The sequence below is a fragment of the Cibotium barometz genome, chromosome 28, assembly GCF_041138505.1.
Source record: "Cibotium barometz isolate CiBa-2024 chromosome 28, ASM4113850v1, whole genome shotgun sequence".
In the NCBI taxonomy this organism is placed as follows: Eukaryota; Viridiplantae; Streptophyta; class Polypodiopsida; order Cyatheales; family Cibotiaceae; genus Cibotium; species Cibotium barometz.
In genome coordinates, this window is record NC_141073.1 from 13,160,918 (window position 1) to 13,233,006 (window position 72,089).

Here is a 72,089-nt window from a genome sequence, read left to right on the forward strand (position 1 = left end):
TTACAATGGTTGTAAAGAAAGGAACAACGCATCAACGTGCTGACCATTTGTCGCGCTTGTTGAGCGGAGAAGAGACAAAGGGAGTCGACGATGACTTACCAGACGCATATCTATTCAATATAGAGATGATCCCTAGATGGAGCGAACCATGTGTGTCTCTCATGACGATAGGACAAATAAACATACCACTACCATTACGAGAGAAGAGGGCTTTGATTCAAAGCACATCTCCATTCAAGATGTTGGCAGGACGGATGTATCACTTAGGGAAGGATGGCATATTGAGGTTATGCATCGAGCCTATGGAAAAACCTCATTACTTAGAAAGTGCTCATGTAACAATTGGAGGAATTCATATGGCCAGTAACCAGACGCTTAAGAGAGTACTTTGGGCGGGAGTATGGTGGCCGACCATGAAACAAGAGATTCATGAGTATGTACGACAATGCCATGATTGTAAAATCAAGCCACCTAGACCACATTCTACTTTGTTTCAAGTTACAGTAGCACCGAATTGGAGCAAATATATCATTGAATACTCTCGGGGGGGGGGGGTCACTTGCAAAAAATGTGCCTATCACGAGAGTTCAACAGAAGGACATTTTAAATATTTGAAACTTACAGAAAAATATTTAAAGAGGGGATTAATTTATTATATTTTGAAAAAAACTTACAGATTTGTATAGAAAAGGATACATTATATTCATTCAAAAATTCACAGATAAGGGATTTTCAAAATAGGCCTTGAACGCACGCGATATAGTAAGTTTTCATAGAGTGAACCCCCCGAGTGAATACTTGACTCAAAGACTTCTACTTGAGAACATCTGTAAGGCACGCAAGAAAGCAATTGAGGTAGAGGCCAAGGAATTTGAAATAATTGCCAATCAACTCTACAAGAGAGGAAAGGATCAACAACTTAGGTTGTGTGTGACCAAAGCAGAGTACGTTAGAGTGCTTGAGCAAGCTCATGCGGGATTATCGGGAGGTCATTTTTCTGCCGACACAACTGCTAAGAGCATAATGATGGCAGGATTATGGTAGCCAACGCTTTTTAAGGATGCGATTGAGTTTGTAAAACGTTGTGATGAGTGTCAAAGGGTAAAAGTACCAATTCGCAAAGACAACATGCCTTTGATACCAATGATGGGAGCACCCACTTTTGCCAAGTGGGGCATAGACTTTGTAGGTCCCATTAATCCACCTGTGCATAGAACAAGAGCACAATACATTATTGTTGCTATAGATTACTTGACCAAGTGCTCACTAAGTGGTGTGAGGCAAAAGCTACGACAAAGAGTGATGCAAAGACTACGGCTGCATTTCTTTATGAGTACGTCTTTACAAGGTACGGACTACCCATAGAAATTGTAAGTGATAGAGGAACTCATTTCATCAACGAGGTGATTGAGTACTTACTGGATGAATTTATGGTTATCCATAAAAAAATTTGCACCTTATCACCCACAAACCAATGGCCAAGCGGAGAGCACAAACAAGATCTTATTCACAATGCTCAAAAAGATTGTCGAAACCAAGTGCACTGATTGGGAGTTGAAGCTTAATTCAGCCCTATGGGCATACAGAGTGGCATACAAGAAAGCTATTGGAACAACCTCATTCAACATGGTGTTTGGTCTAGATGCTATCTTGCTGCTAGAATTTTTAATCCCAAAATTACGAGTTGCAAAGGAGCTTGAATGGACTGGACACGAGCTTTCACAACGTCTTGACGAGTTGGAATAGCTTGATGAGTTTCGGCTTAAATATGTTGCTGCAATGTACGCACAGAAGAGAAGACTCAAGAAGTTCCATGATGCTCATATCATCAACAAGGACTTCAAGAAAGGAGATTTCGTGTTGATTTACACACTTAAACAACATCTTTCAAAACTCAAGAAGCAAGGTATGGGTCCTTTCGTTATTCATGAGCTTTCAGCTAGTGGAGCTGTTCAATTAGCAACACTTGACGGTGAGCCAATGGCAAATTGGATAAGTGGATGTTGCGTGAAGAAGTATCATGAGCCCTTGACTCCTGAAATTCTTCAACGTCTTCATAACGCTAAGGAACGTAAGCTCAAAGAGGCCCAAATGAAGAGAGACGCTTTTGAAGAAGGCAAGGAACGAGCACGTAAGCGAAGAATTCAAAAAATCATGGAAATCAAACAAGGGTCAAGCATATGTCAATTGACAAATACACTTGAGGAAGACGCCGACTATTTACGTCCCTACATTTGTGTTAATTGACAGATGCACTTGAGGAAGACCCCAACTGTTTACATCCCTACATTCATGTAGAGATAGGAAATACAAGGATACCTCACTGTGCTTTGATAGATTCAAGTGCAGACTGGAACTCTTTAAGCTATGAAACTTGGGAAAGCATTGGAAAGCCACCGCTTACAAGCACAAACACACAAGTAGGAGGTTTTGAAGGACACTATTCTACTGTAGAAGGCCTACTCAAACTACCTTTGTTCATTGGGGCATGTACTATTAATCTGGTTCACAAGTTTTATGTAATGAAACCAGGTAAGATGTTGACGCCGGTCATCCTAGGACAGACATGACAACAACGGAAATACAATTGTCGACGAGAATGGCAAAGAGAGGGGTGGTTATCAATGCTAATGACATAAATAGCTTTGAACCATTTCTTACAAAGGATAGCTACACGGACACTAAGTCTGAGTCAAACTTCAATGAAGACTCAACCTTTGAAATTCCTCAACAACAGGTGCCTAACAACAAAGATCCTCTTCCACAGACAACTGATAAATAGAAACAAGTAGAAAAGCCAGAATTGTTAAAGCCACATGCATCACCAAGAACACAACATATGAGATGGGTTCCAAGAAAGTTGGCTCAAGCACAAAAGGGCTCAAACTCTATGTGGATACCGAAGCAAACATGTATTCCAAATGAAAGAGTCTTGACACCTGATACAAAACAAAAGAAGAAGGGCTCCGCTAGCAAAAAGCGAAAGACAAAGCACTATCAAGAGCAGCCAAAGTCTTTACATTACATCAGTGAGAAAAATTGCAACCTCCGATGGATACCAAAGCGATGCTTACAGGCACAGGCTATTATGAAGGAGCCGCAAAGCTATGGGTACCAAAAAAGAACACAGGCACTAGTCAAGTGGAAAACAGGACCAAAATCCCAATAAACACAAGGCCAAAGATTCCACAAATTAGTCTTGCACAAACAGTTACAACTTTGACAAAGCCGGCAAGACAACAACCGACAAGAGCTCAAAAAGGTAAATGGATACAAAAGCAACAACATCGGGATGTTAGCACTGTATGGAGAATCAAACACTTCACTTCAACTCTAGAGTCCAAAACTCCAAAACAAACAGTTGAGCGTATCCAAGAGCGGAAGATAAGTACTTCTATCAAAGACAGGGCCTTAAAAATTCAAGTGAAGTTATTTGGAATGAGCTACCATGTATTGTTACATCCAAGTAGTCAACAAGATGAATTCTTATATCCCCTTGACAACTGTGAATTTTGCCATCCGCAGAACTAAAGACAACAAGGAAAAGATTCAAGCAGGGGTAAGGATGAGTGCACAAACCTCTATAGCAGAAGCCCTTGGACCGAATTGCTCCAAGACCCTCTATTTTTGCACCGCATTTCACCTTACACTTGCATTTACTGTGATTGCATATAGGGCTGCATTACACGGCCTTGTATAGGCACTTTTGGTAAACCTGTGCACACACAATAACTTGCTACCATACAAATCATATATGGCAGAGACCCCAACCATCCAGTGTTCGAAAAAAAACCCGGGTATAGTGTAATTTGCACCTGCAGATTTTTAAAATTACCTTCAAATTTGAAACTTAAGGGTATAAAAACCTGTAGATTTTGAGGGGTTGTAGAATAAAAACCTTCAAAATTTGAAAATTTTCTTTATAAATAATTTCACAATTTTTAGATGAAGGTTTTTTACTTTTTGGGAAAATAGTTTTTTTCGAACACTGCAACCATCATGTCTAGGGATGGACAGCACATTAGGTGTGGGGGAGTTGGCATGTAATGCCAGCACTATAGAGCTTCAAGTCAGGAAGAAAAGTCAAGAGTGGTTTGGGCACTGTTTTTGAGCGTTTAAGCGTTTTTCGTTTGATTGCGTTGAATTTTTTGCATACAGTTTGCCCAAACAAGTTTAATAAAGTGGGGACATCGTCAAAAGTGAACCTCTAGGTGTGAGTCTTGTGCATAATTATGTAAATAACAGTTTTTAACTAGTATTTCGTAGCAAATAAGTTAATTTCGGACTCTGAAATCAAGTCGATGAGCCGCAAGTTGATACTAGTCATTCCGTCATGATAAGTGTGATTTATGGATAATTATTGGTACTTTTTGGCGGGTGTTTGGAAAATTTTCCTATTTTCTTTTATTTTCCGCTATTTTTCTTTAATTTTCACTGGAAAAATAAGGCAAATAGGTCCGAAAATTGAATGCGGTTGCAAAAGCCTGATCTATGAGGCAAGGGGAACAAATGAGACAAACCTTGAGTCATTTCGACAAAGTCAAAAATTTCACTTACGGGCCATGTGCGCAGAATGGTAAAATTTAAGCTGCAGGAGCTCCGAGACTCCAAACGACGAACGGAATGACCCGTGATGCATCTAACTGACCTTTTAGGAATAATTGAGTAAAGAAATCATATGCATGGGTCGGGCGGAAAAAAAGTATATTCAAGGGATGCATTCTAGATTCTCATTATCCACTTTTGCATGGTGAGAGAGAGAGAGAAAGAGCTTTTTTGACCTAGAGCATTCGGGACTTCCTCGCTACCGCACGCACTCCCTACATATCCGGTGCTTACACCATGAGAGGTAAGCTTTCTAAACATGTTACTGAACACCTTTATTCATGCATATCAAGTGTACAAATCAAATGTCAGCTGCATGATGCAAAGTTGGGTTTTCATGACCTAGGCCAAAAAGATGACCATGGGAGCTCTTGGGGCAAGGTTTGCTCGATGTAATGTGATACATAAGTGCTAAATAGTGTCTAAAAGGCATCCCCAATGCATTGCATGAAAAATACCTCCTGTGCTGGCTATTATTAAAGTCGCGAATTTAATAACAGAGCAGTATCTAGCAATTTTTTCAACAAAGTTCATATTGCACATGTTTAGGACCTTTAGGGGATCACATACCATGCATCAAAGCATTGTGCACATGAAATTCTCATTAAATTCCATCACTTGGACACCTTTTCAAGTCACACAAATGGTCAATTCAATCATAAAAGGTGCATCAAATATCCAATCATGCATTTGAGGGCATAAAGGACATGTACTAACATCATCTAAACACATCCCATTGCTAACCCTTCAAAAAAGGCTACAAAACCCCAAATCATTAAAGTCACGACTTTAATGAAGTGGGGCATCTGGGTATCTAATGTGGGAGGTGACCATACCATCATGCCAAGGACATCAAGGAGACCAATCCTAGCTATCTAGCACATTAGAGGGGTTGATTCATGTGAGCACGAGGGTAAACTTGTCCAGATTCCGACGTAGAGGACCTAAAAAATGGGCCTAAGACACTATCAAAATACACAGGTGGTAGTATGAATGCCTAGGAAGGCTTAGGAGCATGTGGGCAAGGAGTTTATAAGGTCAGAATGCAAAAATCACGAGGGGGGCTCAAAAAGATTAAAGTCGCGACTTTAATAAAGTAGGGGCTCTGAGATAAATTTCAAGCAGGTGGTCATCCAATCATGTTCTACATATCAAAAGAATTAGCCCTAGCCAGCAAGAGGGTAACATTAAGTTTTCATGCTCCAGTGATAGCTAAATTTCACAATTTCAGAGTCAAAAAACACTAGATCTCATCTGCCAGGCCAAGGAAAATCACCATCTATGGTACAGGGCCATAGGATAGGTCAACGACACGCAAGGAATGCAGCTATGAGGTTTGCACTTCAAAATTAGCTAAAAATGGGGAAATCATTAAAGTCGCGACTTTAATGAAACAGGTCTTTTGGGCATTCAAAGAAGAAATGGAGCATACCACCATGTTCCTGGCATCATGGAAAGTACATCTGGCTATCTAGATTCAAGATTGTCATGTACAGGTACTTGGGATGATCAAAATACAGCTGCGACAAGCCTAAAAAGTGCTAAAAGTGTTACAACCAAGTAAGGAAATTCACAGGTGATGGTTTGAATCAAGATATGGTAATCAGCTAAACATGCTTAATCCTGCTATCAACTTAGAATTTGCAAAAAAAATGCCTGGATAGTGAAATCATTAAAGTTGCGACTTTAATGATTGAGCAGTCTAGAAGAGCTATGAAGGTTTTGAGCACATGTAGGGGTTGTATTAAACATGTATAACAATCCTACCATCTCATATCATCAAAAGACCAAAAGCATGATAAAATAAGACCAAAAAGGACAACTTTAGACTCTGAAATTCACTAGAATGGATCTCATAGGCTAACCAAATGCACCAAAGTGGTTTTGACCTCAAAGAGGAACTTTTCAAAGTGTATACCATGCAACCAAACAAGCAGAACTTGGAAAAAGCTCACACGTGGGGAGATCATTAAAGTCGTGACTTTAATAGCACGATTTTTCAGAGAGCAGTGGGCAGCAAACATAGTAGCAAGGCATTGACGATTACATATTGAGATGCCTGAGATCACTTAAAGATGCCTGGAGCACAAGATATAGGGGCAAGGAGAAAATTTTGGAGCTTTTTCTCTCTGAAAGGAACCTTTTTGGCTGGATGGATGATTCTAAATTATAGGGGAGTTTGATGTGTGATGACTCACACCCTAACACTCAATCAATCCAAATTTTGTACTAACACATGCATACAATGATAATTTAAGCGGATTGGTGAAAAGCGGACTTTGGAATGGTTTTTTACAAAGCAAGAAATTAACTTTCATCAATTGGTTTAATTGTATGATTGCAGGATCCGTATCTACAAGATCTCCCGCCAAGCGGAAGGGCAAACAAATGATGACCGAAGAAGAAGAAGAGATAGAGAGCTACAAAGATGAAAAGGTCAAGATTATGCCCACGTGCTTTGTGGACACAGGTATTTTGGATAGGCATGGACCTTGCGTATTTCAAGGCCACTTCTTCAACAACCAGAAAAAGAAGTGTACATATACAACAATGCCAGACACTTTTGAAAGAGTACAGAAAACAAAGGAATACATGGATGTATTCAAGAGAGTGGGGTTGGACGGCTACTTCAACCTGCCACCATGTGGCATTGATCTTCAGAGAAGTTATGAGTTGATGTCATAAATTAATGAAGATGGAATAGCAAGGGTGATAGGTCTTGATGGAGAGGAATTTGAAGTGAGAATAGAGGAAGCCCTCATCAATGAGGCTTTGCACTTGAAGACTAGAGGAGCTGTGCAGCTCCCTCACAGATTATCAGAGGCAGAAAGAAGTCAGACTTTCTTGTATCTTGAAGGCCACCAACAAACCTTCAGAAATCTTTGCAAGAAAGAAGTAATGACACCTTTGATGCTGTACAATCAGCATTTCCACCTGAACAAGCCTCCCAAGTACACAATTCCCAACAAGAGGCTAGCTCGGGGGGTCCACTACTAAGAAATTATTTGTATCACGTGCGTTCAAGGGGTAATAAAAAAACCCCTCTACCTACATGCTATCAACTAATAAAAGTACCCCTCTTTCTTAAGGAACCTACGGGTTTTCTTCAAAAGTGTAATTAAAAACCCCCTCTTGTAGATGTAATCCTGTAGGTTTTGTCAATTAAAAGAACCCTCCTGATGCACTCACGTGCTACACTTACATTTTTTTAGCTGCACCCCCGGGGAGGCTAGCAAGTTTTATGATAACAGCTGTGTAGGAAAACAAGCATTCAAAAGCTATTCTCAGTGACATGCTGGGGCAATCGCGGATGGTCAACTTTAAGAAGAAGCCACACGTTAGGGCAAGGCATATGCTGACACGAATTTTATATCAAGCATTGGGAGCCTCTGACCAATTACCACCTCCCATTATGCAAAGAGGAGCGATACCACTGACTCCTACGAAGATGTCTGACCCCAAGAGTACCACTTCTCCAAAGGCCAAGCAAACTGCGAGAAGATCAGAAAAGTTTGCACAAGAAGAGGACAATGAAGAGATGGAAGAAGATGAGGATCACCAGCAGGATCTTTCAGATCTTGAAGCTTTGAGAGCACAAGCTGGGCCAGGACGAGCCAAAGAATTGAGAACGAAGAATAGTGAAGACTTGTTGCAACGAGCTAGAGAAGAAAAAGCCCGTGAATTGAAAGGAAAAGAAAAGCTGCAAGGAAAAGGAGCAAATCTGGCCAAACAAGCATTAAATCAGTAACAAGCCGCTGGAACGAAGAGAACATATGATCGCTTCAAAGCACAATCAGATAAATTCTCTGACGATATTGCGCATCTTGCTAAAAACAAGAAGAAGAGAATGGAAGAAGAAAGGCTTAAAGAGGAAGAAAAGAAAGAAGCACAAGATGCCGCCAAAACAGCCAAAGACCCTCCAAAGAGAACATATGCAAAGAGGTTAAAGACTCAAAAGCAAATCGCGGAGAAGGAGGCTGAAAAGAAGAAGAAAGAAGAGGAGGCCAAAAAGAAAAAGAAGGCACAACAAGAAGAGGAAACAACTCTAAGAAAACAAGAAGAAGAAGAAGCAGCTGCCAAGCAAAAGGAAGAAGTAGCTGCCAAGCAAAAGGAAGAAGTAGCAACCAAGGAAAGAGAAGATGAAGCTTTGAGGAAGAAGCAACATGATGAGAGAGTCTCAATTTTAGAAAAGGAGAAGGTACAAGCTGAACAAGCTGCAAAGAAGAAAGCAGAGGAAGAAGCCCTTCAAACCACGAAAAAGGCCAAAGAAGAAGAAGCACAGAAAAAGAAGATAGCTGCTGAAAGAGTTGCTTGGCAACCTTTGGAAGCAGAAAAGGCAGCTGCTCAAGCTAAAAAGAAAGAAGATCAACTGAGAGCGCAAAAGGAAGAAGAGCGCAAGGCGGCTCAACAACTTGCAGCCAAGAAAGAAAATGAAGAAAAGTCAAAAAAAATGAAATAAGAAGAGGAACTTCAAAGGAAGCTTGCTGAAGAAGGAAAGATTAAAAAGAGCAGGTGGGATGAGGCTGAAAAGAGCACAGAAGAGGCTGTAAAACCTGCATGGGAGGCAGCTTGGATGTCTTCTACTGTACCCATAACGATTCATTTAAGGCCTCCTCAATCACCTGTAACAGAGCAACCGCCAGTGGAGGCGGATATTTTGAAGAAAGACCCACCTGTGGTGTAGAAAGAGTCATTGATAGAACCACCTATGGTGGTTAAGAAAATAATGAAAGACCTGCCAAAGAAAGGGAAAGAGCCAAGAGGAAAGCCGGGGCTTCAAACAATAATGGAAGAGTATGAAGAAGAAGAGTCCATGAGCCTCTCATCATAGAACTTCACTCAGAGGCAGGCCCAAGTGGCACAAAGCACATTCCATTTGCAAAGGGGGGCTATAATCAAGGAGATTTCAGCCTTGATGATGAGGAATTTCTTGATTTGGATGTCATTGACTCATTTTACAACATCAATGCAGAACTTCTGTTCCTCAAGAAAGCTGCCCAAAAGCAAATGGCTGACAAGAACAAGGCAGCAGAAGATTATGATGCAAGGCAGCAGAAGATTATGATGAGCTTAACAAGGAGCATGAAGAACTGCTGAAATCAGCAGAAAACCCGTGGAGATGGGAATAAAGAAAAGTTTTCTTGAAGCTGAGTAGCAGCGCAACAAAGAATTCATGCAAGAGGTAAACCTCACAAGGCAAAGGGCCGTGGCAACTGAGGAGCAAATCAAAGAAAAAGATAAACAGCTGACCGTAATGAACAAAACTTTGCAAGCAGTCAATGAAAGACGTCGAACAATTAAAGCAGAATATGATCGCTACTTGGAAAATCCACTGCAAATGGTGACGACAAGTGGCTCTGACGAAGCACTACAAAAAGAGAACATGGATTTGAAGAAAGCTTTAAAGCTTAAGCAGGTGCAAGAAGAACTCACCTTAAAGGGATTTGCTAAGCGAGAAACACTTTTTGAGGAGCAGATCAAAAAGCTGAAAGCACAACTAGCAGCTGTGCAAAGAGCAAGTGAAGATAGTGTGCCACCTGTCCAACATGACCTTCCCATTGAAGCTCAATTTATGGACATAGACACACAAGAAGAGAAAGCTCAGACAGAACAAGATGTGGTGGTGCCAGCACCTGATCTTGCAGCCTCGGACAATGTACCGCTCAACCATCAAGAATTGGAATTAATGGCTTAGATTCAAGAGCAATCTGATGAGATCACAACAGAGTGTATGGAGTGGGAAAGAAGAATCCTACACTCAGCAAATCTGACATATTTAAAGCATGGGGATGCACAAAAAGATTGGCATCAGGTTATGCTCCCTTACCCGCTATCTATTGAAGCATGAAACCATCCTTTGCAGGAAAAGCTTAGAATATGACTGTCCACCAAACGAAGTGGGCGGCTATCATGAGGTAACACTCAAACAGTGGAAGACAGGTACTTTGATGAAAAGTCAGCCAGTGTGGAGGAAAAACTTCTTCAGGAAGTACCTAGTCAGCCGTACCTTTTATGCACAAGCTCCACGGGATCTGCGGGTTGACCCAATCTTTTGCCTGGAGGAGAAGACAAAGCTGGGAGAATTACAGAAATTGGAATGCAAAGACTCCACATTGGCTGAATCACCCACTACTTGATGCACCAGATGAAGATGAAGAGCCATCAGAGAGCTATATAGTAAGAATTGGCAAGAAGGCCATCACGCATTTCAAAGGTGTCCCATACTTGGCATGCAGAATGCTAGTCAAGATCATAAAGATGCTTGTTCGGGGAACAGTTGCCTTTGGTACTTACAAGCAAGCAAGTGACAAATGCATGAAGAAAAGAGTGCCATTTGTTAAGAAGAGCTGTGGGAACAATATGCCAAAACAAGGATGTGAGTATGAAAAAATAGGAAAGTTTCCATTTTTAGGTCTTTTGAGCCTTTCGGGTTACAAAGCACAAGGAATGAAGAGCAGGTACCGCATAAGGAGCTAATGTCAAGAGAGAGGGAGCTATAAAAAAAGAGAGTAAGCCGCGGGAGCGGGAACCCGGGAAACCGACTTTTTCCTATTTTTAAGTGAATCCCGCCTAAGTGCAATGTAATATGTGTCAAGACAGAAGATGGGCTCGTAAGAGTTCCACAATGTATAGTTCTTACCCTATTTTCCCGTGTTTTAGCCATCTTCTTAGTAGTTTGTCCGCCCAAGTGTGAAAATATTAGAAAGTGATTGACCTAGGTATAAAGGTGAACAAAACTAAGAAATGAGGGCTTTTTGGGTCATTTGCAAAAGTGAGCTCTCAAAGTCTATATCCTCTCCTCTACCTTGAGCTAAGCTCCAAGCTTCCATGGTGAAGCTTCAAGATTCCATGGCTAAGCTTCTTATGTAGTTAATCTTTATGGTTAATACATGGGCTATGGCTTCTCATCATGATGTTCTCTCTCTCTCTCTCTCTCTCTCTCTCTCTCTCTCTCTATTTATGTGAATGGCAATGCCTCAATGCTCATGTGTGATTGAGTAGGTGAGAAGCACCCATTCTAATTAATCATAGAAGTAGAACTCTATTTTGGTTTATTCAAGCTTTGCTAATTAATGTTTAAGCTTGTGGGTTTGCATTAAGGGAATTGGACGCTTGTATGGGAGTAGTAGTGTGTTGATGCTTACCATTGCTTGCTTGAATGTGTTTTACTTTGCTTGAATAGATTAACATTGATTGCTTGAGTGCTTGCATTGATTAATTGCTGATAGCTTATGTTTAGTAAGCTTATGTGAATAAGTTAATGTGTGTGTGCCTAGCTTAAGTTCATTGAGAGTGAGTAGATAACTTAGGTGTAGAGTGGGTGAGTTAGCATCTTCATTGCCAAACCCATTCAATTAGTGAAGTAGGAATTGGATTAATGACTCGATTAACTATCCATTGATTAAGTCTTTTACTCTCTTGCCTTGACAAAGCAAGATTACCTTCATGTGCTAGCCGGGTTAAGCTCTCCACAAGTTGACCTCTTCTCCCTTCCATGAGATGAGTGTGTGTGGAAGCCACTATCCAATAGTGACTCCAACAAACCATCAAATGCCTTTTAGTATGGCAACCAGACATGTGATGCTTCCAATCATAATCATAAAAATCAACAGTGACAGGAAAATGATCAGAGATATTAGAAGAATAGTCCACTGCAATATCCAAAGTTGGAGGGCACCAAAAGGGCTTAACAATGTAGATCCTGTCTAGTCTAGACCAGGCATTGATATATGCCTTAGAGTGATAAGTGTAGCCTTTCTCAGGTAGTTTAACATTCCAAGCATCAGACAAAGTGTGAAGAGGGGGGATTTTTTTTGGCGAGCTATTCTTAGTGAGCACTTTTTTCAATTTGGCGAGCATTTTTTCTCTCTCCTCTCCCTCTCTCTATCTCTCCCTCCCTCCCTCTCTCTCTATGACCTTAAGGAACACATCTCTCTTTCTCTAATGTGTTGGCTACACACCTCTCTTCCTTGCTCTCTCTTTGATTCTCTCTAAGACTTATAGGAACACCTCTCTCTCTCACATTCTCTCTCTTTGACTTGAACGCTACTTGTAACACCTCTCTCTCTCTCTCTCCTCTCTCTCTATTTTCATGAATCATGGGCACATTGTATTGGGCACCTGGTTTTGATGTTTCTGGTATTGTGTTTGGAAGTGATATAAAAAGAAAGATACACACTATAAAAAACATAGTCCCCTTAGAGTAGGGTGCACTATTTCACAAAATACCATTCATTTATGCTTTGAAATAACTTCTCATATTAGCTAGAAGTGGCTGAAAGTTCAATACAAACTTCTCATATTAGCTAGAAGTGGCTGAAAGTTCAATACAAACAAACCATCAAATGTACATTAGAATTGCCCATGGATATATTTCATGTAATACTTAATACTTCAAAATCAGCGAGCTTCTTCATCAACCACCTCTGGGTCCTCCTCCTCAGCCTCCAAGTAAGCTTTCAACTCCTCGCCCAAGGCATTCGATTTGGTACGCAGCTCTCCGGCTTCTCTGTTTCTCACCAACCCCATGTCCTCCCACATTTGGATTGTTGAGTACGCCAAAGTGACCAATCCATCAATATCACTTTGATCGCTATATGCCTCGCCCTCTATGCGATCAAGGCTCGGGGGGTGCACCTTCAGTTCTGTTAGTGTACCACGTGCGTTCAAAAGGAGGGGTTATTTAATTGGTTGGGGTTACAGATTTAAAAATACAGGAGAGGTTGAAAAAGGCAACCCTATCAAATTAACATAAGGGGTTTTTTTTATTCCAAATATGTCACATTAATATATTGTCCTAGTGGAGTATGTACATTTTACCAAAACCTACGTAGGGGGTTCAAGTCCATCCATCTTTCCACGTTGATTGGATTCTCAAAAAGATACGCACAATGGCTTGTAATTTTGGGGGGAAGTTTCAAATTTCTGGGTTCACCCCACTTCTTTTCACTTTCACTCATTACTTCAATACTTCTCTCTCTCCTAGGCCTTTAACACACAGTTCCCCATTCAGTCTTGTCAGGATGTCTTTCATCACTCTTGCTTGAGGCCCTCTCATGTGATGATTCTAGCCTTCGTGCTCAAGTTCTTCTCCATCTCCTTTCGGTGTGATTCTCTCTCTCTCTCTCTCTCTCTCTCTCTCCACATAAGAGAAGAGTTCTTCTACAGGTGCGGTCTCTCTGTCTCTCTCTACACACACACTAAGCAGGTGTGCTCGAGCTTCTTTCTCAAGAGTGTTTTCTGCATTTCAAAGTCTTCCTTCTCTCTCGGCTTGTTTATGGTAGCATATGAAATAAGGGAAGATGCGGAGGAAGCAGTTGATTCGTATCACGACAACATCAAACTTTTTCGAAAGACCTCATTGGCAAGCGCAAATGTACAAGATCCTCTAATCTTCCAAACTAATTTTATCCCCTCTAACAAGCATTATAACAGCAACCAAGGCAAACAAGATTTTCTATTTTGGAGAGCAAATTATTCTTTCTAATATGCTCAAAGGAAGCAAGGCCATATGCAACCATAAAGATATAGAAACTCTAGCTCTATTTTTTCAGTGCACAGGGAAAACCACAGATGCAATTTATTAAAGACTGCTGGAGCAAATTTTGACATTGGACAAGATTGAAGAAGAGTGTTGTTTGTCATGTTGATATTACTTGATGAAAATCTTGCTGTATTGTCTCAGTGCAAGCTCTTATAATGACTAAAATCAGATTCAAGTGGTAGTGCTTGAAAGGAAGAGCCAACCAAATTAGTTGCCTAGTGTTATCAGCATTGTCAGATTCTTTACTGGGGTCGTGGTCTTATCCAATATTGCGGCAAGTCCTCATATCCAATATTGCGGCAAGTGTTCCCAGTGAAATTTATTCAGGTAAGCTCTCCATATCCAAATGGGCATAGCCTAAACTAATGGTTAGGTCAAATTTTTGATCCAACTTTGAGGGCATTTTTGTAATATATCCTTCTGCTACTCTGCCCGACTAAGAGAGTATGTCGGTCGCACGAGTCGTCGACTCCACATTCTCCCTTCTCCCTTCATCTTTACTAGAGGAAGCTTGCCTTAAAATGTGGAGCATTCTCCCTTCGGGTCTTTTGGAAGAAGATCGCCTTCATATTTTGCTCAGCGGTAACCTCTATTTGGCGATTGCAGTTGCCTCCTTGGAAAGATGCTCAAGAGGAGCTTGTAGGGAGTCACCTTGCTCCCAACCATGGCTGCATGAGAGAGGTTGGGAGTGTGTGGTAAGCTCTACTCCATTGAGAGAGATAGAGAGGAAGATAGAGCAATTGAGGGAAAAAGTGAGAAGGGGGGAAGGAGACATTTCTTGCTTGCTAGTTTTCAATATGCTATATGCATGTATGTGAGATTTCTACTTTGAAATCAATTTAATAATGTTTTGGTTAGGCTTAAGATTTCATTATTACAAAGCTTCACCTTTAGCTTTCATAATTTCAGGCACCCACATGCCACAATGGGCGGTTAAGAGCCTTGTGGCATTGAAGAAAGTCTGCATGCAACCTTGCCAAGGATGTGGTGGCCTACACATGCAGTCTTTATTGGTCAACACTAGTTTCTAGATAATATGGTCAAAAGGAGCATAACTAGGATGCGTTGAATGATGCTAATATCATAGCCATAAAAACTCATCTAGAGAAAATTTGAATCAACCCATTCACTTAATAATAGAATCATACGAGGGTAAGAGCTACAAACTAGACCACAGGAACATAGTTGTCCCTATGCATCGAGGGACTTGAAACCATAAATTGTCGATTTGGAGGTGCAAGTTTTATAGATGGAGATACGATGGGTTTTTCTTATGCTAACTTTAAATATCAAAAAGCACAATATCCTAAAGTGTTATGCTTAACTAGTAGATGGTGATGTATAAAGTTGTCAAGTATGGTAGCCCAAGTTTGAGGGTGATAACATATAAACATGGGCATGCAAGGTGCAAAAGATACATTGGTTATTCTTGTGGCCAACATCCTAAGCATCCTTATTAAGCATTCAAAATCTTTAAAATTTAATTCTATAGGAGGGGAAAAAGAAATGTATAAGCTTAAAATTTGAAAAATACAGGAGGTTTATTATAATATACCACAAAAGTAACAGGAGGTATGCATAAAATAGGGCAAAAGAGGTTACAGAGGGGTTTTAAAATATGCCTATGAACGCACGTGATACACATGATTTCTGAAGGTGCACCCCCCGAGGATCAAGGAGAGCCTCTAAGCGCCCAGTGGTCATGACAGTCTCTCTAAATATTTGTGTAGTGTTGTTTGCGGCTTGTATATCCAAATAATATTGCCATTGATTGATGGATGCTCTAAGTGTGAGAGCATTGTTGCTAGTAATGGGTGGCCCCCTATAACGATTATTGTTACCTTGCCTCCTATTGTTCCTAAGGTTACTGCTAGAAGCCATTGTAATGAGAGAGATAGAATTAAAATAAACCCCACCTTATTTATAGAAGAGAACAAGGCACATGGTTTTGGCCCATTGTTTTGAACCTAGTACTATTTTTAGCTCTCTAGTCTCTAGCTAGTAAGTGGGAAGTAGCAAGTTATCATGCAAAGACCACATTGCACACAAATCAAGATATTCCATCCAATTATATATTAAAAGATTATTTAAAAAACATTATACAAATTTAACAAAGGTACTATTGAGTACAAAAATTGTACAACGCTACATAACTAAATAGAATGGCCTTGACAAGAAATTCATAGTGCCAAAAGAAACCTGCAACACTTGAATTAATTTTTAATGATGATACAACCATGCCTAATAATCCTCTACTCTAGTCCATACATGGGTAGCTCCTTGTACAATTGAGCACATTATAAAGATGTTGTTGACTAAATAAAGGTTGATGTATAAACATATTTTCATTTTGGCTTAGACCAAGAACACGAAGATACACAAAATAAAGATGCTTGCATGCAAGATATGGCTTTTTTTTAAAATCGCGACCAGCAAAATCTGGGCATGTACATGAAGGTTGTGTTTTTACCTCCACTTTATACTCGTGTCTTTCGTTGTCATGTCCAAGGGACTCAATTTTGAAAATCTCATGAACTGATTCCTCTCGAACCACCTTCTCCATGACTTTAGCTTTCAAGACAAGTGAATTTTTAATTCTTTTTGTTGCTTCCTCTGATATAGATGTGTGATACCTCACTCGAACTCCATTTCGTTGCAAGGATCCTTTGCTTCCTTCACCTTCTTCAACATTCTTTGGTGTGGAGTCCCTTGTAGTTGGTGTTGTTGATGTCCCAATCTCAGCCATGTTGACACTAATATTTTGACTCTCCTTTGGAATTGACTCCACCATGTACCCACCTTTCCATAAAGTATTTGCTTCATCATCTGTTAAGTTTGTACCCACATCAACTGGCCATATTTGTGGTGGTTGCAATGGCTTTGGGTCTATATTATTATCAACCTCATAGCAATGAATTACATGATCGGGACAAAACCACATCATCTTCCTTTGTAGCCCATTTGGATGTTTGCGGTATCCCTCAAAAGACGGAGCTGGAATTCCTTTAGCACTACTTGCAATATTTCTTCCACATTGTCTCTTGCCATTTTCCATCCCACTGCAAGTCAATTTGCTGCCTACTGGTGTGCAATGTATTGCCCACAATGCCTCGTTTATTTTGTGCTCCACCACATTTACTTCTCTAGTCTCTGTTCTTCTCTCCGGGGGAGTACTATGTTCGGAGAAGTTTATTTTTCTAGGTCGACCTGTTTGCTTTCTATCTTTGACATGCACATTGTATTTTGGACGATGACTTCCATCATCTTCAACATCTATCACCACAGTTGATCGTCTTTTGTGTCTTGTTGATTATTTATCTCCTGTTAATGGGGTCGGTGCTTTGTACAGGGGGTACCTGATGTGGTTGCATTCACTGTTTGTACCACTTGACTTGGAGTTTTACTTGCTCTCTGGATTAAGGTCTCTAGACTAGGACCTTTACCTATGTGTTTTCCTTGCAAATAAGATATAGCCTTTGTGCTTTTTAGTATACCATTTGCCATATCTATTGTACAAATGTCAAGTAAAGAAATTTTTCTTCGAAAGCCTTCACCTGCAAGCCAACTGCCATGTTTACTCTCTGAGATATTTGTACGAGGTGTTCCTGGTCCATCTGCACTTCTGTCTATCCTAGTCATGAAATTTCCCCAATGTGCAATACGCACCTCCCACCAGCTCATCCATATGTCCATTGATGGAATATTACAATCTTGCACATGACCGTTGCGCCACCATTGTCGTATCACACAAGCCTCTGCAAGTGCTGCTTCTTTCGTTGGTGCTGTTTGCCATTTCTCACACATTTCCTTGTGCTCCTGCTGAGAATTGACATGTACCCACTTACTGTGAAGTTGCAAGCTATGTTTCCAATGCCATTCACATGATCGCTCCCTATCCTTCATAACCTTCTTCTTGCCTCCATTGAATACATGTCTCACTGCATTCCAATTTGCTTGGGCCTCATCCGCCATGAATCCAAAGAAATTATCCTTTTGACACTTATGTTTAGTCATTACATCATTTATGCATTCCCAAAATAAACATTGTGCTTCCATGTCTTCTTCTTTCATCTCACAAGTTGCAATAGTCAAAAGTTCTTGCATGTTGTAATTAAAAGTAATAGAAATTAGTCTTTGATATGTAAATCATTAAGCACAAAATACGATAATGTTGACATACCCAGGATCATAGACATGATATGCCATTGTAACCCAATCTAGACAACGTCTTGTGTGGTCGAATTGCACCCATGCTCTTCTAAGATCACCTGTTTCGGTACGACGCATTCTATTTACAAGGTCAACACCAAACGCTGGTCCAATGGTTGACATCTTGAAGACAAAGCACTTCTCAGTGTCCTTACCCTGGCCGGGAAATCCACTTCCATGAAAGAAATCATATGTACATTCCTTTTTTAATTAAAGCATCAAATCTTGTGCTTCCTTTTGATGGACCTTGTCGAGCTGCTGCCACCACAGATCTCCTAAACCTATAGCATTCACAATAGGTAAACAAGTAATTTACACATAAATATACCACCAATACCAAGATCTCTTATCAATAAAAAAATTACTAGCCATCTTGTACAAGCGGTCCCATCTCCTCTGCAATACTTGAAAGATCTTCTTCCCCTAGAAATTCGGTTGCTCCACCCTCCTTCATGAAAGAGGCCATGATAATCTCTTTCGCTACGCACATTTGAACTTGTCGAACTCCTATGGTGTGTGTAGTGGCTACCACACCTGTTACCATATTCTTTACACCATCTCTGAGTCTCTTTGAAACACCGCTTCCAGTAGGGTGATCATGTTTGCCACAATGAATCATTAATCTACTCATATTCTCCTCATTAGGCATTACATAAAAATAGTATTTCTTTAGGAAACATTACTCTTTGCACTTTTATTTTCACTGGAAGTAGATCTCTTAATCATAAAAATATATAGAATAGTTACTCATTCAATTTCACATATAGTACATTTTCTTGTTCGTAAACATCCTTTGTACCCCAGTAATTACCCAACAAGAGTGTTGAAAGAGTATTTCTTTAAGAAACATTCCTCACAATCACTTTCAATTTAAAAAGTTTATACATATATAACTACTTATTGAACATTCCTAGTATACTTTGCATATTTCTAAGGGAAACTGTGTTTTCTTTCGATCCATTTTTACCATATTTTTGCACAGTTGGATGCTTTCTTTTTTCCTTCGCTCAGATGGTCAGAAGATTTCGCTCGGAAAATGATCGTCCCCGACAATTGGCAAGACACATTGCCGGATGTCTACAAAAGTGACATTCTAACTTTCCTTCTTCCCCATTGCAAAGTTGTCCCACACTTGGGACCTTCACCATGCTGCCATTAAAGTGTGTATAATTTGCAACACCAAAATTTTGTAATCTAGGACATAATTCATTCACACATTTTAAATGTCCGACACATAAGCTTCTTCTACACACACCTGGAAATACAATATTTGTTGTTTGTACTTTTACTTATTTATGAGGATCATATTTGGCTTCCATGCCATCCATTCCTTTGCATGTACCCATAGTTGGGGGAAATTCGAAAGTAATACCTCCATCATATGTTCTTGGTATCTCGATCACCTGTGAAATATCTTTTACACGAAAGAGAATCTTTGACAATACATTAGCCTTTTCTAATCCTATCAAATATTTTACTACACTCTTATGAGGTGGAGCCATAGATAATGGTGACACTCTACCTACTCTTATTGGAGTGCATAAATCAATAGTATCAGAATTTAGAATATTATTTGATGAAGAACTATCTAAAATATTAATACTTTGAGACTCCAAGTCCTTAACAAGCACCTTGTATGTACTTGAAAGTGATTCATCAAGGACATAGAAAATATCTCCATTATGATTAGAAGTAGGATGTAAATTTACTTTTTTTTCTTCTGATCCCATCATAAAGCATGCTTCTAATGCTACAAAACTATGAGGAGTAGCATGATCTTTGAGAAACTTCTCTTCCATTAGGGGAAGGGTGGAGTCTATAGGGGCCCTTTTATTTGGCAGTTTAAGGAAATGCTTAAAATACTAATTATGCTTTGACCAAGGCTAGAGTGGTGGGGCATCTAGCCTAGAGGTGCCCAGAAAAAAGCCTTTTCTTTTTTATTTTCCAAAAAGTGATTGAAGATTTTCCTAGATTGTACAATGGTAACTCCACTTCCCTCCTTCTTGAGATTTGAATTTCAAATTCTATTCCCTTCTCTCTCTTACTTTTTTCCCTCCCAGGTTGCAAAAAAGTGCAGATCTACATTTTCAATCTATATTCTCTCTCTAAAATGTCCTTTTCTCATTCTCTCACATCTCCCTCACCTATATTCACTTCCCTCATCTCTCTCTCTCTCTCTCTCTCTCTCTCTCTCTCTCTCTCTCTCTCTCTCTCTCTCTGCTGTGCACTCAAAGAGAACCTCACTTGGCATACATACTTAGCACCCTCCCTTCTTGGCTGGCAGCCATGCAAAGAACACTGTCGATGGCAATACATGAACACAAGGGCAATGCCCACCCCCACACACTTACCTTCATCGAGAATTGCCAGTACATCCCTCAATGCACTGCAAAATTGCACAGTTTTGCTACTCTTTGCAAGGGCTGCAGCGCTTTCACTATGTGCTACAAATACTAGAGTGTGTGTGCGGGAGTGGGTACATACAGCGTGTACCATGCCCTACAAGCGCCCTAAGCGTTCATTGGGACGCAGCTATAACAGTGCGGCTATGAAGTCATTGTTGCAAAAAATGTAAAAAAAATAGCCATGTGCGCTACGGCGCGAATTCAGCCAGTCAAACGAAGTTTGACCGACTGAATTCACGCCGTAGCGCACATGGCCATTTTTCTTTTCTTTTCTTCATGGTGCCCCAATGCTTGGACCTTAGGCCGTTTACGCACCAACGGCCAAACATGGCTAGCACGTCCATGTGCTTGCGTGGCTGCCACTTGGCAAGGCTTCATTCGCTCCATAAAAAGGGCACAGCCCCAAAAGCTAGACGGGCAAAGGTGGATGTCCAAGAGTAGCATGCCTGCCCAAGGGTTGAAACTCTCACCTCGCACGTGAAGGTCAAATGCCTCAACCAATAGAACATGCTACATTGTTGTACGTCATCAGCTTTTTATAAATTTACATAATAAACAGGCAGCTTGTGTGTAAACACTACCCGCCCATCCCTCACATGGGACGGGCGAAAATCCCGTTGGTGTGTAAACGACCTTAGATTGAGTAGGTAAATTTTCACATTAGATTGAGTAGGTAAACCAACTTTTTCAATATACTTTTTTCTTTATATAATGCCAAAATTATAGCAAAAACTTGGAATTTTTGATGAGGATCCTTTGATGACTCCTATAAATTTAAGTAGGCTTTTACCAAAGTTGAACAAGTCCTAGGCTAAGTCGAACCTACGCTTTCTCAAGCCTTGTGGTTCCAGGTGCCCTCCTTTCACATCCTCTCACATGGTGCCCTCACATCATGCCCTCTTCTCACATCCTCTTACATGGTTCCCTCCCATCCTCCTCCCATAGCGCCGCCTCTTCCTACTGCTCAAACTCCTTAGTGCTCGTGAGAAGTTCACCCTGTGCGCCTACTACTAGAGAGAGAGAGAGAGAGAGAGAGAGAGAGAGAGAGAGAGAGAGAGAGAGGCAGTTCCTCATGCGAGAGAGAAAAGGACACAGAGTTGATGTGTAGAGAGGGAGATAGGGAGAGTGGGAGAGAGAGAGAGAGAGGAGCACATGCAAAATATGGGGAGAGAGAGAGAGAGAGGCAGTTCCTCATGCGAGAGAGAAAAGGACACAGAGTTGATGTGTAGAGAGGGAGAGAGAGAGAGAGAGAGAGAGAGAGAGAGAGAGATGTGGCCTCCGTAAAAAGAAAGAGTGAGGTTTCTTAGTTTCTTATCGATTTACATGTTATGAACACCTTTTTTAATTAAAGATTAAAGATTGATAATTTGGGTCTCCTATTATGCTTTAATTTGTACTGGGAGAAGCAGGTGAGCGAGAAAGCTACAAATTATAGTGAGCTAGAGAAAATTGAAGACAGATACGACACTCTTAGTTTGTTTCCTTTGCAAGTCTATTGCACTAGGACCTGAGTTTTGCTCACTGGAACCAAACTGAAAATGCAAACATGTAGATGTTGCACACATGGTGCAAGTGATGTGAAGTACACTCCAAGTGATGGAGAGAGGTGCCAAGGCAGCAACAAACTCTAACTATTTACAATACTTGCGTTGTTACAATGCTAGGAATTATGAATGTTCCGTTGGAAGAATGGCACAACATTTAGAAAAAAATCTAACTTTATTGTGTAGCTTTACGTTACTGTTATACATTGCACAGTACATAACTATTAACAAAATGGAAAAATTTATTTCATTGATGATAGATACATACTAAGTATCAAAATTAAATTTTCTTAAGAAGCTCTGTGAACATCTTATAAGCAGAAGGTCCCTCAATAGTGCTAGGATCTAAGCTGCTAGCTATGGCTTCTGGGGAATTTACATCATGGGATAATGAAAGGGCACAACAGGCCAACAAGCTACCCGTGTGATTACCAGCATACGCGCACATGAAAACCTCCTTACTTACAAGGATATAATTATTGGCATGTAAACATGTTGTATCTTTTCCGATCGCTTCCCGTCTCCTTGAGCTCAAGGATTCGGCCTTTCCAATGATGGATGTGTGATGCTATGTGGCATCGAGGGACCTTGTGTTCTCCCTTCATGCTTGGCGTCATAGTGACCCACATGAAGTGGTTGTTCTCCACTGTAATCCAATCACCTTAAGTGTTGAGTACATTGCTACTTCTCATAGCCTCTTTAGCACCTTGAGGTCTTCAAGCACTTGGCAAAGCCATGAATAGAATTGCTGATAGAGTAGAGAGAGAGTGAGCTTTTGTGGTGGGGGTAAACAAACTCGAATGCCAAGATACACAAAGTTGCACAAAGAAAGAGAGATGAGGGTGTAGTTGATGGAGCTGCAGAGGTAAGGGGTGAAGGTGTAGAGATATAGAAAGTAAGAAAGTAGGACTGAAGGTATAGGTGATGGATCTGTAAAGGTAAGGGCAAACAAATCCTAATGCCAAGCTTCACAAAGTTGTAGGAGGAGAGAGCTCCAAAAGATGATGATGGAGCTCTAGAAGGTGGGGCAAACAAACCCTAATGCCAAGCTGCACCAACTTACAGTAGGAGAGAGAGAGAGAGAGAGAGAGAGAGAGAGAAGGTGGAGTAGGAGAAAGCACTGATAAAGGTGTACATGATGGAGCTACAGAGGTAGGGGAAAACAAACCCTAATGCCAAGCTTCACTAACTTACAGGAGGAGAAAAGAGAGAGGGAGCAAGGAGGGATGAAGGTGGAGTAGGAGAAAGCAGGGATGAAGTTTAAGAAGGTGGTGACCCTAATACCAAGCTCTTGGTTCAAGAAGAAGAAAGAGATGATTAGATCTGAGCTAAGGAGAGAGAAAATGGCTAAATCTGAGCTGAGGAGAAAGACAATGACTAGATCTGAGTTCTAGTGTGTGGTTCTAGGGTGGGAAGAGGCAAAGGTGCAAGTAGAGAGTAGAGAGAGAAGGAATCACGTTTTTTGCTTAGGGGGGTAGGTGAGAGAGAGTGGGGGGAAAACTGTGCAGCCTCAACAGGTAATTTTTTTGAAAAAAAAGGGCAAAAAGTCCCAAAAGTTTTTGATTTATTTGGATATTCTTGCTTTTGAAAAGAGAAATTGTTGAGGTCACCCCTAGGCCCTCAACTTTGACCCCTACTTTTTGGGCTCTTACAAACCCAACATTTATGTACACATGGCAAACACCTATTTGCCTATTTCTTAAACACCTTCATTAGCTCATGGCAAATAAAAGGGCCCCTATAGACTCCATCCTTCTAATGTATTACGACTTTACCTCCAACAAAAGTAAATGTCTTTGTTGAAGTGGGAAAAACGATAATAGAAGTCATTATGTAAAATAATCAAACTTCTAATCTAACACTATTTATATATATAAGTAATCTTGAAAGAAAAACGGCTATATTTTTAAATATAATTTAAAAAAAAAACAAAAAAACCTTAATTTAAGAGGAATAAAAGACACAAAAAAATAAATATATATAAAATAATAATATTTTTGATTTTTTAAAAAATAATTTATATAATTTCAAAAAAATACAATTCAAAATAAGCTTAACAAAATACAAGTTGAAATAATTATATATATATATATGTATGTATTTTTTTTTTTGGAGTAACCCTTGCTTCTATATTATCTTTGGTGTAACTTTTACAAAGATCTCTATCATAGAGATTTGATGACCCTCTGCACTCTAAGTCTACAGGCAGTATCTGCTATTGTAGACATATCTTCTAGCAACTTGTTTCTCAGGATTATCCATGGCAATCCTGCTGTGCATAACCACTGTCCAGAAAAAACCCCTTCATTTCTAATCCACCAGATTCCCCATAATACCCAGTATCTCAAATGCTCTACTACCCATCTCACCTCTTCAGCAGCAATCATATCAAGAACCACAAAAGTAATTTTGAATGCAGATAACCTATACCCTGTACCTTTCTCTATTATGACAATCAACTGATTCCACCATTCCTTTATGACTGGACAATACATGAAAGCATGCTTACAAGTTTCCATACATATTGTGCATCTGCTACATTTACCATTTGACACTCCTCTTTTGACCAATGCAGAGTTTAAGGGAAGACTCCCTGTTAATAGTCTGTACATAAAAACTTTGGCTTTTAAATCCAGCCCACATGACCACAAAGCAGACAATTTTTTGCACCACCAAGCATTGTTATGATTCATATTCCAGGCCTTATTACATCTTATCTGAATAGGCTTCTTTTGAGTAAGCATTCTGTACAATACATGGGTTTTAGCTGTCCACCAGTTTACATTATAACCTGGTATAGCCCAGTCTCTGTATCTATCCAATAGATTAGCATTAAGAGGTACAGGGAGATTGTAGACATGAACACATAATAGATGCCAAGGTATTCTGTAGGATGGTCCCAGCTTCCATCTTCTCTTAGCTGCAAAAAAAGGTAAAAAGTTGCCCTGAGAGTCTAGCACATGGGCAATCTGACAAGCTCCTTTATTGTTGAAATATTTGCTTTTAGAACCAAGCAAGAGTGCAGGTGGTTTTTTAAAAACAAAGCTCCAATGCACATTTTCAGTGGCCAAAGAATTCCCTGTGTACCTAACCCGACCCTTCCAAATCAGAGCTGAGCAGACAACCTTCCAAGATTTAATCAGGCATTTAGACATTCTACCCTGCACTTTAAGGGGGGCATTGGTGAAAAGTTTATCCCAATTCCCTAGTGACCATTTCCCATGAAACTGGACAGTGCCCTGCTGGATAATGTCCCACAAACACACACTCCAAGGAGTGGAGGCAGAGAACATATGATGCATGAGGGTTGCCCTCCTTGCCAAGATATGATGCTGCAAATTTAAAATACCCAGGCCGCCTTGGTCCTTAGGTTGGCATACTGTGTCCCATTTGATCAGTACTAAGGAATGAGCATCCGATTTATTCCAAAAGAAACTGAGCAGCATAGTGTTCAATCTCTGCAGATGACAACGTTTCCAATCTAGCAGAGGTAGGAAGTACAAAGTGTAAGGGATGAGGATTGCCTGCACTATTCTAAGCCTTACATGCAATGGCCATTCAGATGACTTCCAGTAGCTAAATTTAGCTTTCAATTTAGTCATCACCCAGTCAATAAGGTCAGCATTAGATACATCCACTCCAATAGGGTATCCTAAATGCCTAAAAATGTGCCCAGTCATAAGTCTTTTCCCATCCCATATAAGAGAATCAAAGTTCTCAGCAGTCAAGTTAATGAGGGTAGACTTCTCCACATTGAGGAGCATACCAGCTGCCAAGGAGTACATGTTTAGTAAGTCCATGCATTTAGACAGATTGAGATTATTAGCTTTCAAAAACATAAAGGTATCATCAGCAAACCCCAACCCAGTTATGTGTTTGTCCTGCACTCTTAAGCCAATCAGTTCACCTGTAGAAGACATTTTTTCAAGCATACAAAACAGAGGATGAGAGGCCACTGCAAACATCAAAGGGCTGAGAGGGCAGCCTTGTCTAACTGATCTGGCTAAGTTGATGGGGGAAGTTAGCCTTCCATTAAGCCCAATTACAGATGAGCCCCCTGCTGCCAGCAACTGTAATACATTAGCCATTCTAATTCCAAACCCCATCTTCAGCAAAATGGCCTGAACAAAATCCCATCTGACTGTATCAAAGGCTTTTGCAAAGTCAAGCTGCAGCATCACAACATCCTGTCTAGAAAGTTGAGCATATTCAATTCCCATCTGCACTGTCAGTATATTGTCAAAAATGGACCTTCCACCGATGAATCCTGTCTGGCTAGCATGAATATGTTTTCTGAGGATTGGATTGAACCTCACAGCAATGGCTTTGGCCATTATTTTGTACATAATACCAAGCATGGTTATAGGTCTCCAGTGATTAAGAGTTGTGCAGAACATCTGCTTGGGGAGAAGCTTTATAATACCCTGCTTCAAACTGCTGTCCATAGACTGAGAGACCCACATTTCATTTATAAAGTCTGTAACCAGTGGAGCAAGCTTCTCCCAGAAGAACATCATGAATTCCTTTAAAATGCCATCCATACCTGGTGTTTTTTCATTGCCCAGGTGAGACAGAGCATAATGCAACTCAGATGTAGAGAATGGGGAGTCTAGTCTTGTGGCAGTGTTAGTATCCACACATGCTTCAACTGTTTGAAGCAGGGTATTAACAGCATTAGAGTGGGCAGTAGATGTCTGAGGTTTTTCATTCAGAATTTTGCCAAAGTATTGGACACAGATATCAGCAATCTGAGAGCCTGAGGTGATACATTCCCCAGAATCCATAGTCAAGCTAGCCAGGGTGGATCTTGATCTCTGTTTGTTGTTTATTTTTTTGAAAAAGTCTTTAGAAATGCAATCTGTGTCCTGTAAGGCCAACTTTCTAGACAGGAATCTTGCCTTGCTTGCAGCTTGCTTGTCAGCCTCTTGCAAAGTGTTAATGCATTGCCCCATCTGAGCCTCTTCTGCAGCTGATAGTGTTCTATAATTCCCTTGCAATCTGAGCCTGTGCAGAGTTTGTTGAGCAGAGAGAATCTGAGTTTTAGCCTTAGCAGCTATAGTTTTGCCACAAATTCTGATACATTGTTGCAGCTGCTTGCATAGTGCTTGCCACTTACAAAGATGAGACCCAGGCATGTCCAAGACAGAGTCTATACAGTTATTGACAGAGCTTTTAAACAATGAATGATGCAACAGTGAGTTATTAACCATCAAGGCCCTTTTAGAAGATAACCCCTGCATTTGTTTCTTCCAATCATAAGCATGCAAAGAAAGAGTAACAGGAAAGTGATCAGACCAGTGAGCAGCATAATCAATAACTATAGTACAGGTAGGGGGAAGCCAATCCACCCCTACAGAGTAAATTCTGTCCAATCTAACCCAGGCTTTAGAATGAGAGGAAGAATGATAGGTGAAACCTGAGTGTGGAGAGTGCAAGCTCTCCCAGATATCCAACTGGCCAAGATGAGTCACCAAGGGGTCCCAATGAGAATGTTCAGAAGGTAACATTAGGGCAGACCCTGTGACAGTATCATGCTTAGCAGAGACCATATTAAAGTCACCACAGAGTAGTCCTTGGCAAGGAGGTAGAGTACCTAGCCAATCCCACATATCACATCTGGCCTGGGAATTGGTAGGACCATAGACATTGAGGATCTCTAGAGGACCATATTCAGTAATAATGCGAATGACCAGACCTCTTCCAGAGGGATGCGCATGAAGCACTGAGGGTTTAAACTAGATATTACTATAGTAAGGGTCCCTGAAGTACCAGAGAGACTGTGACCAAACAGCAAAGTGTAGTTGTTACAATAAGATATGTTCTTTTTAGGAGCAGGTAACCCATGCTCCTGGAGACACAATACATCTATTCATAACAACTTCAATGTCTATTCTCTCAGAAGCTGCATCTTCCCCTATGTCACTATTTATTGCCTCATACACATTGACATTAGTATAACCTGAGGCAAACATGGTTTTATGTTTATTGGTAGCCCTTTTGTGGGATACTGTGGTGAAACCCTCTGCATCCATAGGACTCTTTCCTCTGTCTAGATTTTTTGCCATTCCAGATGGTCCAGGCTTGGGGGTATTTTTAGAGTGGGCTGAGACTACAAAGGGAATGTTAGGTGTCAAATGTGGGAGCTTGTTAGGGGCATTGGAGGCTTAGGGGTTAGTTGGTATTACCTTGGGTTTGCCAAAGATCTGCTCAGCTGGGACAAGGTTCTTGCTTCCTGGAAAGCTAGGGACCTGGGCTTCAGATAGAGTGGGGCTGGCTGGCTCTTGTTTCCACTGTGGAAATTTGGGACATATATATGTATGTATATATTATATAATATATATATATATATTATATATTATATATATATATATATATATATATATAATATATATGTATATATATATTATATATATATTATAATATATATGTATATATATATATACATATATATAATATATATGTATATATATATATTATATATACATATATATAATATATACATATATATATATATATATATGTATATATATATGTATATATATATTATATATATATATATATACATATATATAATATATATATATATGTATATATATATATTATATATACATATATATAATATATACATATATATATATATATATATGTATATATATATGTATATATATATTATATATATATATATATACATATATATAATATATATATATATGTATATATATATGTATATAATATATTATATATATACATATATATAATATATATAATATATACATATATATAATATATACATATATATAATATATTATATATATGTATATATATATATATATGTATATATATATGTATATATATATATATATATACATATATATATACATATATATATATATATACATATATATAATATATATATATATATATATATATAAACATGTAACATATACTTTAATATGTCACAAAAAAATATATATATAATATGCTTGAAATTTTATATAAAAGCATTAATAAAATATGTTAATTATACTCTGCTTTTGTTAAACAAATATACATACATATTAATAAACTATGAATTTATAAACTATTATGTATTTTTATAAAGTTTTTAAAATTCATTTCAATATATATATATATAAAAGAAAAAAAATAACATATGGTATTAAAAAATAACGTGGCTCTTGCCACGTGTATATGTGATCCACATGGCTAGCCACGTGGAATGCCGCGCCGCGGCATTCCACGTGGCTAGAGCCACGTGTATATGTGATCCACGTGGCAAGCCACATGGAATGCCGCGTCGCGGCATTCCAAGTGGCAAGAGCCACGTGATTTTGTTTTGTATAGACTGTGGTGCAGGCAGATGAAATCCCATCATAGGGTGCGGTGGAGGTTGCTGAAATCCCATTGTAGGCACAACATTTAAGAGGTAAAGGTCACAGGTAACCGTGACTTTTTGTCCACGTGGAATGCCACGGCGTGGCATTCCACATGGACAGAGCCCCGTGGTATGGTTGGTCCACGTGGCTGGCCACGTGGACCAACCACACCACGTGGCTCTGGCCACGTGGAATTCATGGTCCACCTAGCCAACCACGTGGACAGTCTATGAATTTTGCAAGTCACCATGTGCGCCTAAAAATAGGCGCACATCATTGTGCCTCTAAAAACACTCTATGACTTTTGCAAGTCACCATGTGCGCACATCATTGTGCCTCTAAAAACACTACGAGTATCTTTGTCCTCTCTCTCCTTGCCACGTGGCGCTAACGTCTATTATAAATATACTATAAAAATAGAAGTTACTATTTATAGTATTCTCTTAATATCTTTTTTCTCATTGAGCTTTTCTCTCTTTTAATGAAGCGTTTCTTTGTTTTTTTCACTCTGTTTCAAGCTCTCTATTTCTAACTAGTATACTCCTCTATTTCTCATAAATCCTTAATCTCTTATATCTTCTCTAGTTTTATAATGGTAAGTACAAGGGCAACAGGGCGTTCTTTAATAGCTCTAGATGTTATTAACATTCCTCTTCGAGAGGATGCTTCTGGGTCTTGCGGATCCAACTTCAATCATTGAGCCGCGAGCGATTAGAGCCTGACTTAAAAAGTTGGGCTAAAAGTCATATGCGACAGAGAGGGTTAATCGGGCCAAGTGGGTACGCATTCCAGTAGGATTTGCGGCTCAACTTATTTGGAAGGTAATTTTATTTATTTATTGAGCCTGAGCATGTGTTTATAAAATTTAAGAATTTCTTTTACTAATATGATGAAAAGTGCAACAAGGCACTTAACGAAGTGGAGAAGACATTCACACGGAGAGCATACGATTATGTAGCTATCGCCAATCCTGACAATGGAGTTCAATTTTTCAATATGTGTGTGCAACACACTGGTTGGAGCGAGAAAATTAATCGTTTTACCATCAACAAGCTAACAGAGCTGGGAAGGTGTTCTCTCCCTATAGAAGAGTAAGTTAAATCATAGTTTTTCTTTTATATGAAATAGATGTATGGTGCATAATTAACTTAATTATATAACTAAATTTTTAATGTGTTTTGTGTAGGAAATGTAGACTTGGTACTATATTGCAGGCCGGAGAAGACACATTAACCACCAGTGCTTGCCATCAAAAAGAGTATTGAGGACAGCAATGTAGCTTTTCTCAATGCCCATATCCAAATCAGTGGAGAGGGTAATAGCTTGGAGGATTACTTGGTGACATGTAGGAGGAACCATTTCGACAGTGCTTTCTTAGAGTGGAGGTCTCAAATGAAGCCAAGTGCACCATCAAAGGAGCAACCTCACTTAGATCGTACTATACGTCGAGTTTTTTATCGGTAAGAAACAACCATCTCGATCTCTTATTTTATTATTTGCAAGTTATTTGTAATATATTTTATATTATTTGCTTGTTCAATATGTAAAGGTGGTGGAATCAAGCATGTAAACGTAAGAAGGAATTAAATGATCATCCCTCAGACTCCTGGGTGACAAGTGAGCGAGAAGAGACTCGCGTTTATACCACTAAGCAAATAGAGGTGCTCATTGATACACCCACATGATATGACTGTCCTTGGTGGATAGATTATCCTAAAGGAAAATACCCATCAGATGAGGAACACTTATGGATGCGTAAGACCTCCAATTTATGTTAATTATTTATTTTGTCTCCAATTTTTTTTTAATATAAAGATTGAAAAGTTAATTGTATGTGAGTGTAGAGGTGAAAGGAAAAGGTAAGGGAAAGGGAAAGGAAAAAGAACAAGTAACACAATCAAGTGAGCCTGAGGTAAATATTCCTCAAAGTGTAAATAAGGAGAAACAAAAGAAAGGAAAAAGAGGGACCTCTTCGACACCAGAACCAACTAAGAAGTCAAAGAAAAAGAGGAGACAAAAAGAGGATACTGAGGATGAGGAGGAAGACGAGGTATAGGAGGAGAGCGATGGAGAGTCTCAACATGGTGAGGCTCCACTTTATGAGTCTGAAAACAACCAGGCTAGACCCTCAATGCATCAACCACCACAAGAGAGGAACAACATTGAGCGAGAGATTCTAAATGCATATACCACAGGTAACTTTGTATGATATTATTATTTCTATTTTAGCTAGAACATTAGTTTTGTTGTCAATAGATATTTTGATTCACTTATGGCATCTTTTGTGTGTAGATACAACTCAAAATGTGCGACCAATGCATTTACCAATAATGTGCGACGTAATGGAGTTGTGTGATCAATTATATATTCGTAAATCTCAACACAGGTAAAAATTCAACAATTATTTACATAGCTAATGACTATCTATACATAATTATTTAATATATCAATTTATATGCAGATGTTTTTTAAAGATGAGACAATTTTTTGGAGGCCTTGATAGGCTAGGTGAGGTGGATGCACCCACAACACTAGGAGGTGCCCAATTAGCATGGGTTGACTTTCCAATAGGCATTGCACTATCATCCCAAAGTCCACTCATACCTTCTTGGAATGAGTTGTCTCAAAATCATGTAGAGGGTGCACTACAGCTAGTGGAAGAGTTTTTGTTACCTGGTGGTACATTTGTGACCTCACAACGAGGTGAGGATCTTCCCATGGTGTCCAATATGGTAAATTGCGTTGGTTTGATTTTGAAGCGTGTGTTCTACCTTCAAATCCACACCGAGTATTGGAGATTTGAAGAAGACTCAAATCCTGAGCTTATAAGTATCTGTATTAATATTAATATTAATATGTTAATATGACTTAACATATTCAAATCTTAACATATTAATATGACTTAACATATATGTTATTTCTGTATTTTTTAGGTTGATGTGTTGACAATTGCGATCTTTAATTTCACTGCATGAGCACGTGGACGTCGTCCTATATACAATAGATGTGTTGGAGATAGTGCATCTGATCGAGGACGCTTTCATCATGATTCTCCTGTTTTGTGGAAACATTAGTTGTGATGAGAGACACACTCCATCTTACACTTGGTTATGACGGAAAGCCTATTCGTGGAGTTGCAGAACGACAAGCTACATTTATGAGGTAATGCATTTTGATGAAATATGTTTAAAATTCATCCATATAATTTTGGTCCTTCAATATGTTATGATGAAATATATATATGGATTCTCAGCCCATGTGAGAGAAGTTTGTTGTATATCCCATGACAGTTTTTTTTCTTGACTTGAAGTGAATATAGCATCTTATTTTGATCATCTTATTTTGACAAACTTTGTGTTAGAAGCATGATTTTAAAGTTTAATGAATGTGCTTGTTTAAGTTTGAAGATACTTACTCTAGCAAATAGTATTGATGTACCGTCTTGATTACTTTTTTTAATAGATGCTTTGTACAAACTTAGTACGAAAAGTGAATTTAAAAGTGTTTCTTTAATAGTTTCATAGAGATATGAAGTGCTATATAAGGAGGCAATTTGTAAAACGTAAACCCATTGTCTATCTCCCTCTCTCTATCACAAATCCAATAGTCCTGATGTCGATCCCCTTCTCCCTATTCATCTCCCCTCTTCCTCCTAATCTTGGATTAAGTCTTAGCTAAACCATGAGGCCATGTGAAAATCTTCATCTCCTCCCTCTCATCTTGAAGGCATAGGAATTCATTTGAATCATGTGTTGGTCCAATGGATGCTCCCATCAACAAATTGGTTTTGATGAATTGTGGGTGGAAATGATTACAATGCCATCAAACAAAGTAGATTTATGACATTGTAGTCATTTTCATCCGCAATCCATATAAAAACCATATGATGTTCAACTTACAAAAGTTCAAAAGAGAGAGACGGTAATGTGGAGATAAGAGAAAGAGCATTGTATTATGCACATACATATCTTAAACATATAAATAACATAATATGATTTATTACTAGAGATAGAGTATTGATGAGAGGAGAGAGAAAAAATGCTTGCCAAATTATCAAAAAGCGCTCGCTAGAAATAGCTCGCCGAATAAATGCGTTATGTGAAGAGTTTGAAGAGCATCCCATTTATTCCTTTCACGATTGCAAAAGAGGTGCCTTAGTGGCAGCATGGTCTGGTGACTCAACCATGTTAAAGTCCCCACACACAATACCTTCTAAGGAGGGTATTTGAGTAAGATAGTCCCATAATTCCCCCCGAGGGACAGCGAAGTTAGGTCCATACACGTTGCATATATTAAGTAAGCCAAATTCAGAGGTAATCTGTATGCCAAGCACCCAACCGTGTTAGACATTTACATTAATAATGTCCGGTCTAGGCCTAATTGCCTCGGACTAAATTAATGTAAATGTCTAACATTTACATTAATTTAGTCCGAGGCAATTAGGCCTAGACCGGACATTAACATTTACATTAATTTAGTCCGAGGCAATTAGGCCTAGACCGGACATTATTAATGTAAATGTCTAACAAACCGGATGCATGATTGTACAGAAGGGTAGGGCAGAGATGGTCTTCGAGATGGTCTGTAACAATCGTGAGAGTACCAGAGTACTGGTTGGGGTTGCCTCCATAAAAAGGGTGTATCGATTACAATGCTGGGCATACCAGCAAGAGAATGCATTTTATGTTCTTGAGCACAAAATATATCAATATCATTGACGTGAATCCATTTCCACAGAGCTTTAAGCTTGTCAGGGTTGTTCAGACCCTGTACATTATTAGTTGTGAGCTTCATGAGATAGGGAGGGGGGTGTTGGGTACTGTCTCTTCTGTACCTTCTCCCATCACTACCTCCAGTGTGCCATCTTGAGGGCTCCTTGAGGGTTTATTTCCTTTGTCTGATACCCTTGAGGGTCTACTTTTTCTTCCTGGTTCCCTGCATGATGTAGAGCATCATATATATTGAAGCTAGAATAACCAGAAGAGAAATTCCTAGCTTTGGGTCGGGGGAGGCCTCGCTTATTAGTGACCATGGTAAAACCATCAGAGTCAATTGGCCTCTTGTCTTTGTCTGCCTGTGTGGCTACCAGAGGTGGTGGGTGGCTTGAAGGTTTATGTCCATACTTGTTGGGAGAGGGAGATCCCCTTGCTGTCACACCACTGTATGAAGGTCGAGGATTAAATGGGGGGGGACTAGAGGGCTTGGAGGATTCATTTGAAGAGGCATTATTAGGAACAGGGATTGGGGTCCTGGTCCTACCAAAGACTTGTTCTGCTGGAACTGTGATTTTGCTACCAGGATAAGATGGGATCAGGGGGGTTTTAGCATCAGAAAGAGTTGGACAATTTTTGGTGAAGTGGCCCAAATTGCCACAGTGGTAGCATGCTCCACTGAGAGAACCCCACTTGAGGTAGGTCACAATTCTACCCACCCCTAGATTAATTTCCGGGAATTTCTCCCCTGCAGTCCATAGAATATAGATTCTGTTCCTATTGGGTGAATTTATTGATGGGGGGAAGAGCACCTTGCCAAGAGAGGATCCCAATTCTTTAATATTCCCCCACAAGAATGCTGGGAGGTCAATTAATTCTACCCAAACAGGGCACCTAGTTAGAAGCTCTACTTTGATCAATCTAACAGGCTGCCAGGGGAGAACATGGACCACCTGAGCATTCAACAATACAGTAGGAGTAGATAGAAACTTATACCTATCCTCCACCACATAAAATAGAATTTTATATAACCCATTCCCTGCATAAAATATTTTGTCTATAGCATAATATTCAAAGCCTGCATCTATGGCCATTGCTATGTCAGAAATGATGGGAAGTTTCCCAGAGAAGTATAGCACTAACCCCCTACGACGAAAGATATTCATGTGGTTCCATGCTATTTGTGGAGCAATGTTAACTACCTTATCTCCTTTAACATCAGGGTCTACAGTAAAGGCGTCAGATAAAACAGATTTCAAATCCTCCTCGTCATAGGGAACCAGCTTCAGTTCCTCTGGGCCTTTCACAAGAGGAGATTCATCCTCATGTTCTAGTATCTTAAATGCATGAGGTAGCTGAGCAAAGAGCTCCGTTTTTTCCTTCATACTAGCCTCTATGGCAGACAGGGAGTCATACCCTAAACCGGCGGAATGTGCACATCCCCAAACAGAAGACGAAGCCATAGAGTAAGATAGTGAAGGACCTGATTAGAATATAAGAGATAGTCGAGGAAGAGCTTCGAGGACGACGGGCGCTGTGTCTGCTTCTTCGACGAACATCTCTCTCTCTCTCTCCTCTCTCTCTCTCTCTCTCTCTCTCTCTCTCTCTCTCTTTGCGATTTCTTACGTAATTGCGATGGGCTTCCTTACAGACAAGAGACTCAAGACCAACAAAAAAGCTTCAACCCCCCTGATACTATGAGGATTCCCTCTAGTTTTAAGCACTTTTCTAGTTCCCTTCTAAAAGTGATTTCCAGAGATGCAAACATCAAGGATTCTTTTGCTAGAAAAACCCTTCAATATCTCATAAGTTGTCGCAAACCAGTTGGTAGCATAATTGAATTCCCCGTAATCGTTATTGGATTCACGTGAAAATTCATTGTCGCCTATGATTCTCATTCTGAAAACTTGCACATGTTTTTTTGTGTCCAACTACTAATTGACATCACGAGTTAGTTGATCATGAGCCGAAGAATGTTATCGTAAGCTTGCATCCATAAGCCTTCTAGTCTCCTTCAATGCTCTTTCTTTCTTTCTCTCCACTTTTGATTCTCTTCCTCCTCACCCTATTCTGACTTTGTTCCTCTCACTCTCTCTCTCTTCTTGCCCAACCAAACCGCAGGCCATCGTGATCGTTTACCTTGTTTTCTTAATAAAGAACAATGTTTTATCACACTTGGAGTGGATGTTTTGAGTTTTCTTATCACACCTAGAGTGGATGTTTTGAGTTTTTTTTCCTTATTCTTAGGCAAAAGCATCATCAATTTTGAAGGGCTTTAAAGATTGTATGACATTCATTATTTTTTATGCACTACACTCTCTCTCTCTCTCTCTCTCTCTCTCTATATATATATATATATATATATATATATATATATATATAAACAAACTTTTTAACTATCTAATTGCTTAGATTAGAACTATTAAACTAACTAGCTAGTAACTAATTATTAACTATCTAATACTATTAATCTAACAAAGTATTAAATACCTATTAAATTTAACTTTTGATTTATCTAACAATTCACAATGTCCTTTAGTTTCTTTTCTTTCATTTATTTAACAAGGCAGGCCATCTTAAATTTTTAACTAGTTTTTAATAATGATGCTTTGCATATATTTATGGTTTGATTTTTTTTCTCTTTTTCAATTTAGAAAAAAGGATAAATTTTTAAATTGAGTCATCTACTCTCCCACATACACACTTCTCTCTGCCGCTCACTCTCAGACCTACTGCTTGACCATCTTCAAGTGCTCTTAAAATGTTGATTACCTCGTGTAATTAAGTTCTCTCTCTCTGTCTGTCTCTTACACACACACACTCTCTCTCTTTCTCAAGTATCAATCAACATGAGCAGCACCATAAACATTCTTAGTGAGGAAGATGAGAGCATCATAGCCAGCTTTGAAGAGATGGCTAAGAATGCAGGTCAAGTGCAGGAGGCTCTCTTGAAAGCGATCTTGGAGACCAATGCAAGATGCGAGTATCTGTACCACACATGCGGGCTCCATGGAAGCACGGACACTCCTTCTTTCAAGCAATGTGTGCCTCTCATCACTCACTCCAACATCTTACCTTACATACAAAGAATCATGGATGGTGATCTGTTGCCCGTCCTCACTGCCACCCCTTTTCTTGCAATGTCTCGCAGGTACTCGACATGAACCTATTGTTTTTGGTCTGTGTGTGTGTATCATGCTTGTACCTATTAATGCACCTTGTACATATTTGCAAACACATCCAGAGACCCGTATGTATGTATGTATGTATGTATATTTTGAATGTACTTTTGTATGCGTTTATGTCTTGCAGGTCCTCAACATGTGTGTGAGTATCAAACAACAATCTTTGTACATGTGTAACAACCGAAGGCACGTCTGGTCTTGTAACTTGTAAGTTTGGTCCTGGTAGTCTTGAACTTGTTGCAATGGGGTTCATCATCATGTCCATTACTGAATTGTTATAGTCATGTTAAATGTGCTCGCATTCAGGAGGTGCACATTTTAAGCGTCGTATGGAAGTGTATGGTGGTTACGAAGGTTTTTGTTAAAGATCTTCCTGGTTGAGCATGGATTTGAGAGCTACAAGTGAAAATGTGAAGGAAATGGCACATGCAAGAAAAATTAGGCTTAGTGGACGAACAAAAATATGATATGATAGAAGGAGGTGGCTAGTAGATGAGCTAAACACTCATTTTCTATTAAAAATGGTTTCTATTTCATGTTATGTAATGGACGGTGCTCAGATTTTGTTTGGAAATGTCCTTTACATCCAGACATTTAAGGATGCAGTGCACATAGGGTAAAGGGGCCATTAAAAGGGTGGGTTGGTGTGGTAGCACTAGCTGGCCATGCGTTTCAAGTTTACTGTATGCACATGTATTTACCATGCATTTCCCACATTTTTATGGTCTTCTCTGATGTGTGGTGCCTCTCTCACACCAAAAACTTCACAAAATCACTGCAATGGCTTGCCAATACAAGGGTAAGGAAAGTCCCCAAAAAGTTCTGATGTATTGATGCAATTACTCTTTAGGTATATGCAGCTCGGGGACGAGCAATGGCCAAACAAATTTTGTTCCTTTTGTTGATTCAATGGTACGAGTATGTGCTTATGCCAGAAAACTTTCAAATGCCTACCGAAACCGGTAAGGAGTTGTTGGAATTAGGCTTTAACCTTATTATAAGGTTATTTAAATATAATGTTAAATTAGAACGGGCAGACCCGAACAGGTGTTGTTGCCCTCTCTCCCTCTTGTATATAAACACATGTGCACACACAAATGAATACAATCACATACAATTGCACATTGATCTAAATCTTCACAGACTCTCTCTCTCTCTCTCTCTCTCTCTCTCTCTCTCTCTCTCTTCGTGTCATCTCTCTCTAATCTCTATCTCATGTGTCTCGTCAACATTAATCTACAATTAATCAAGTATTAATCAATATAATTAGCACACTATCAATTTCAACATTGTATCTCAACAACCTTCCTCGTAGTGTGCTAAGCCCATGACCTTCCGCTTGCTTTTGTCTGCTCATCTTCAGCGCCAATGTAGGCAACAAACAGAAATCCTTTTTTTTTTGTAAGGTTTAATAAACCTTACAAAGCACAAGGCCTCGTTCCCGCACGATGAGAATCAACAAACTTGGACCAAGATAAGGATCCCTTTCCACACGACACCAACGATCATATTCTTCATCGAACAACATATAGAGAAGTTTTTCTTCCTTTCATCCTTTATCTTTCCTTAATACATATTGAAATTTCTTTCCATCTTTCACATTTTAATAAAACACAAAAACTCATTTTACCTTACTTGGAACTGCCACCCTTAAGGCTATCCAAGGCGTCGAAACTGTCGCTAGAGTCTAGAATCTCTCACATAGTCTCTCTCTTCAGTCTTTGCCATATGTTCTCTCTCTCTCTCTCTCTCTCTCTCTCTCTCTCTCTCTTTTTCTTCTCCCTTTTTTTGGTGAAAACAGGGTTGTATTCATTCATACTGTAATCCATAGGCTGCAAAATGCTTGGCCTATGAAAAGTACAAGGGGTGGAAAGAGCTGAGGCACGAGGTTGATAGAACGGAGGCCCAAGGCTACAAGCTAAGATAGAAACATATACATATGAGGCATAAAGCCAAAAGCCCAGGGAAAAGTCCCTCATGATGAGTGTATCTACGAAGAAAATCCAACGATTAAACTCCACAAACCGCACAAATGAACCAATTGTTGCCATTGATGTTGAAAGTGGGGCAAGTTAAGCTACCCAATCCGATACTGTCAGGACAACATCACCCAAGGAACAACAAGAAGCCCAAAGTGAACTCTGAGAAGAAGAAACCGCTGGAGTCAGAGTTGAATCAGGTTAAGAGGAACAACCTCTCCATCAATGACTATGCTTTAAAGATTTGGGCCTTTCTTGTGGTAGTAGGTGCACTCTATATCACGAAGAGAGTTGGGTGTTGGAGATTGAAGTCCTATGAGATGAGGAAGGGCTACAACGATTAAATGATGTAGAAGCACGATAGTTTATGTTTGTTAGATGGTCTATTCTATATAATTTTGTGGATAGACTTGTGGATGCCATGATGTTATGTGTGAATAATGTGCCTTACGAAGGATAGCCTTAAAGTGATGTCCATGTAAGCCTTCTTAATTCATATTCTAATCTTGATCCAGGCTCTGTGTGCCTATGTACACCATGATCTCTTTGTGGACCTTCTTGTTTCGACTGCTCATCAATCCCATCTAATGCGTATCATGTCGTCGATGTATCCCTCTATTGCTCGTCATCTACTTGTAGTTCCACTTCCTCCTCATCCACCACATTATCTATCTAGTCGATCGTTAGTTCTCTAATTACTTGGTTGCTCCTCACAAGAGCAAGGTCCAATGGATCAATATCATCACATAAGGGTCGAAATAGAGCCTCAAACCGCTCCACTGAGAATATACACCATTTTTGAATGTGATCGTTCAAAATTCTCCGTAGACGTGCTTTCTGGTATTTGCAATGTGTACACGGGCACATCACTTTCTTATCTAGATTTTCTATTTTTGCCCACAAACGAGAATTTGCTTGTGAAAGTACGGGAGTGGAGGGTACTATATGTACTTAAGAGTCTGTCAATGGCAAACACTTCAAAATCAAATTCAAATGAAGCTCCTAGATTACAATTTTTTAAAAAAACCAAGCATCAGTATTTTCGTCGGTATTTGCATCGATGTAGCAGTATACCGATGTAGATACCGACCCGAATACCGACATGGATACTGACCCTGTGAAATTTTAACTCAATTCTGGTTCACTTTTCGGGTTCTCTGTGAGAGACCAAGAAAAACACACACACAAGGTATTTCCTATTGCCTCCACTCTCTTCTTGCCATGTATGTGTGTGTGTGTGGGTATGTGCGTGTGTGTGTGGATTTTTGTGTGTGTGTGTGGGTTTTTATATGTGTGTGTGTATATATATGTGTGTGCACGTCTCAATCCGTCGATTAATTATGTTTTTTGCAGGGATTGTGAGCCCAATCTACCTCCCCTACTCTTAATCAAGGTAAACCCTAAAATGCCCATTCTTTTATTGCTCAAAAATCTACGTTTCATTATGTTTCTTAATTCGTAATAGGTTGCTTGTTTTGTGTGTTTTTGCAAATCTACTTCAAGTCCAAACGATAAGCGCCATAACCTTAAGCTTTGCATTTGATTTCATATTTTCTTTTGCTTAAATTAGGAATGTAGGCACGCAATGATGTAATGACATGTATGCATGTGTGTGTGTAGAATGGATTCCAATGAACAAATGCCTAATTACACTCCCAATCGCTCCCTTTATCCCACACCACAAAAAATGAGTCCACAATAATTTCTCACATTTGTAAAAGCCACACTTGAGCAACAACATTGGATGCGCCAATATTGGGAGACGGGCGCTACTAATACACCACTCGGTGGCACTGGCACAAACCACCACCCAAAATACTCCAAGTAGGCCACCAAAGAATCCCTACGTCTAGCTGTTTCACTACACATAAACGCACTGGTGGTGGCAGTGGTTGATGCGGTGATAGTGAGGGTACGGATGCATCCACACCTCCACGTGAGCGTCCCCCGTTTAGTAGCGAACCAAACACTCCTTTGTCTAATCGTAGATCTTGTCGCTACGACAGCTCTCCCCTCTCCTACCCTGAGCTACGTATACGCCAATACACATTTAGGAATGGCGTGTTGGTAGATAATGAGGTTAGCAAAGACCTCAAGAGCTGCATTCGTGAGCTTTGCCATGTCATATTTTGTGGGTCCATATGACATATTTTGGGTTGCTTACCAGTGTGAGATTTTGCAATACAAGTATGGTCATCTCATATTTTGAATTGCTCGCTAGTCTGAGATTTTGTAATACATAATGCAAAAACAAGCTCATGGTAATCTCAAATTTTGTAAACGCATTTTTTGTTTGGTCATCTTTTGACCTTGTTAATGAAAACACTAATTTTTGTGCACAAATCGCAAGTGTTTCTTCACCCTGTTAACTTATGTTCTCATGTTTATTGCCTTTGTGAATGTAATGATTCAATTCCTTGATGCAATAAGGACATGTTTGCATTTAACGTGATATTTTGTCTAGTCCATTGTATTTTTGTCTAAATCTCGTGAAAAGAGTACATATGAGTGAGTACTCTAAACATATGGAAAAATGGTGTATCCAACTGCAAATCTACAACTGGATGCACCATTTTGCCACAAATTTTTTTTACCTGCTAGCATCGGTATGTACGTCAGTATCTGCGTCGGTACATGGCCCTGCTTATACCGACGCAGATACTGTATCTCTGGTACTGACGCTGATAGCGACGTGCATACCGACATCGAGGGATTTCCTATGTGTATTCTAAACCGTCGGTAAATGTGCTGATATGCGATTGACGTGTAGTAGTGTTTGCTCAGAATGAATCATGGACATGATTCATATGGGTCTTCTTTCCCTAGAGAGAGAAAGGGTCTAGACCAATAGAAAGAGAGCTACTGTAACGGAACTTTCAGTTTTTTCATTTTTTCATTTTTTCATATATTCTTTGTATGAATATAATATTCATATAGAAATGAGAATTTCACTTTAAAATACTTAAAAACGGGCATATAAAAGCGTTATTTTCACTATATAGTACGAATTCTATTGTCAGCTCATTCAAGACAAAAGGAGTGATTGAAAGCAAGACGGTTGAAAGCTCATTTAATATTAGTACTTTTCCTCTCTAAAATGTTAAATATTTCTCATTGAAGCTCCCGCCTTGTTTTCCCTCGCACGTATCATTCAATGAATGGCTTTCCCTCTAGAAATTTGCTCCTTTGCATTTTGTTAGTAACGTGGTTATCTTCATCCATTTTCTACCTTCTGCTGTTTAGGTAGGCTCTGCTCTTGCATTTCTACTTGCTTCCATGTCAACCACACGTCCTAGGCGTCCCTCTAGTCATACTAATGCTATTACAGTATACAATAGCTTTGATATGGATACTCTTCTTTGGTTTCCTACAACCATCCATATTGGTAGTTGGGTTATGTTACAGAAAAGGAAGAGGAATAGGGATTCAAATGAGTTTATGACACTTACAAAGGTAGAGTTAAAGATTTCAAGCGCCCTGAAACAGGAACTAGTATCAAAGAAGTACTGATAGAACATGCCTATATGCACTCAAAACTGCGTACTCAAAACTGCGTTTGGAATACTGGCCCATCGGCTTCCCAGCTCATAGACCAAACTGTAAGTCATTGTGCCTTCAAATGTTTATGTTGGTATATTATGCTTAAGTTTTTTATACTCACATTGTTTTTGTTTTTATCTGTGTAGATATATATCCATCAAACCTGGTAGACTAGCAACCGATTACTAGTGTGGTGGGAACATTTGAGGCCTTCCATGGTTTTATTGGTGAGAGAATATACAAAGGCAGAGCAGGGAAGCCTTTGGCTGAAAGGGGAGTTTTCTTTTATGATACATTTTACAAGGCACCTCAAAATCCTAGAGGGTATGGAACTTTGGAGCCCTATGAATTGCCTTCTCTTACAGGTCCAGAATGGCCAACACCTAGCTCTGAAACAAGGGAGTGTTTTGGATTGAAGATATACCAAGATGTGCAAAGATGTATGAGGATAAATGTAGCGTCGTCTGGTTAGAATTACTTTTTTCATGCCCTTACATGTTTTTTTAGACCTCTTTTACAATGAGCAGATTAGACAAACATTTTCAATGTTTATCTGCAAATCTGAGACATGCTTGGACTTCTTAGATCAAAACTGGGATCTTAAGGAATTACATGGGGTTACTTGCAAAGTTGCACGTAATTCTATACTCTGTAAACACATGATTGGTACTCAAAATTTTATTCTGGCCTTTCATTATATGAGATGGCATTCTGTGAATGGAAATGTTGTAGCTATTGATCAGGATTTGCAGTATGACATCCGGAATCCATTGATGTTGTTAGAGGTATGGTGGCAACAAGAGATCATGACAGTACTTAACGTAAGGTCAAACATTTCCCTTAGGCAAGTAAGAACAGACTTGACAAATGAGGACCACAAAGATTTGTTTGATAACTATGTGTTCAAGTGCAACAACATTAAGGTAATTCAATCACATACACTCTCTTTAACTTCAACGTTGAAGCAATATAACTATTCTGACAGTGTATCTTTCAAATGTACACAGGTGCCACGTAGAAAAGAAAAGACCATTTTATGTAAAGACATTCATACAAAGCTAATGATCATCCCAAGCTGAAGATACAAAAGTGATGCTAAGCTTTTTTACCAGGGATTCTTTACATGAATCTTCTATATTTATGCTCTACTAGCAATTACAATCCGAGTTCCAAAACTTTCTACCAAAATTTTGTACTCTCAAAATTCTGCAATACCAATTTCAGTAATTTTTGCAATGTCTGTCTTTACATGCAATAAGTTGATTTATACATCATTGTTGAGAAGGCTCCACTGTTTGCTCTTCTGGCTCCACTGGCTCCACTGTTTGCTCCTGCGCTTCTCTCTCATCTGGCTGCTCTTCGTCGGACTCTAAATTAACTGGGTCTATATCTCGGGGGGTGCACTATATGGAAGCCCCTCCTACGACGTGCGTTCAAGGGGTATTTAAAAAACCCCTTATCTGTGAATTTTGAGCTAATAAAACTACCCCTTTTTCTTTATAGACTTACGGGTTTTTTTCCAAAGTACAATTAAAATACCCCTCTTGTAATTGTATTTCTATAAATTTACCCAATATTTTGGATTAAAAAAACCCCACCTGATGATCGCACGTGGTAGACTTACATTTTTTGAGGTGCACCCCCCGAGGTCTATATGCACGTATTCTCTCTGCTCTGTCATCGCGGGATACCATCGTGGCGGGGCCCTTGGTGGTGGTCATGGTGAAGGGGGCACAAAGGCAAGTGGAACATCAGGTTGCCGATTCTCAATACAATTGATAAGTGACTCTACTGCTGTGGCCCTAAACAAGCGTAAATCCGTATCCGTATAATCTGCCAGATGTCTATACTGTACAAACAATATATATTATTAGAGAGTGTTAAACTTAATTAAGATAATCGAATCCCTGAGTATGAACGCTTACAGTTTCATTTTCAATTCTTAAGATTTTGTTTACAAGCATCACTGCATTGTAGCATACTCTCCATCCACAACTATGTCCATCATCTTGCTTGGCCACTCTACAACAAATCATTCTGGTTCCGTCTAAGAAGCTGTCTTGAGTTATAGCCTCGAGACCACTTAGCATCTTTCTGATTGATCTGCGAGCAACAATTGTTATCAGAGTCTCTCTCTCTCTCTCTCTCTCTCTCTCTCTCTCTCTCTCTCTCTCTCTATGACTGTGGTCTGAGTGGGACTGACTGCCTGACATTGCCATGAAAACCATGGCCGGAATTTGCTAAATAACACTTTCTTTCTAACAGATCATATATAGCCAAGCTCCAATGGGACCTACAAAATTAAAATATCACCTATAGAGGTTAAAAACTTTGTAAGTAACTTGATACCACTCAGATAAAAACTAAAGCAGCATATATGATCCTTACCCTTCATGGTAAGCCAGCACTATTAACCTTGCGGTATGAAAATCTACATCCTGAAACCAGCTTAGCACATCCAAATAGGAGGTTTGATTCGAAGTTAGAACGGCCGATAGTAGAGAATCCAGTATAAAGACTTTACTTTGTTCTAACCATGGAAGATTTGAAATCCCAAGGCTACAAACGATTTGATACAATTATTATAAGTATGAAATATAGCTACTTCCCTAAACCATAAGACAAATTGGGCATACCTTAAGACAGCCAACATGACCCTATCAGTAACCTCTTAGTCAACTTTACTGAGGATTTTGGTCTCCTTTGCATTAAACTGGAAAAATTGGTTGTTGCCTCGCACAGGTAGGCTCACGTGAAAGGATGGGCCGAGATACCTCAAAGCGGCTCTATTAGCATAATGCAACACTTCAAACATATCCTCCTTGCTGGCATCTTCTTGAATCTCTCTTTCAATAGCACTGCTTTTCTCTTTCTGTGCATTGAGTCGTGTGTCTCGGCAATGTGGACCACTTGCTTCAGCCCTGCTTTTCATTATGGGCGGGATTTCCTAAATGTTCTTCATCTTTAAGTCTGCTAGAGGTACAGGCTCTAGTGTCCTATCATACCTATACCTTACAAGCCGTAGGGCCTGCATGTCCTTTGGCATGACTGTAACCCTATGTGTATGAGCAGTCAACACATAGGTATCTTGGAAAAACTCTACCATCCAGTCCTCGGCTGCTTCCTGAAGGCAACCAATTGCGGAAGGCTGCCATCGAAAAAAAATCCCATTACGCTCACAGATTGTTCTGACTACGCGCTGGTGGAAGGGTAGCCTGGGAATTGTACTTTGCCGGTGCCTCATAACCCTACGAATCTCTCGGAGAACACTCCTATGTTGTTCATACCTCTCGTTCCTCATAGTACGCATGGTGTTGATATTCTTCCCTGGCTGTAACTGGGAAACAAACTGTGGACCTTTCGATGAAACCCTCGCTATCCTCTTTGTGCGTGCCATCTACAACAAGACACTTTTACTTAGAATTTTTAATATATTCGTGACTATATTACAACAGGAGAACTTTCCGCTACATATTGATTACAACGCGAGAACGGCGTCTTTTGTTTGACAACAATGCCCCTCTCGCATTATACCAAACATATCCACTACAATGCGAGGGGGGGGGGGGCCTTCCTCGATGCACTAGTACCCTGGTCGCGTTGTTGTGAACATATTCACTACAACGCGAGGAGGGGGTCTTCTCCGAAATAGGGACACCCTCCTCCCGTTGTAGTGAACATATCCACTACAGCGTGAGGAGGGCGTCTTCTTCAAAACAGGAACACCCTCCTCACGTTGTAGTGAATATATCAACTACAACGCGAGGAGGGCGTCTTCTTCAAAACAGGAACACCCTCCTCACGTTGTAGTGAACATACCCAATACAACGCGTGGAAGGCGTCTTTTTCGAAACAGGAACACCCTCCTCGCGTTGTAGTGAACATATCCACGACAACGCGAGTGCGGGATCTTTTTGTTGCCATATAACCTCCACGCGTTGTAGTGAACATGTTCACCACAACGCAAGGTAGGGGTCTTCTTTTCAAATTGAATGGCCTTCTCGCATTGTGGTGAACATATTCACCACAACGCGGGAAGGGAATCTCGACGATATGAAACATGTCCCACTCGCGTTGTGGTGAACATTTTTCGAACAACGCGAGAAGGGGGTCTCATCATTGAGATAGACTGGTTACTCACGTTGTAGTGAGCAACTCGTCGCTTGGGGACGTTAAAACAACAAGTAAGATATATGGACGTTCTAGAACTTACATTGCGAGGGTAAGGAGGAGCCACACACCAAATAGTAGAAAAAAGAATGTAAACGTCCTGTATTTATAAGTATAGGCGTACGCCTGCATGAGTCTGATGTCAGCGTACGTGTCATCATGAGTCTGACTCATGTAACCGTAGATACGAATTGTACGTGTCATCATGACACATCATTCTCAAGATCGGTGACATCAGCGTTCGTAGATTTTCAATGATTTCACGAATCAGAAGTTGACACGTGTCCACGGAATCTTCGTTACTAAATAAAGGCGATTTCGAGACTTTTTTTCGTACTTTTTTTCGAGCGCCTCCCACGCCTTCGAGTGTCCACTTCTCGCATATCAGCGTCTTCTCCTTCCCGTCTTCTCCGTCCCGTAGTGGTAATATCGCCCTACAATACTATATTTTCAGGTATTCCACGTTGCTTCTAGATTTTGCTATTAAAACGCTTTTTGATGTACACGCGCGCACGAGCATAGTCCGAACGTTTAATGTACTGAACATGTTCAGCACAACGTGAGGAGGGGGTTTTGCTTACGAACACCGATGCTCTCCTCGCGTTGTAGTGAGCATATCCAGCAGAATGCGAGGAGGGGCCTTCCCGCGCAGACCGGTGCTCCCCGCGCGTTGTACCAAACATAGTCAACACAACGCGAGGAGGGCTGGTTTTTGCGAACAAAGATATCCTGCCCGTGTTGTGCTGAACATATTCAGCACAACACGATGAGGGGGTTTCTCGCGCAGACCGGTGCCCTCCTTGCGTTGTACTGAACATATTCAGCACAACGCGAGGAGGGGATTACTCGCGCAGACTGGTGCTCTCCTCGTGTTGTACTAAACATATTTAGCACAACGCAAGGAGGGGGTGTTCTTGTGAACACGGATGCTCTCCTCGCGTTGTAGTGAGTTATTTGAAATGTGCTAAAAAAAGTAATGATTTGTATATTAATTGTAACTAATGCCTATGGCAGCTACTAGATGGCTTCTTTCGAGATTGAGGAGGAAGTGCTAGATGAAGTTGTAGAGACACCCCAAGAGCAGTTATTTGATTTCTTGTACAAAGCAGGTCAGCATCATTGTCATCCGCAGATAGCACGCATGTTCTCGTGTGAAGTCTCAATGGAGCAGCTTATTTTGTCTAGTCGCGCATAAATTCATGACAAAGAGCAGCAATATTCTACGATCACTGGTAATGGTGGATTTCTTATTAATGAAGAAAAATATGTGCACACCAATGACATAGTTCCGTCAGGTCCCTTACGTAAAAGGCTGAATAGGGACATTGCAAAGGTGCCAACGGACAGAAGATATTTGATAGAAAATCCCCCATCCACAAAGTAAAATGTCGATTGGTCAATTATCATTATGGTTTTATATGCTACTTGCATGTGCTGCTGGAGGATGCCCGTGATGCAGTTGAAGCAGCTGAGGAGTTAACAGAGGAGGCGATAGCGGCTGAAGATGATGGAGACATAGTTGAGCAGATAGACTTAGCTGCAGAGAGAGAACTCAGTAACTAGTTAGATATGGATGCTCTGAGGAAGAAGAACATTGAAGTGTCAGCGGATGAAGAGTATGCACTAACCGAAGAGTCCAAGAAAGTTCCAACTTCCATCCTCCCCATATTTCCAATTGGTGAAAGTCAATATGTTTTACTGACACATATTCAGACCTTATTCAACATCAGGGAGGACTACTGTCTTGCTATAATAGCGCAGAACCTTGAAGAGGATGATGATTTTCTCGATAAAGAGATGGATAAATATATGTTGTTGGATTCCAATGTTAAGGACAGTGAGTTTTACACTCCTGCCAAAACATTAGAGTTAATTTATAGAGATGCCCTTCAGTATCAAAAGCAACTTCCGAGTGAGGAAGAGTTTTATGCTGCACAGCAGAAATTGAAGATCACTACTATGGGCAGGGAGGATGTTGCTTCTTCATCTGGGAATGTTTGCAATACATCAATCAACTTATGGAAAAGAGACACTTTGGTTGATGATGAGAATCAAAAGGTATGCTATTATTTCACAAAGAGATTCATACTCATCCATTATTTTTAATACTAATAGAGAACAAAATTGTGCAGCTGTTAGTGTACGAGGATGATTTTATTGGACGGGCAGCAGGAAAACAAAAGGTGGGACTGGGCAAAGACTCGGCACTGGCACAGTACATTAGCCGACTCACATTTCCAAAGTTTATTATATATCATCAAAAATTCTCAAAGGATAATGCAGAGTTCCCACTGTTTGCAATCAAGACCTTATCAAGGTATTTAGGAGGATATCCAGTAAGGTGGAATGCAGATAAACTAATGCTACTGGATAAGCATATAGCTGTGAGAATTTTTTGGGCAAGGCTCGGGAGTGTATGCGCTAAAATGTAAGTACTACTTGACATATGCAGCATATGGATTAGCCTGTGGAGTTAAAGATCCTAGGTTGTTAAGTGACTATGGCAAAAAGGAGCTCCTGAGATTTGGACGGGTTTCGGTTTCGACAATGTTATCATTGCCAAATGAAGGCGAGCCATTTGTAGGACTTGTAGAAGGCCAGCCATCTGTAACTGTCGAAGAAGTGCAGCCATCCATAACTGTTCAGCCTTCTGAAACTATTGAGGCAGTGCAAGTCAGTGAAGCCCAACCATCATCTGTCATTGTTGAAGAAGTCCAACCATCTTCAAAAAGGGCAAGAGTTGAAGAAAATGATGATAGTCTGCAGGCTTAAAAGTGTTTCACCTATCTCTTGAAATGATGTATCTCTTGGTATCTGCTTGTTTGTAATGGTTTTTTTTTTGTGCAATACAATGACATCAAGCTATGTTTCCGAAGAAACACTGTTAATTGGTATCCAAGTCTTTCCACATCTTTGTTGTGTTTGTCGCCACTGAGCATGATTTGTACTTGCATTAGAGCTCTGCCATATAGCTGTAAGTTTTTCTCTATTTGCACGTTTTATTGCTTGATTAAGTTTTGATGCTTCAAGATCCTTCTTCTTGTTTGCTATGTATACAAGTTTTCTATAAGTCCACGGATGCAATTCCTCTAAACTATTAGCTTTCTCTAATCCTCCACCATGCCTTGTGTGATTGAAATAGCCAGAGCGAGCTTGATAATGTGTTTTCTCCATTCCTTGGGTTGACCATATCGATAAACTCCCATACTCGTTTGCAAACCAAGCAGTATGATTAAAGATGATATGCTGTCAAAGAAAAGAACAACCTTTATTTAGTAAATTGTTATACATAACTTTGTAGAACTAATTAAAACTAATTAAGTACAATGAATCAATTACCATATAGTGGGTGATGTGTTGATCTGTCCAAGCATCAATCATTGATTTCTTGAACTCATCTAGCGCTTTTCTAAAAATTTGATGGTCTTGCGTAGTCCACACCTTCTTGTCACAAAACTTAAATACAGTGTCCAAAGATTTCCACACATTGGCCTTACGTGATCTTGCTTGACCATTATCTGCATGGTCTACCACTGCGTTATGCATGCATTTCCATCTGTTGTGCCTGACTGATTGTATTCTTACACGACGAGTGTTATCTTCTAATATTGGCATTGATAGAAACCTTCTTGCTTTAACACCTCCGATGGAAGGTTTCTTAGGAACATCCCTTCCATCCTTAGACTTCTTTTCATCTTTTTCAATCTTTACATGTCCACCATGCAAACCAATATCTGATAGAACACTCTCTAATGCTCTGATAGATTGAATCTTTGCTGTGTTGGGTTGTAGTGTCCATGCAAAAAACATATGTATAGGTACATTAGTTTTTCAATAATTCTGCAAAGAGCATGCATTGTACAGATGTGAACTCTTGATAGTGGAATATCAAGAACAGGCTTGAAGTTTTTATCTTTTAGATGTCTATCTGGTGCCTTCTTCCAATACTTCTTGTCAAGAACTTGTGCACTATCTATGCAATATAAGCAGGGGCTGTTTGAATTGGCACCCTTTGACACATTATACATACATTTGAGAGTTTTCAAATCACCTGCCAAATGCCACTCCACCTTATATTGTCCCATACCTTCCACTTCCAAGATTCTGTTGTTTCTTTGCTCGCTAATAATCTCAGGTATAGGTGTCCTATGAAAAACCCAATGCAGAATATCAAAATTCTCTGTCGGAACCTGTAACACATAAAGGTTATAAGTCATTGCTTACCATACGAAATGCTTATGAAAAACCAAATATCTAATATATCATACCTCAAAGGATCCAAGGGAGAATATGTTGTTTTCGGATTGTACACTAAACCATCTAGGATCACCTTTTCTAATAGATGGATCAAGTGCTATGTTCATGAGTGTGATGGTAACCCTTTCCAACTTTCTCTCTTTCACAATTTGACATTCATCAAGCTTTAGCACAAATTTGAGAACACCATCACACTCTTGCCGAGTGATTTCAAATAATTGAACAGCATATATTTGCAAGGCCTCCAAGCTGTAAAAAATGTTGTTGTACTTATTGAAGACCACATCTCCTGTTGGTGTAGTGTATGTGTCTTCAAAATGAAATGGGCTTCCCAATGCTTGCAACACCTCTTCATTTATTTGTCTATGAATACTTTTTATTGAAGTAGGATTTGGCAATAATGAGCATTTTATACTAGATTTTTTCATCTTTGATTGCATAGACTTATAAATGGTGGAGTATCCTCTATGTGATATACTTGCCTCATCAAGTATTGCTTGGATGTCTCGTGGATTGAGTTGATTCTCTTTGATGAAGCCCTCAATCTGCTTGTCCGCAACCTTCTTGTATTTTTTGTTCTCCATCAATGCTTGTACATTCTGGCGATTCAGAAGAAGACTAATATGTTTGCCGGATGGTGCTGTCGTTGATTGTAATTCCTTTTCAGGGAGTAGCAATGATCTAACATCAAAATAAGCTTAAATTAGTAATATACATGAACACATGAACATACGCAATAACAGCACAGAAATTAAGTGAGAAATAGAATGAAGCTTACTTGATTGCATGTATTCTCTTTTTAATGCCACCACCTCCTAGCTTCATTTGTTCATACTTCTGAAGCTTCTTTTCTCTTTTACGGAGACCTAAAGCAGTCTGCTTAAATCTTAATTCTTCCTTTTGTTTCTCAAGCCCTAAACATTTGGTTTCCTTATTGCTTGAGATCTTTTGCACACACTGATCCATGATTTTCTTCAAATAAATGTTCTCTTTCTCAAACAAGTTTCTTTCTAATCTAAGAGCATTGCTTGCTGCTTCCAAATGTTCTGTATATCCAAGGAGGCCATTATGGCCATCTCCAGCAAAGTTCAGCAAGGATGTTATATCTTTAAAGGGGGGTGTTGAGTTTCTAAATGGGTCTTTTGGATATAACCTCCCATCAATCCATAAATCTATATTTTTCTTCCCTTGCATCCTAAACATCTCTTTAGAAGTAGTAGACAAAGAATTGGTTTTATTTCTCTTACTCAGAGGTTCATATTCACGTTCAAGCTCGATGTGAAGGTTATAGGTGTCTCTCCTATTTTGCCTTGCTCTTGGTTCCACCATGTTGTTGATATTCTCAGTGTTCCTTGCTCTTGAATCCTCCATGTTGTTGATAGCCTTGCTCTTGTTTCTGCCAAGCTCTATGTTCACAGTAGAAAAAATGAGAATGCAAAGACCGAGGCACTAAAGGGTAGGTAGAGCCTTTACTATTTGGTCGAATTTGGGCGCCCTTTTCATTCAAAATGACATTGCGTAGATTTTCGTGGATACGAGCCTGAAATTTATTTTTAACACTTGAAAACAGACCATTTCATTCTCCAAGTACAAGAAAAGAAAGGTACTTGAAAAATTCGAGAAACGTACCATATTTATGTGCAAATACAAAAGGGAATGTATTTCTTGTATATTAACGCATTTCTTAGAGGGCCCAAAACGAGTCCAAATCTCCCCTAATGTGTTAAATAAGAACGGGCAGACCCGAACAGGTGTTGCCGCCCTCTCTCCCTCTTGTATATAAACACATGCGCACACACAAATGAATACAATCACATACAATTGCACATTGATCTAAATCTTCACACACTCTCTCTCTCTCTCTCTCTCTCTCTCTCTCTCTCTCTCTCTCTTCGTGTCATCTCTCTCTAATCTCTATCTCATGTGTCTCGTCAACATTAATCTACAATTAATCAATATAATTAGCACACTATCAATTTCAACATTGTATCTCAACAACCTTTCTCGTAGTGTGTTAAGCCCACGACCTTCCGCTTGCTTTTGTCTGCTCATCTTCAGCGCCAACGTAGGCAACAAACAGAAATCCTTTTTTTTTTGTAAGGTTTTAATAAACCTTACAAAGCACAAGGCCTTGTTCCCGCACGGTGAGAATCAACAAACTTGGACCAAGATAAGGATCCCTTTCCACGCGACATCAACGATCATATTCTTCATCAAACAACATATAGAGAAGTTTTTCTTCCTTTCATCCTTTATCTTTCCTTAATACATATTGAAATTTCTTTCCATCTTTCACATTTTAATAAAACACAAAAACTCATTTTACCTTACTTGGAGCTGCCACCCTTAAGGCTATCCAAGGCGTCGAAACTATCTCTAGAGTCTAGACTCTCTCACATAGTCTCTCTCTTCAGTCTTTGCCATATGTTCTCTCTCTCTCTCTCTCTCTCTCTTTTTCTTCTCCCTTTTTTTGGTGAAAACAGGGTTGTATTCATTCATACTGTAATCCATAGGCTGCAAAATGCTTGGCCTATGAAAAGTACAAGGGGTGGAAAGAGCTGAGGCACGAGGTTGATACAACGGAGGCCCAAGGCCACAAACTAAGATAGAAACATATACATATGAGGCATAAAGCCAAAAGCCCAGGGAAAAGTCCCTCATGATGAGAGTATCTACGAAGAAAATCCAACGATCAAACTCCACAAACCGCACAAATGAACCAATTGTTGCCATTGATGTTGAAAGTGGGGCAAGCTAAGCTACTCAATCTGATACTGTCAGGACAACATCACCCAAGGAACAACAAGAAGCCCAAAGTGAACTCTGAGAAGAAGAAACCGCTGGAGTCAGAGTTGAATCAGGTTAAGAGGAACAACCTCTCCATCAATGACTATGCTTTAAAGATTTGGGCCTTTCTTGTGGTAGTAGGTGCACTCTATATCACGAAGAGAGTTGGGTGTTGGAGATTGACTACGAGATGAGGAAGGGCTACAACGATTAAATGATGTAGAAGCACGATAGTTTGTGTTTGTTAGATGGTCTATTCTATATGATTTTGTGGATAGACTTGTGGATGCCATGATGTCATGTGTGAATAATGTGCCTTACGAAGGATAGCCTTAAAGTGATGTCCATGTAAGCCTTCTTAATTCATATTCTAATCTTGATCTAGGCTCTGTGTGCCTATGTACACCATGATCTCTTTGTGGACCTTCTTGTTTCGACTGCTCATCAATCCCATCTAACGCGTCTATCATGTCGTCGATGTATGCCTCTTTTGCTCGTCATCTACTTGTAGTTCCACTTCCTCCTCATCCACCACATTGTCTATTTAGTCGATCGTTAGTTCTCTAATTACTTGGTTGCTCCTCACAGGAGCAAGGTCCAATGGATCAATATCATCACATAAGGATCGAAATAGAGCCTCAAACCGCTCCACTGAGAATATACACCATTTTTTAATGTGATCGTTCAAAATTCTCCGTAGACGTGCTTTCTGGTATTTGCAATGTGTACACGGGAACATCACTTTCTTATCTAGATTTTTTACTTTTGCCCACAAACAAGAATTTGCTTGTGAAAGTACGGAAGTGGAGGGTACTATATGTACTTAAGAGTCTGTCAATGGCGAACACTTCAAAATCAAATTCAAATGGATCTCCGAGATTACAATTTTTAAAAAAAATCAAGCATCAGTATTTTCGTCGGTATTTGCATCGATGTAGCAGTATACCGATGTAGATACCGACCCGAATACCAACACGGATACTGACCCTGTGAAATTTTAACTCAATTCTGGTTCACTTTTCGGGTTCTCTGTGAGAGACCAAGAAAAACACACACACAAGGTATTTCCTATTGCCTCCACTCTCTTCTTGCCATGTATGTGTGTGTGTGTGGGTATGTGCGTGTGTGTGTGGATTTTTGTGTGTGTGTGTGGATTTTTCTATGTGTGTGTGTATATATATGTGTGTGCACATCTCAATCCGTCGATTAATTATGTTTTTTGCAGGGATTGTGAGCCCAATCTACCTCCCCTACTCTTAATCAAGGTAAACCCTAAAATGCCCATGCTTTTATTGCTTAAAAATCTACGTTTCATTATGTTTCTTAATTCGTAATAGGTTGCTTGTTTTGTGTGTTTTTGCAAATCTGCTTCAAGTCCAAACGACAAGCCACATAACCTTAAGCTTTGCATTTGATTTCATATTTTCTTTTGCTTAAATTAGCAATGTAGGCACACAATCATGTAATGACATGTATGCATGTGTGTGTGTAGAATGGATTCCAATGAACAAATGCCTAATTACACTCCCAATCGCTCCCTTTATCCCACACCACAAAAAATGAGTCCACAATAATTTCTCACATTTGTAAAAGCCACACTTGAGCAACAACATTGGATGCGCCAATATTGGGAGACGGGCGCTACTAATACACCACTCGGTGGCACTGGCACAAACCACCACCCAAAATACTCCAAGTAGGCCACCAAAGAATCCCTACGTCTAGCTGTTTCACTACACATAAACGCACTGGTGGTGGCGGTGGTTGATGCGGTGATAGTGAGGGTACGGATGCATCCACACCTCCACGTGAGCGTCCCCCGTTTAGTAGCGAACCAAACACTCCTTTGTCTAATCATAGAACTTGTTGCTACGACAGCTCTCCCCTCTCCTACCCTGAGCTACGTATACGCCAATACAAATTTAGGAATGGCGTGTTGGTAGATAATGAGGTTAGCAAAGACCTCAAGAGCTGCATTCGTGAGCTTTGCCATGTCATATTTTATGGTCCAATATGACATATTTTGGGTTGCTTACCAGTGTGAGATTTTGCAATACAAGTATGGTCATCTCATATTTTGAATTGCTTGCTAGTCTGAGATTTTGTAATACATAATGCAAAAACAAGCTCATGGTAATCTCAAATTTTGTAAACGCATTTTTTGTTTGGTCATCTTTTGACCTTGTTAATGAAAACACTAATTTTTGTGCACAAATCGCAAGTGTTTCTTCACCCTATTAACTCATGTTCTCATGTTTATTGCCTTTGTGAATGTAATGATTCAATTCGTTGATGTAATAAGGACATGTTTGCATTTAACGTGATATTTGGTCTAGTCCATTGTATTTTTTTCTAAATCTCGTGAAAAGAGTACAAATGAGTGAGTACTCTAAACATATGGAAAAATGGTGTATCCAGCTGCAAATCTGCAACTGGATGCACCATTTTGCCACAAATTTTTTTTACCTGCTAGCATCGGTATGTACGTTAGTATCTGCGTCGGTACATGGCCCTGCTTATACCGACGCAGATACTGTATCTTTGGTATCGACGCTGATAGCGACGTGCATACCGACATCGAGGGATTTCCTATGTGTTTTCCAAACCGTCGGTAAATGTGTTGATATGTGATTGACATGTAGTAGTGTTTGCTCAGAATGAATCATGGACATGATTCATATGGGTAGTCATCGATAGGTTAACCAAAATGGTGCAGTTTATTCCCACTGTAGGTGATGTTAAGACACATCAATTAGCTCGCTTGTTCGTAAAAATCTCTATCGCCTTTACGGTCTGCCTACAGACATTGTGTCAGACACGGATAGAAAGTTCAATAGTCACTTTTGGTGAGCAGTGTTCAAGTGCCTGAACACTACATTTAGTATGAGTACTGCAGACCATCCGCACCCTGATAGTCACACAAAACATGTTAACCAAGTCCTTGAAGATATGTTACGGGCATACGGTGGTAAGAAACAATCCAATTGAGAGAAGTACCTTCATCATTTGGAATTTACTTACAACAGTGCTAAACATGCAGCTACAGGGTTTTCTCCATTTATGCTCATCTATGGATTTCAGCCTCGAGCTCCAATGACTATTGGACTTGACAAGGAAATGATTTAGTCCGTTAAAGAATTTCTGCATGATATGCAAAATATGTTGAAAGTTGCACGAGACAGTATCTAACAGGCACAGGATCGTGCCTGGGCCTATGCTGATGCTCGTCGTAGGCCGATCTATTTCAAGGAGGATGACAGAGTTTATCTCAAAGTCCCTGAGCGATCTGAGACTATGAAAATAGGAAAGTGTGCTAAACTTTTTCCGCGGTATTGTGGACCTTTCACAATATTTACGAGGATTGGCAGTGTAGCTTACAAACTAGAGTTACCCGATGGTTCTCTAGTACATCCAATTTTTCATGTCAGCTGACTACGTAAGACTGTGGGTGAGCAGGAGAATGTCGCGACTTTTGATACTTTGGTTGAGTTTTTTGAGCCGCCATCACTTCCACATGTACCTGAGAGGATTCTTGGGTATAGAGATCAACACACTCACAATAATTATCATGAGTGTTTAGTCAAGTAGCGTGATCGTCGACCGGAGGAAGCCTTAACTTGGGAGCGTGTTGCTTCACTTGCCAAGAGCTTCCCTGATACCGTTTTTGAGGATGAAAACTTTTCTCAAGGGGGGGGGGTAATGCAATGTAGATGGTAGCGGGAAGCTTGGAGCTCGATCAGCTGGGGTATTGTGCGGGGCATGGGCTAGACGGGGTGGTCTAGAGGATGCGGGCACCCAGATGGGTGTGCACAATAGTATGGACAGGGTCCAATGGTATGAGTGGAGAGCTTGCCGGGCGGTCGTCCTATGAGGTGTGCACATGGCCAAGTGTGTATTTATAGGACATGACCTAGGACAAGGCTCTCACATCATTACGGTTGGGTGGTGAAGGCACACAGCTCTGCCTCGTGCTTGGCAAGGACATGACAAAAGCTCTCCATTGTTATGGTGTCAGGAAGTGCCCAATCAGGGCTCGTTATCTGTGTTTCCATCATTCCTCTCTTCTTCGACATCTGGTAATTTTCTGTTGCATATTTTGGTTGTTTATGTCCTCTGGCCGCACTCTAGTTCATATGTTGTTAAATCTACACTTACACGTGGCATTCTCATGTTTATAAACATTACTTTCTTAAGTGGGAAAATGTTTTCCATAAAATATGAGAACTTTCGCAACTAGCATGCATATGTTAGGAACTTCAGGTTCACATTCTCAGCTTAGAAAATGAAGTTTTACACATTTGAAATTGTTTCTAAAACTTACTTTCTTACTTGAGAAATGGTAAAGAAAAAATTCTCCTCTAAGAGAAAAAACAAGGAGAAAGATCTCGATGGACTGCGTTTTCTTTTTCCGGATAAGAAGGCACAGAGAGAGAGAGAGAGAGAGAGAGAGAGAGAGAGAGAGAGAGAGAGAGAGAGAGAGGGAGGGAGGGAGAGAGCGAGAGAGAATGGAGGCAAGAAGAACATAAGTTTTAGAAATTCAGGGAGGGAGCTTGAACGATAACCATTCGAGAATCATTTGCACAAAGGATTGAGTGATCTCACTAGTTTATACAAATATGCTCTCTTCATCGTTATAGATGCGTTAATTGCTACACACAAGTGGAGAGAGAGAGAGAGAGAGCGAGAGAGCGAGAGAGGAGCTATATTGTTAAATTCATGTAGAACACGTGTATGGCTCATCTTGTATACTTATTGTGTTTAAGTGTTGAGAGAGAGAGAGAGAGAGAGAGAGAGAGAGAAGATTGAAGTTCGGTATGGTGACAAAGATAAGGACCATTAGGACTCTGTCTAGGCTTGAGCGACATAATTTAGTATCCTTACGTTCATTTTACAAGGGTTGTTAAAAAAGAAGTGTAGTTGTGTTTCATAAACTAAGCAAAATAAATGCAAAGCTCAAATGTCTTATATGTGAACGCGCATAAAGCTTACTTATTCAAACTACATGCATGCCATAAAAACATTAATAAGGTTTTGAAGTTTGAGAGTTTTAACATCTCGCTTTGCAAGACACCAGAAAGCTAAAATTTTGGTGGATTGGTAGGAAATTTGAAGGGGGTAGAAGTCATGATGCTCGTAATTGGTGGCATAGGTTTTGAGACTATGAAGTTTATAGTTAGCAACTTATTCTCTAAAAATCTCACAACAATTTAGATTGCATGTGGATTGTTTCTTGATGCAACTTCTCCACTACATGGAGCTATTTGAGGCATGGGAGTATGTCCTTCAAAATAGAGATGACATTGGGAATGCATCACACATGGGCAAATCAAGGATACATATTTCTAACCCCTTTGAGAGAGAGAGAGAGAGAGAGAGAACTTGAGAAATGAAGAAAAATAGACAGAGTTCTACGTGTGTGTCTCTCGATTTTTTGTTGGCTTGGAAAAGCATGCATTGCAATACATTAGTACTTTACAATACCTTCATGCCCTTGTAGCAAAAGATTGTCGCAAACCAGTTAAGGTCTCCAATGACTACTTTCCCCCAGAAGAAGATATGAAAATTCATATGTAAAAACATATTAAGATGAAATAATACACAGAGGTGAACAAACACATGTACTTCAAGCAAGCACACAAAACAATAATAGATTGTTTTCTTTACTCACAAAGCACCACAATACGCATAGCATCTAGAAGAGCACTCGAGAATGATAAAAGGGCCCGGTTAAATCTGCTCAGAAATAGCCATTACAAGAACACTTTTCATCTTCAAAACCATGACGGAAGCTGGCATCCGTGACAACAATTCTCCGCATCTCTATGCGATGTAGCAACATGGCAATCACCACACATTCGCATGTTCTTTGTGATATAAACAGTTTCCCCTTGAGTTGTATAGATGAGGGCACATGCAAGGTCCGGCTTCTCATAATGATGAGAGAGCAAATTTGCCTTTGCAGCATATGAATTATCCCGTGAAACCCAAATACAAACCTGGAGAGTACCCTTGCTGTGAAATTTTATGTGCAATAGCTTCTAGCTTTGCATTGATACATTTTTGCCAGCGTCGATGCTCTGTTCCTAATTCTGATGGCTTCCATGCCAGCTGTTGCATAGATATTTTCCATGAGAATATAAGCTGGCCCATCATTTGATTTAGCTTTACTGCCCGTTCAAAGGCCCATCTCGCCACATTGACATCTTCTCATTTCTGGCATGTCGTGGATCAATCCTGCTGCCTTTTCTAAATGCCCTGCGAGGTCAACCATTATTCACAAAAAGTGCTTGGCCCTTTTCTACTAGACCTCGGTGACTGCAGACATTAAGCACACAAGCACATGTCACTGCATCTGGAAGGATGCCCTCATGCTGCATCTCTTCAAAGGAGTCAAGTGCTTGACCTTGTGCATATCCTACAATCTGTGCACTACAAGAGACATAGAAGGTAGCCCATCCAGCACTTGTCGCCTTTGAGATAGCAGTGCACTTGGCACACATGTCCACTAGAGCACCACCTAGCACAATGTTATGCTGCAGAGCAACCCCTGCCTTGCAATCTCGTCATGGATTAGTTTCCCCTTGTCAGCTACTCCAATCGTGGCACGTGCTTTCAGGATGCACGTGTAGGCCACTACATTTGGAACGATGCCCTCATGCTGCATCTCTTCAAAGCACAATCCGAGAAGGCAGCCCATCAAGTACTTGTCACGTCTTTGAGAAAGCACCGTACTTAGCATACATGCCACTAGAGCACCGCCCATCACAATGTTGTTCTGCAGCAATCCCTGCCTCGAAATCTCCTCATGGATTTGTTTCTGCTTGTCAGCTTCTCCGATTGTGGCACATGCAGCGCGGGCATGTCAGCTTCTCCGATCGTGGCACATGCAGCACGGGCAGGTCACTGCATCTGGAAGGATGCCCTTACACTGCATTTGTTCAAAACAATCTAAAGCAATTTTCGTGTGCCCCTCTTGGGCATATCCAGCTATTAAAGCAGTCGATGTGACAACATTGTTGCTGCTCTTATGCATGTTGACTAAGTCTTTCACCTTTACAAGCTCACCACAATTTGCGTATATGATCACTAGAGTACGTGAGCACTTTTCTCGCAATCCCCTTTCGAGAAGAGCATCGTGTACGCTAGTGCCTATTACAAGATCTTTGTTTCGGGACAAGCCCTGAGTGAGGGCACAAAAGCATCTATTTCAGACTTTGATCCATGACTTGGGTCTCCTGTAAATCATCCTCCTCCACTTCTACTTCTGAGCTCTTCGATAACCCAAGATAGAGTATCCTGGCTATCCATTCACAAAGGCTCCCGTGTAACTCTATGCTTAAAGTCTGGGTACCTTGGGCTTGGCTTGCTGATGTGGTTGTCCCACCACTTTGAGGGATACCTAAAAAACTCCTTCCACACCTGCCTTGCAATATCGTCATGGATTTGTTTCCCCTTGTCAACTGATCCAATTGTGGCACATGCTTTCAAGGTGTGCTGCATTTGGAAGGATTCCATCACGCTGCATCTCTTCAAAGCAATCTAGTGCTTGCTGACCTTCTCGTGCATATCCTACAATCAGTGCACTCCAAGAGACAACATCCCAAGAAAGCAGTCGGTCGAGCACTTGTCGCGCCTTTGAAACAGCACCGCACTTGACATACATGTCCACTAGAGCATTGCCCGGCACAATTTTGTTCTGCACCAACCCCTGCCTTGCAATCTCGTCAAGGATTTGTTTCCCTTTGTCAGCAGCTCCAATCGTGGCCCATGCTTTGAAGATGCAAGCGTAGGTCACTCCATGCTCTCATGCTGCATTTGTTCAAACAATCTTGCTTGTGTCCCTTTTGGGCATAGCCAACTATTAAGGCAGTCCATGTGACATGCTGCTGCTCTTATGCATGTCGAGTAACTCTTTCGCCTTTCGAAGCTCACCACAATTCACCTACATGATCACTAGAGTACGTGGGCGCCTTTCACGCAATCCCCTTTGCACAAGAGCATCATGCATGCTGGTGCCTGTAACAAGATCTTTTTTTCGGGTAAAAGCCCTAAGCTTGAGTACTTTGGGCTTGGCTTGCTGTTGGGGTTGTCCCACCACTTTGCTGTTGCGGTCTGTTGTGGCGGTAGCAATGCCACGAGCGCGCAATACTCGCCTGTGAGTAGACAGGGCACGAAGCCCATCATCAGCGCACAAATCAGTGCACAAATTTTGCTTGGAGAGAGAGACTGAGTCACAGAGAGAAAGAAAGAAGACAGAGTAGAGAGAGAGAGAGAGAGAGCAAAGAGAGAGAGAGAGAGATTCTCACAGCTCTAGCTGCTTCGGTATTTTTCCATATTGACAGCGTGCAGAATTTCTCTGAGTGCGACAGCTCATAGAGAGGGGAAAGAAATGAGAGAGAGAGAGAGAGAGAGCAAAGAGAGAGCTTCTCACATCTCTAGCCGCTTCCAGAATTTTGGGATATTTCTCTGAGTGCGACTTGAAGAGAGAGAGAGAGGGGAAAGCAAGGAGAGAGAGAGAGAGAGAGAGAGAGCGCTGGCACAGCCAAAGATGTCACGCGTCACAATATCTTCCCCCCTAGGGCCTATAGCTGTGTCTCCCTCATAGCTATGCAATCAGGGCACTCAAGCTTGAAAGCATAATCATAGGGCAGCAGAGCATATTGTTACCACAAGGCCTCTCTGAAACGCAGCCGCATCAGAGTCTCCCTCTCTCTAGAACTCTGTCTCGACTCTCATGCATTCAGCCTCGGAGCCATCATCATAGAAGCGACGCCACAGTCTACAGATCCGGCATGAGTGACAAGTGGCAGGGGCCTCCTTGAGAAGGGGCGGTGCACTGAGCCCAAGTGTACCTAGCCTTCTTTATAGCTTGGAGAAGGGATCCCTTCAACCAATAAGAATGTGACACGCAAAGAGAGAGAATGTGAGGGAGCAAAGAGAAGGAGAAGAGTGTCTCTCCAGTGTTCGAAAAAAACCCGGGTAAAGTGTAGTTTGCGCCTTCAGTTTTCAAATTTTAATTTCTAGGTATTCAAAACCTTCAAAAAAAATTTACAAAAGGTTTGATAACTTTTAATAAAAAAAGGAATAATCAAAATACCTTTCAAACTATAAGAGTCAACGGTACTTCACCTTTATTGGTTGAAATAAAATTTTTTTATATATCATATTTTTACATTATATATATATTATAAAAATTAATATAAATAAAAAAATAAACGTTTTAAAATGTTTATTTTAATCGTTATAGAATCTAACGTTTATAAAATTAACGTTTATATTTTTAACTATAAATTATGGAGTTATCTTCTTATCGCTCACTCTCATCCACTCACTCACTGCCGGAACCAGCATCCTCACCCTTGCGAGCTAGACTGCTTCCTGAGGCCTGAGCTGATGCTGTGGAAACGAAACGATGGTGTCTTTGTGCGACGCAGTGACAGGTGAGTCGTGACTGAATCTGATTATATTAATATATTGTTACAATGTTATATATATATATATATATATTATATGTTTCGAACACTGAAACCTCCGACGCAGCGAGCTGCGACAGACAGAGGTGACTGAGGTTGGGGCCTTGGGCCCGGTGCCCTCCTTGGGGGGGCCGTGGCTATGGTAAATATCATTAATTATCAGTAATAATATCGTCAGTATCACTAATGATCTCGCCTTTAAGCTTGCCTGCCGCAATCTGCTATAAGGTGCAGTAATCTTCTGTAATATGTAGTATCACTAATGATCTCGCCTTTAAGCTTGCCTGCCGCAATCTGCTGTGGATTTGCAGTACCATATGCTTGATCAGAGCTTCTGTCTGTGTGTGTTTTTTTGTTGTTGATAGTTTGAGAAGCACCGAGTCCACGCTCCATCATCCATGGCAAGTTCAATTCTTTAGCTTATAGTTAGACAAGCAACACTGCTGCTCTAGGCTCAGTGGGGCGTGCGATGAAGAGACGGGACAAGCCTCGAGTTTCCAACTCTATCACTTTGCTACGCTATAATTTTCCAGTGGCAAAATGATAGCGTAGTAGCACTAGCTACCTTGCTGGTTGCAACAGAAGGGGGACCGAGACTGGAATCCAATAGGTCAGGTAGCATGCAAAAGGTAGGCAAGGTAGCACAGAGCTGAGAGGGGCGGGCACTGAGTGGATTTTTGGGACTTGACCTCAATAGGCCAGGTGGTAGGCAAGGCAGCTTGAAAAACCCTGACAGGGGGGGGGGGGGGGGGGGGGCTAGTTGAGATGACAGTTTGACATGACTAGGGAAGCAGTGGCAAAACCAAGGGTCAATCAGATGCAATCAAAGGCAAATGAAACGAGAGCAGACAGGCAGCGCGCGCACCGCTCACAACACACACACACACACACATACATGCATATATTTATATAGTCCCTAGGCTACCTAGTGTGGATGGTGGTGGGCTGTGAAGAATATTAGAGTGTGAGTCGCACCAGCTGCCCCGCAACCACAAGGCTGGAAAGCTCACTTTTCCTTCCACCGTAGATTTCCAGGGATGATGTAAATACTACTATGCGCGGACTGTTCGTAAGGCCACCGCAAAATAGGAGCTCCGGTGCTATGCCCGAGTCCTCCTGTAACTCCACAGAAGCTCCACTGTCATCACGATGTCTTGAGCGTTTCGCATGATGGGGACTCTAGAGAGAGAGAGAGAGAGAGAGAGAGAATTGATAACAGACGATTGAGAGGGAGAAGGATTCACATCAGTCAAATAACATGCTATTATCTATAGGTTGTGCAGGGTTGATATAGGTTGTGGCTCGGGTACGAAGTTCGAACACTTCACAAAACATTGATTGGCATCAAACTTTGCAGGATTAAGGTCAGGGTAAATTTTGTTTTACCTTGCCTCTCTCCATCTCTTTTCTGGCTTGCATCTCTTCTCTATGTCTCTCATTCACAACTACTCAACATCTTTTTTCTTTTCATTTTTAGATATGTTGAGGCATACAACTTGACATGACTTGCTATTTCTTGGTAAAACATTAATTTACAAGGAACATATTATCATAATAACACATTTTAAATATTTCAGATGGCTTTTGTGCAATCCACACTACTCGGATTTGGAGGATTTAGTAAAGAAGTTATTGTGGATAAGAAGAAAAAAGGTAAAAGGTCAAGTAAAGAAATTGACGAAGAAATTATTGCTAATGATTTTACTATAAGCAACGAAGAGATTGATGAAAAAGAGGCTACGCGTAGAAAAAGAGCTAGGTTATCGTGGTGTGAAAATTGGAGAAGTGAATTTCATTGGCTGGAATTTGATAGAGAGAAAGCACGCATGTATTGTAAGGTTTGCATGGAGGATCCTAATTGCAAAAGTGAGTTTGCAACAATAGGTGCACAAAACATGCAGCATAGTGCCCTAAGTACACATGCACGCTCTCGCACACATAGGTTATCATTGATTCGTTCTATGTCAAGAAGAAGTCTTGAAGTAGGATTGAGCAAACAAAATGAAACACATGACGAAGAGATTACTAATCTATTTCGTACTGCCTATTTTCTTGCTAAAAATGATATCCCATTAAACAAGTTTGTGCCAACGTTAGAGTTTCTGCGAGAATGCAAAACTCCCAATGTACCCGAACATATGTACAACAATGATAAGAGTTGTGCAACTTTTGTTCAATATATTGGAAAAGCATTGTCACATAATATAGTAGAACGATTAAAAAATTCTCCTTGTTTTGGGATCATGATAGATGAATCAACAGATATATCGATCGATGAGCACATGATAGTATATGCATCTTATCTAGAGAATCATTGTCCACGTACATCTTTTTTTGGACTTGTAGATGTTATTGGGGATCGTACTGCCGAGGACTTGTATAATTCTTTAATAACATTGATCTTAGAAAATGGATTGGACTTAAGAAAGTTGGTTGGATTTGGATCTGATGGTGCATCCGTAATGATAGGAAAGAGATCCGGGGTGTCTACTAGATTAAAGGAGTCTTGTCCTTTCATGACATCTATGCATTGTGGCTCATCGCACAAATCTTTGTGCATCTAAAAGCATAGAAAAGTTTCCATTTGCAAAAGCTATTGATTCCACAGTTAATGAAGTCGCAACTCTTTTTAGAAAGAGTGTCATCCGCAAAGAGAAATTAAAAGAATTACAAGAAGAATTTGAATGCTCAATAATTCAATTGGATAAAATTCATTCAATTAGATGGTTGAGTAGATCAATGGTTTTAGCAAAGTTTTGTGACTCACTAGAGCCTCTTCTTGAGTTCTTTGAGAGTGAGAATCTCGTAGTCTTTAGCAAATTGTCTTCTCTAGAACTCATTTATGCATTACATTTCTTAGCAGATCTATATCAACATTTGACAAAGTTAAGTAAAATATTTCAAAAGTCATATGTTGATATTACTAGTATTCCTGGCATTGTGAGTGCTGAGATTTGTGCATTGGAAATAGAGTTTGTGTCAGAACCGGATATTGACATGAATGCAAGAAAGGAAGATACAAGGGGTTTTCCTATTATTCCTGATTATGGACCAGAGAAGGGTCTTCTCCATGGTTTACGATCTTCAATAAAAGGTGACCATTTTCGTAGCAAAAAGATATCTCGCTCTTCTGATGGCTCTGATATTGAATTGGTTATTAGCTTTCAAAAAGCATTCACATTAAGTGTTATTAAAGATTTGAAAGAGAGATTTGTGGATAACTCTACCTTGGCTTGTTTTAAAATACTCTCTCCATCTTGCTATCCTCCTGGAAAGCTACTTAAGAATTTTGGAGCTGATGAATTAGACAGGTTGATATCATTTTATGGAGAAAGCAAACTTGCAAATGGTGAGTTAATGGAGAAATTTGTAGATCCAATATCTCTTTGAAGAGAATACCTTACATTCAAGATTCAAGCCACTAATGATTGGAAAGGGTGGAATTTGCGGGACACTTGGTCTTACATAAGTAACAATATCACTCTACAAGAAAAGTATGAAGGGTTGCTAAAGCTAGCGCAAGTTGCATTAGTCCAATGCTCCAGTACTGCAATTTGTGAGCGTGGCTTTAGTATACAGAATATTATCAAATCAAAGTTGAGGAATAGATTGACGACAAAGAGTACAACTTCCTTAATGCGAGTATCCATCGAAGGTCCTCCAATGTCAGAGTTCGACTTTAGCTCAGCAATAGAGCTTTGGAGGCTTGATGCCATTACGACAAGACATGCTTTTACAAATGAAGACTAAAAGGTATTTCTAAAAACTCTAGAGATTAAATACATTATTAATGCCTTCATAGCAAAGTACTAACGTATAATACAATTTTCTTTTCATTAGGAGATGGAGGAGCATGAAGGATTTGGGAGCTTGTGAGTAAAAAAATTTCAACTAGTCTTAGCTGCTTTTAGGACGCAATGCAATATTTGTAGTGCATTTATGCACAAGCATGGATGATATTCTTGTGAAAGCAAAATTCTATTTTCTTTAATGATAAATATCATTTTACTCATGAATTTGGCAATCAACAATTTAGTAAATTCTATTGATGTGACCAATCATTTTGTTGCGAGAGTGTTTTAAAGTCGTTTTTAAGTACATTCTCTTGATACTCGAGTTATTTTGTCGCAAGAGTTTTTTAAAGTGTAAAATTCTGAATAAAACTTATAAAACCTTCAAGAATTTTAGAGAAAAATTTTTACACTTGGCAAAGCTTAGGGTACATGGTACGCCTTACAAAAAAGTACCCCCTGATTTAGTGTCTCTCTCTCTCAGTCTCTCTCTCGTGACACAAAATTGTACATTTAAAGCTTAGGGTACATGGTACGCCTTACAAAAAAGTACCCCCTCATTTAGTGTCTCTCTCTCTCGCAGTCTGACACAAAATTATACATTTAAAGCTTAGGGTACATGGTACGCCTTACTAAAAAGTACCCCCTCATTTACTCTACCTCGAAGAGCTCCCTAGGAAAAAAAAACCAGGTGAACACTAAGACTGCAAAGGGCAGGCCAAAAAGTAATGCGTGGTAACATTTCCACACATGCCAAAAGCTCTTTTCTAATTTGTAAATATTTCCACACCATAATTTCCTTATGTGAGATCTAAAACCTATATATATATATATACATATATATATATATATATATAGAGAGAGAGAGAGAGAGAGTGAGAGTAAGCGACGATAGTGTACCAACATCATAAAAAAAGTCGCCCAACTAATAGAAAGTAAAAAAAATTGTGTAACGTGAATTTTGGATACATAAGGTACCTATTAATTTATGCGTACGTCAGCATATATGAGTTTTGTGGTAATATGTTACATATATGAGTTTCGTGGTAATAGGTAGCATATATACGATAGACCTTTGAGAGAAGAAAAAAAAAGACCTTAAAGATTCCAAAGTTATCTAGAAAGATACCTTAACCAGCCAACGAGAGCTCGGCTTAACCAGCCAACGATAGCCCGAGCTCTGTGAGTGCCTGGTGTGGCGTGATAGCACCCGGGGCCAGGCTAGCCCCGACTCCTATATGGAAATGAAGGAGAATACTGATCCCATATATAGTTGAGTTTTAAAAACAGAAAGAGACCTTGAACCTTGCTTCCCTTATTCAAATAAGAGTACAGGGACAGCGCCAGAGGAATGGCCTTTGTCTGATAGCTTCCTCAGGCAATTCCTCTGGCCTTTCTCTGATATCTTCCTCGGGCAGTTCCTCTGGCCTTTCTATGATATCTGAGTCGGCCCTTGTAGCTGACTTGTGCACGAGGCTAACACGAGCAAACGCGCTCAAATCCTCACCAAAGCCTCCCAGCAGATAACTCCTTCTTGGCCCAAGATTATTTCCAGCAAGCTCAAAAATTGCATTGTTCACTCTGCTTGGTAGCACGAACAAGCCCACTTTGTGCAGCTCCACAAGCTGATCATCATGATCTGATCTTTTTCGCCCCAGGCATACCAACACTACATCGTAGCAGCTTGTGCTACAAGTTCTTTCATCGCGAGGATCGCCCACACTTCCCAACCATAGCAGCCACACCTCCATTTCTATCCTAAGCCTTCCATCTTCCAAACGATGGCCGCCCACTACTGACACACCCTCCAGAGCTTCTCCTGCTCCTCTATTGCCTCCAAGATTCATGTGCATCACATTCCACGGACGTACTGCATCCGCCATCCGTAGTGCAGGGTCAAGATAGCCTGGCCTAGTAGATGCGCCATACAGCGTCACGATCAGAGGAAGAAAAACGCCAGCCTCTCGGAAGTAGATGCAGTGAGTCGGCGTGTGCTCTTCAGGCGACTCAATCACACCACCTTGCATTTTCCACAGTTGAAATGGGAATGATTCTTCTTGCTCCTGATCCGCGCCGGTTGATGTACCTGCAGATAACAATGCAGACGCATTAGCAGCTTGGATCATAACTTCTTTTACTGTTGCTCGACCCTTTGGCGGCAGCATCACATAAGGCATCACTTGCCCAGCCACAGCTTGAGCTTCTAACGTGATCCCGTGAACAGAGCAATCCAGAACCTCAACCTGTCTTTGGAAATGAGAGAGCCTGTGGAGGTTGGACACCACATTAGCCATGGATGTTTCGAGCTTGAAGAGGTCGAGTGGCTGCGGGAGCACATCCTCTCCCGGCACCAAGTGACGGCAGCATTGGCCCGGACCTCCTGGATGGTGTTGAAAAGCAGATACAGTGCTATCGAAGGATAGGCCACAGACCTGGCCAGCTCCACTAGTGTCGCGTAAGCTTGGCGCCCACGACATTCCAGGTTGCGATCCACCTCCTTGCCGCACCAAACACATTTTAAGCAGAAGATCTGCATCTGCAGACTTGCAGTACCTACCAAGATGCACAAGCTGCTGTTCCAGAGACTCATCAGTTCTCACTTGCATCTCCCCTCCTACACCCAACAATCCCAGTATGCCCAGCACTCTGTCCTCTTCATGTGTACATTCTCTTTTACCGATTTCAAAGACTACCCTCCATGGATCCCAAATGATTTTCTCAGCTAGACTACTACAGCTTCTGTTGAGCTCAAATATCCGAAACATGCTTGCATAACTACAATTTAAGGGAAAGAATGTGTCAAGATAGAGTAAGAAGAGGTACGCTTCTCTTTCAACCATGTAAACCTCTGCATTAATAGAGTTGGATATTGTGGCACCACTGTGCGGGCTGCGTTGTTGCTGAGTACGTCTCATAAGAGACCGCGTGCCACATGTTGGACAGGCAGATTGATTATCAATATCGGCGCATGCTGTCTCTCTACTGTTTAACCCTGGGAACAGATCCTCATGAAGTATACTTGATTCGTCCATATGAACTTCTACATCCATACCAGAGGACCTGAGAAACTCTAGACGCTCCCGCCAGAGACCTCTCGGGGGCGCTTTTAGAACAATATTCTTTAGTAGACAGCATCTGCAAAAGCCACTGGAGGAGTTGACCTTGGTAATCAAGCCTTTCACAATCTTATGCACACGTTGGGACAGCTCAGTGAGAAAGGTGAGGCGCCTAGGCAGCACAAATTCTTGAAGTGTCCACACCCTCTCGAACCAGCGAGGAATTCGCCCGGTATCGACATGACCTCTGTAGTCACGTCCCCAAAGGCTGTATCCTTGCCCGATACCATGCACTAAGACATAGCAGCCTTGGCTGTTACTGTAATAGGCACCCATGTTTGCAATCTCCTTGCTCTTCTCCCTCTTGTCGGTTTGGTTGATGCAGAGCGCATCGAACCAGGCATATGCCACACCATCCTCAGCCAACATTGAGAGAAATTCTATAAGCTCATTGTAAGCAGGCTTACCTCGAAGATCGACTTGCTGAAAGTAGTGATTGTAGCTGGAGGAAGAACTACTATAATCTGCAACATCATGATGACCATCTGCACCATGATTAAGCTCCAATATTTGCTGGCCGATTTGCTCAGAAAATCTGCGGACTTCCAAGCTCCAAGTGTGAGAGATGACATGGAAGCTCCAATCCAAGGGGACCATGAAGTGGATGCCTCCACTGAGGGAGGCGAGAGTAGCCGGGATGTCGATGAGACGGATGGGCAGCACTTGTCGGCTGAACGATTTCTGTTGTGGGGTGTTGTTGTTCTCAAGCTGCTCATGATCAGCAGAAATCATGACGTCTAGAGTGCTACGTTCATGTTAGCCGGGAGAAAATGCATAGGAGAGAACGCGTAGAGGCGACATGAATGATGGACGTTCCCGGCTTTCAGAGATAGCAAAATTAAAGGTGACATGGCGTCGATGAAACGCGACTGTACATGAGTATAACTATATCCTACGTAAAGGTGACACGGCGTCGATGAAACGCAACTGTTCATGGGTATAACGTAAAGGTAACGGCTTTGCTTAAGGGTAACATGAGCCCGCCTAGGCTTTGCATATATCCTACGTAAAGGTAACACAAGAACATCTTTTTAACAAAACTCTTCTTTTTCATGTGTATAGAAGTTAATGTATTTGTGTAGAGTAAAAATGAATTCAATCTTAAACTATGGCTCTTGTTTATTTAAAAAACTTGAAACGTTTCATTGAAATTCTTAATTGCAATTGCCAGAACAACATGCCCACATGAGCCATATACATTGAACGCGAATGGGCTTTGGGGAAAAAACCTGAGTTTGTTGTTTACCTTACATGATTTTTGGCCTCACTTCGTAAAAATCACCATAGCACCGCGCCAGCATACGCAAGACTGCGTTTGACCCCATCACAGGGCACCACCTAGCCGTCCTCAAAAGACCTTCTCGAGGGAGAAAGAATGTGCGGCAGTTGTTTCTCC

General features: G+C 40.4%; 1 long non-coding RNA gene and 2 pseudogenes across 1 annotated transcript; 1 reads left to right on the plus strand and 2 right to left on the minus strand.

Annotated features, from left to right (window-relative positions):
• Positions 1 to 13,005: 13,005 nt before the first annotated feature.
• Positions 13,006 to 17,842, minus strand: LOC147622509 (uncharacterized; annotated as a pseudogene).
• A 13,815-nt stretch (positions 17,843 to 31,657) lies between these two features.
• Positions 31,658 to 32,816, plus strand: LOC147622510 (uncharacterized). The gene is made up of 3 exons (XR_015269443.1): positions 31,658 to 31,878; positions 31,976 to 32,069; positions 32,617 to 32,816. It is a non-coding gene; the product is annotated as an uncharacterized LOC147622510 (long non-coding RNA).
• A 17,315-nt stretch (positions 32,817 to 50,131) lies between these two features.
• LOC147622511 (uncharacterized) lies at positions 50,132 to 56,891 on the minus strand (annotated as a pseudogene).
• Positions 56,892 to 72,089: the final 15,198 nt, after the last annotated feature.